Source organism: Mustela nivalis, assembly GCF_964662115.1.
Source record: "Mustela nivalis genome assembly, chromosome: 1".
Lineage (NCBI taxonomy): Eukaryota > Metazoa > Chordata > Mammalia > Carnivora > Mustelidae > Mustela > Mustela nivalis.
This window is the reverse complement of record NC_139020.1, coordinates 59,773,091-59,845,179: the sequence shown is the minus strand read 5'-3', so window position 1 is coordinate 59,845,179 and position 72,089 is coordinate 59,773,091. Positions and strand designations below refer to the sequence as shown.

The window sequence follows — 72,089 nt, the reverse complement described above, 5'->3', positions numbered from 1 at the left end:
CCCACAATCAAAGGGGAAGGGATTACACAAGGGCATGAATACCAGGAGAAGGACATCATGGGGAGTCATCCTAGAGACTGCCTACCACACATGGGTTCAAATTCTGGCTCTGCCACTTATTGTAGGATCTCAGGCAAAAACCCAACCTCTCTTACCCTTGGTTTTCTCCCTTTGGAAGCTGGAGTAATAATGCCTAGTTTTCAGGACTGTGATGAAGATTAAATATATTTAATGTAACTCTTAAAAGCTCAATAACAAAAAATTGATAACTCCATTAAAAAAGGGTCAAAAGCATTTGACTAAGTATTTCTCCAAAGAAGATATACAAATGGCCAATAACCACACAGAAACATACTCAACAGCATTAGTGATTAGGGAACTGCAAATCCAAACTAAAATGAGATACCATTTCATACCTGCTAAGCTTTAAAAATGGAAGTTAGTGTAAAAATGTTGAGAAATTGGAACCTTTGTACAAAGTAGGAAAATTCATAGAGACAGAAAGTATATTCAAGGTTACCAGGGACTGGGGGGAAGGGAGGAATGGGGAATTATTGCTCAAGGGATACAGAGTTTCTGTATGGGATGATGAAAGGGTTTTAGAAACAGAGAGTAGTAATGGTTGCATGGCATTGTGAGTGTAATTAAAACCATTGAATTGTACACTTAAAAATGATTAAAATGGCAAATTTTATATTATATCTACCACAACCATATATTATACCATATACCATACCAACCATATACCAATACCATATATTACCACAACTTAAGAAAAAATAAATATAGTATAGTACAGTAGCTGCTCAACAAATTATGGAATTAAATACTTAATCATCAGCAGAGGCCATACAGGCAATAGTACAGATGTCTTGGACTATGGCCCTGCTGGATCTATGATGTGAAAGAGGTTGTAAGGGAGAAGGCAGATTTGCTTCCTCCAACAGCTAGTCCCTTGGTTGCCATTTTTGGAGCACTGTATTTTCCATAAATGCTCAGTTCTAATAATCTGGGAAGGAATTAAGAGAGAGACCACCATATTGCCTATAATACCTTAGGGGATAGGTAAAATTTATACAAAAGCACATTTGCCTTCATTAGATCATTCTGTTTTCATCTCCGTTTCCCTCAAGATTTAAAGTGATTCCAAAATTTGAAGTGTTCTAAAGTTGTTGAGCTACTTCCTTATGGCAATCTCAATCAGTGGTTAAGGGCTCAAACTTGAAGCCAGGTGTCCTGGGGTTCAAATCCTGGCTCTTCTGCTTCTTGAGAGAGTGATCATGAGCCGGTTACCCAATCTCTCTAATACTTCAGTCTCTTTCTCTCTAAAATGAGGATAACAATGCCTAGCTTATAAGGTATTATAAAGCATAAATGAAATTATGCATATAAATTATTTAGGAAGGGGCCTGGCACATATCAAAGTGTACATTAAATGAAAGCTAATATTATTTTAGAGCACAATTACTTTCCTACCAAAGCATATAAACATCTGTCTGTGCAACTTTAAATGAGGGAAGAGTTATTTAACTTTAGTTTTCAAGTACCTGATGAATAAAATAGACCATTCATTTCTCCATGCAAATATTTAATGGACACTTAGTATGTGAATGGTATTCCATTGTACTATTATGCAATCTTGCTTTGTTCAACTAATGAAGTGGGGGCAGGGAAGGGAAGGAAGTATAAACTGAGTAATAGTCATGACTGGAATAACTGTAAGAATTAGATGAAATCCCCAAAGCAATTAAAATCCTCTAGGTACTTTCTAGTGTCCAAATCACCTTATGCTTACAAATGTTTTTAAAAAGTCAGTATGACTGTGCCAACATCTTTAGATAAAGCACACTGCTTCCTGAGTATGACTAATTATGAACACCAAGTCTGTTCTAACCTTTCTTGATAGGAAATAAGACTCATTTTGGTACTGTTTATGATGATTATCTGATGGCTAGACCAGAAGGCAAGGAACACCTGTTTGAGTGTTCAAGTTGTGTAACACTCCAACAGACAGCTTTTCCTTTAAGAACATAAAGAACTAGCAAAAGAAAGATGAAGAGTTGAACATATGAACACTTCTAGGTTCTGAGAGCATGCCATGAGCCATCCCATCACAGTTCAAATTTCTCCTACAGGGATAATTTCAAATTATTTTAAAACAGGTATTATGCTGATTGTTTCAAATAACTGATTATAATCAAATAGTTGCTTTAAAAAAATGTTCTAATACTTTATTCATGACCCCTTCCATCTTCCAGAATATTCTAAAGACATTAGACAATGTTTACCCTAATTCTTTAATCCTTGCTCTTCAAAATATAAAATGCCAACCCATATTTCAGTGGGGGGGGGGACACTTTCTGTTAATTCATGCATATAATGAATTCAATAAATATTTGTTTAGACAACCTTTAGTTATTGAGGGCCTACTAGGTGCCAGGGAGAACACAGTACATATTCCCCAACACCCCTCATAATAAAAGTAGAGGTAATTTTAAGAAAAGATGGATGATCATCAAGCTTCCATTTGAATCATTCCAGTGATTAAAAAAAATTCACTATTTATGTGAGATCAAGGTCAGTACTGGCAACTCTAGTTGTTAGAAAGTTAATTCATATACTGAGTTGAGTGTAGGTGAGGTTTAAATTCTAACATAATATCTGGTATAGGTTCTCCTGTTGTGCAAAAAATCAGAAATCCTCCTAAGGTTATCCCATACCAGATAAAAAACCCTTTGTCACAGAGGCAAAATTCCCTGTAGAGTTTGCTCCTAGCTCCAGCTACCTCTCCACTCCCTTAAGTCTTCAACGTCTCTACACTAAGAACACAGATTTACAAAATAATTAAACTTTCACTTTATACTTTTTTTCTTCATTTTGCACTTAGGATTGAGAAACTGACCACATCAACCTCTTAAATAAGCCATTCCAACTCTTGCTCTACAGTAAGTTGATAAATGTCAAGCATAAATTGACTTCCTAAAGATGAGTAAGCACAGGAAAATTACCGTCTTTATAAAGATTCTGTGATTCAAAAGAAACGGATTTGGTTCCAATTCTGGTCATGACAAAGTAAGTTCCAACCAGACTGATTCTCCTACAGATGACAGCTATAAACTTTGCACAAAATACAAAAAGCAAACTATCTGAAGACACCAGAGAATGAACAAAAGCAGGCGGATTCTGAAGGAGTGTTAAAGGAGTGTAAAAAGGAATGTGCACATGTCAAATTTCCCCTTTTGATGGTATTTAACTTAAAGGCAAACTGCAGTGAATAACTACTCAGAGCAGCTAAAACTCCAATAGAAATTCATGAACTGTCTGATCTGAAGAACCAGATAGCAGCATTGGATAACCACAGCCCCTGGAAATTGAGGGATGAATCCCAGAAAAAAAAGAAGCCAGAGTGGAAGTACCCCTAATTTTATGTATAAATTCAGTCTAAAGCTCTGGTTCATTCCTGAACCACAAATGTGTGATGCAAACTCCAACTAAATATAAAAGAAATGTATTAAGATTTCAGTTGCCACCTAAAAGACAGAATTTGCATTTTTTAGTACAATCAGGTCACTTGCCTAATCAAACAATTCCAGCAAAATAAATTTGTAGATGAATATGACAGAATCCATACCTACCATTCATAATGTCAAGTATGAAATTATTCAACACACATAGAACTGGGAAAATGTGACTTATTCTCAAGAGAAAAATAAGTGAAAAACAATACAAAATGACCCAAATCTTGGATTAGCACCTATGACTACTACACTTGATAAGTGAAATAAAGTCATGCTTGCAATGAAAAAAATGATAGGAAATCTCACCAGACATATAAAAACCATATTTAAGAAACCACATGTAAATTTAAAAACTGAAAAATTAAGACATATTTTAAAAAATCACTGCATTGGGGTGCCTGGATGGCTCAGTGGGTTAAAGTCTTTGCCTTAAGCTCATTTCATGGTCTCAAAGTCCTGAGACTGAGCCCCGCATCGGGCTCTCTGCTCAGCAGGGAGCCTGCTTCTGCCTCTCTGCCTACTTGTGATCTGTGTCTGTCAAGTAAATAAATAAAATCTTAAAAAAAAAATTACTGCATAGATCTAACAACAGAATGGAGATGACAAAAGAAAGAAGAATAAAGATAAGTTAATAAAAATTATTCTATCTGAAGAAGTAAGAACAAGTATTTGGAAGAAAAAATAAACAGAGCTTTCAGAGATTGATAGGACAATATAAAAAGGTCTGACATATATATAATTAGTGTCTCTGAAGGACAAAGTATGAAAATGGATAATAAAGAATATTTGAAAAAAAATGGCCTAAAGTTTCCCAATGTTAATGGAAATTGTAAATGTACAAACTCAACTTTAGTCACATTTATTTTAAGCAGAATAAATACAAGGAAAACCACAGGTAGAAGTATTATAGTCAAACTGCTGAATATCAAAGACAAAGAGAGACTTGGTCCCTTCAAAGTAATGAAAGGGGCGGGGGAGAGTCAATCCAGGATTCTATATCCAGCAAAAATATACTTCAAAAAAGAAGACAAAACAAAGAACGTTGAAAGAATTAATCTGCAGTAGAGGTGGGCTATCAGAAAGTATAAAGAAGTTCTTCAAGCTAAAGGAAAATGAAACCAAATAGAAATAAAAATCTTCAATAAGGAATGAAGAGCATTAGAAGTTGTTAATACCTGGTAAATATATAGGACTACTTATTCCTCTCATTTCCTTAAAATATTTCAAATTGTTTAAAGCAAAAACAATAGCATTACCTTGTTGGAGTTTATAATGTATGTAGATGAAATACATATAATAAACATAACCTTAGGAATATGGGTGGGAATAAATGGACCTTTATGGTTGAAATATTATTACATTTCACGTAAAATGAAGTGAATATTATTCATGTTAATATTAACTGTAGACAGACAATGAAAAATTACAGATGTGTATTACAAACCCTATAACAAGGAATAAAATGCAATACAAATACATATTGCTAAAAGCCAATAAAAAATTAAAATGTAATTCTAAAATATATATAAATAATCACAAAGAAAAAGATCATTCAAATGGAAGGGGAAAAAAATGTCTTCTTTGAAGGAGAAATTTCCCCTAAATGTTCTTGTTTCTTTTAGAATTCTCAAGAAAGAACATTTTATTTATGAAACTAAAATCATTAATAATAAAGAGAAAGCAATATAAAAGAAGGAAAGATTTCATGGAGACTTAAAACAAGCAAGCCATTATTGTGAGAATTAAAAACAGATATAAAAACAAATGAGTAACAGATTGACTATTGCAGAAAGCTGAAGGACAAAATTGAAAACATTTCAATTACAAGAAACAGCAATGGTGGTGGCATCTGGGGGAGAGGCATAAAAGGGAAGATGTAGGAAATCCTCTCTAGGAACAAGGGTCCTGGAAAGCAAGATTGAGCAGGGACACACTGAACTGTACCATATCTCCATGTCTGCATCCCAGGGAAAACCACCCATAGTACTAATAAAAAAATATTGCTACTCACTGTTTTTTAAAGTAATAGTAATGCCAAATGTAATTCTTTAGTCAGAAAGATAATAAATAATCTGAAAGATAACAAAAATAATCTGAATATAAGATGTCCAATTTCTTTTTTTAAAAATTTGTTTATTTATTTGAAACAGAGAGAGAGAGACCGTGAGAGAAGGAATAGAAGCAAGGGGAGTGTGAGAGGGAGAAGCAGGCTTCCTGCTGACCAGAGCTCAATCCCAGGACCCTGTGACCATGACCTGAGTTGAAGGCAGATGCTTAACAATTGAGCCACCGAGGCATCCCCAAGATGTTCAATTTCATTAATAAAATCCAGGACGTGGGAGAGGAGACAGGAAAGAAACAAAAGAATGATAAATTTCTCACCCAACACAAAGGTTGTTAATATATATACCTCTTCTTCCTAAATAAAAGCTATGAGATAAAATTTTATTTCAATGTGACAGAAAAAATGACCTAAAAGGAAACCTTAGGCATCACTGAACTTCAGAAAACAATTTCTTTAAAACAAGAACTATTCCATCCAAAAATTGTTTTCTTTGATGTTAAAAAAAATTAAAAAAAAAAAAAAACATTAAGAGGGTTAAGTGGTTGTGTGAGAGTTTTTCAATATGTGTTTCTTAATGGGTATGAGTTTAAGTTTCCAAGAAGTAACACTTCATCAAATGTCTCTTAAGCAACTGAAGATACCGCTAATATTAAACAGCAAGAACAAAAATATTTTTTTTATTTAAAAAGAGAACAAAGCTTGAAACTTTGGAGGAAATTAATAGGGACAGGTTCTCTGAAAGAAAAATAGCTTATAAAAAAAGACAAATTAGTTGCAAGAGGGAAAACTAAACACATTATAGGAATATTATTAAATCTAGTAATTATGACAAGCCCAAAGAAACTACACATGAATACAAAACGTCAGTTGGTCCTCTTCATCTTCCTGAAATATCTGAGATTTTGTTTCATTGCTTCGGAAAATGCTGCTTTTCCATTTCCATCAATTGCTCAAACCATACAGTGTAATTTACTTCATTGTTACAACATGACTTTCTCATGTGCACTTAGTTTTCTCTGAATCTCTAATTGTATTTCTCTGTCATTGCTGCTCTTGTCGCTTGTCATTCATCACCTTCTTCTCATTAGTAATGTACTTTAACTTCCAGGTTCCTAACAATCAATTCATAATGTATATGCTTCTCCTTAAAGACATTTTTCATGGCTCTTCTGGTTTATGTTATAATTTGGACTGTTTAATTTTTGGCCTGTTAATCAGTTGTTGAACAGAAATTTTTAAATGTCACTCAGGGGTTAGTTCCAATAGTTATTAACTCCTTATAATGAAGGATGGGAAAAAATCAATCAAAAATGACCCAGAAATGATCCAGATATTACATCTGGCAGATAAGGACATTAAAATCATGATTACAACTGCATTTAGAAAGTAAAGTACAGGCATCCAAAGGAAAAAAAAAATTTTTGAATTTCTAGACATGAAAACTACAATTTGGAAGATAAAAAATGTACTGAATGGGATTAATGGCAGGCTAGACATCACAGAAGAAAAGATTAGAAAACTTGACATTTAAAACAGAAACTATCAAAAATGCAGCACAGTACAAATTTTATTTATTTATTTATTTATTTAGAAAGAGAGAGAAATAAAAGTCAGCCAGATTGGAAAAAAATAAAACTGTCATTTTTTTTCAAATGACACAACCATCTATTTATTAAATACAAATGAAATACATTTAAAAAGCTCTAAACCAGGGTTGCTGGGGGGAGGGGATTTGGGAGAAGGGGGTGGGATTATGGACATTGGGGAGGGTATGTGCTTTGGTTAGTGCTGTGAAGTGTGTAAACCTGGTGATTCACAGACCTGTACCCCTGGGGATAAAAATATATGTTTATAAAAAATTAAAAATTTAAAATTTAAAAAAAAAAGCTCTAAACCTAGTAAGTTCAAGGTTGCAGAATATAAGATCAATATATAAAAAACAATTGTATTTCTATATACTACCAACAAACAACTGGAAATTGAGATTATAGACTATCATTGCCAATAGCATTAAAAATATAAAATACTTAGAGATAAATCTGACAAAAATGAAAGATCTATACACTTAAAACTATAAAATATTGCTGTGATAAACTAGACCTAAATAAATGAAGAGATATATCTTTATTCATGAGTTGAAAACTTCAGTAAAAAATTCCAATATTGAAATTTGGGGAAGACCTCAAATTAAATTATGGAGTACATGTAATTCCAATCAAAATCCCTACAGACTTTTCTGATAAAAAATGAAAGCTGATTTTAAATTTCATATGGAAATAAGTACCTAGAAGAGCAAAACAACTTCAAGAACTAAGAGCAATCAGAGAGGTCTGACACTACCTGGTCTTAAGCCTTATACAGCTGCAGTAATCAAGACAGTGTGGTCCTGGTATTAATATAAACAGTAGATTAATGGAATTACAGAGAATCCAGAAACACACCTATACATATAAGGACATTAATTTTTTATAAAGGGGCAAGAGAAACTCAATGGAGAAAAAAGTGGTTTTTTCAACAACTGGTAGTAGAAACAATATGAAATCCAATCTATGTCTTGTACCATAAACAAAAATCAACTCACAATGTATCATAGACCTAACTATACAACCTGATATTATAAAACTTCTAGAAAAAAGAAAAAAGAAAAAGAAAATCCTTGTGACCTGGGTTAGGCAAAATTTCTTAAATAAGACACCAAAATACAAGCCATTGAAAAGAAAATATTGGTAAATTGGACTTCATCAAAATTTTTAACTTTTGCTCTTCCAAAGACACTATTAAAAATAAAATGAAAAGCAGATACAGATAAAAAAAAAATTAGCAAAGCAATGATCAGTTAAAACTCTTGTATCCAGAATGTATAATGAACTTTCAAAACTCAAGAATCAGAAAATAAAATGTATAAAATGAAGAAAAGGTTTGAAGGGACACTTCACTGACATAAAGATATACTGATGGTAAAGAAGTATGTGAAAATATGCTTGACATCATTACTCATTAGGAAAACACAAGCTAAAACCGCCAAGAGCTATCACCTCACATCTACTGATGTGACTAAAATAAAAACACTGGCCATACAAGGATCAGCAAGGATGCGGCAGAGCTGGAGCTTTCCTAAGCTGTCAGCGGGAATGTAAATAGTACCACCACTTTAGAAAACAGCGTGGTACTCTTTTACGCCTATCGTACAATCCAGCCATTCTATTTTTCCTGGGTGTTTATCCCTAAGAAATATAGCACGTATCCACACCAAGACTTGTATGTGTATGATCATAGCTGCTCTGTTTGTAATAATCAAAAACTGGAAATGGATAAACAATGGGATACTACATGGTGTTAAAAAGGAATGAATTATTCATACACACACAATATGAATCAGACAAAATAACTGAGTGAATGGCAATATGCTGAGTAAAAGGCAAAAAAGAGTGCATGCTGTATGATTCTATTTGAAGAAAATTCTTAGCAATGCAAACTAATTCATAATGATAGAAAACATAGAAGCGGTTGCCTGGGAATGGAGATTGGATACACAAGGGGGTAGTTGGGAGGGATTACAAATGGGCACAGGGAAACTATTGTGGGTGACGCATTTGTTCACCATCTTTCCTAGTGATGTTTGCAGGTGTGTTACATTTACATTAAAACTCAACAAATTGCATACTCCAAATATGGGCAGTTTGTCAATTACCCTCCAGTTTAAAAAAAAAAAATTTAGGGGTGATCACAAAGCGTAGTTAGTATGAGAGACACCTTGTGAGTCAGTCCGCCATCATGAATCATCATGAATACCTCCACTGACAGGACCATCCTGCTTAAAATGTGCTCTGGCTGCACATTCCAAAGATGGCTTGGACAGTCTGCAGCACAGAGAACATTCTTTCCCTAGTTTTGTAAACTTGTCCTTCTACAGCCTAAGGTCACATAGTTTTGAAGTTTTGTGGACATTTCCTTTACTTTAATCAGACTGCTAAGTCTTTTTAAACTTAAGATCCCATCAACCATTTTCCACAAAGTCTTGGTCCCATAAGTATCACCAAGAGAGATCTTCTAATAAGAAAAATTGATGTTTTATATGCAACTAAGATATTTAAATAGTATAAATAGAAATGTTTTCTATTTAACTCTTTGAATCCTAACTGCAATAACCTACATTGCAATATACTAGCTACCCCTCCCCACTTTGAATTAATTTCAAACTGGAAAGCAAACTTATCTAGATTTTCAATCACAAGGCCAATAACTTTTGAAAGTACTTTATGCCTTATTGCCTCTCTTTGCCAGTTTCTGTTACTGCGTGAGGAATAAAGACTAGTATGGAACTTAGTTACCTTGCCTAGCCAATTTGTGAATAATTGAAGTCTTTCCATAATGTTGTACATTTTATTGACTAGGTGATTATGAATTTAACACCGCCTCATTTTGATGTTCACGTTTTTACTGGGGTGCATCATTATCCTTGGACATACCAGCTTGGCATCCCTTAACTAGACTAGGACTGTATGCACTTGGCCTTCCTTTTACAGAGATTTCTGAAAGTATCTCCCAGGTATTAGAAATAGGACAAAAATAAAACAAAAGTAACTTACATTCTCCTTCCTAGAATTCAGGAAGTCTTCCTCCAGAAAAGGCATTATTGGTATTTAGTAACAGATTCATAAACCCTTCCGTCATGCCCCCTTCTTCACCCAGCCTCTCTCCCTTCCTCCATGCTCCCCAAAAGCCCTAAAGCACTTGACAAGCCTCTAGCTCGGCCTCAGGTGGTTCCTTTAGAAGAAAAATCACTGATGAGTAGATGAGAGCTGATGGGAGATACCTGCCTGGGGGAATTTCCCAAGAATTGAGAGCAGACACACTTCCCCAAGTCTTAGGAGAGTTGTTCCTCCTTGAGGAAGCAGATTTTGCTCTGAACATTAGTGGCAAATGACTTGAAAGCAAGAGGAGACTTTGTTTTACTTGAGTGATTTCAAAAGAAAAAAAGCAAGGGCAGGAGTGCCTAGGTGGCCAATTGATGGAGCATCGCACCCTTGATCTCAGCTCAAGTCTTTGTCTTGGAGTCATAAGTTCAAGCCCCACACCGGGCTCTACACACAGAGCATGGAACCCACTTAAACACACACACACACTCAAAAGAAAAAAAAAATTGTGATATGTTCCAAGACTACATTAGTCTTTTCTGTGGAAGGAGGCAAGGTAAGAAGAGAGTTTTGTGAAACAATACAACATGCTTTCCTTCAAAGGAACAGAGAAAAGCAGGTAATCAGTCACTCCAAGGCCATCCCTTGGAAAGCTGATGACAAAATACACTAGGGTTTTGTAGGATCAGAAATGCTGGCCCTCCTGATGCACTTTCAGAGGTGTGGAGGACAGAAAGTACAATGGATTCAGGATTCAAGGGAACCTGCCAGGGCATGGCTTCTGAAACACAACTCAACAGGAAAACCACCATTTGAATGGAAATACTATGAGGAAACTGAGTCTAAAACACTGACTTGGAGAAGGACAAAAATTCACAGTATGTCACTTTGGGGACCATTTGGGGCATACTACCTCAGTCACTGAGGTGAACAGGGAAGGAAGCTGATTGACACCTTGACCATATGCTAGAAATCAAAAGTCAGAACACATGATCTGACAGATATGAATTTACTTATGGGACAGAATACTTTAAATTAGAACTGACTGAGAGTATGGTGGCAGAGGAATAGGGCAGTAAGACAATCTGAGTTGTATCTACTTGGTGAACTCAACAAAAAAGCTAATTGAATCTTGTTCAAACATTCAAACTCTGTGCGTGCGTGTGTGTGTGTATTTATCCACAGAAAAACTGGATAAGTGAAATTTAAGACACTTATTTTAAGATTTTTTTTCTCAACTTTGATATTGTATCCCTCTCTGTCTTGTGTAAAGGACTCCAAGGATTAGATACACACAAACCCCAAGCATAGGATGTGCAAGTGCTTGCAAAAAACCAGTCGGGATACAAGGAAGGAGTGTTCCTCTCCTCCCTGCTCCCACACCCCACGTCTGCCCCCCAAGCCAGAAGAGGCTCTCACACAGAGGCAGTAGGGATGCTCTGTGTTGGTAGAGCTTGAGAAACAGAAGCCCAGCGTAGGCTCGGTTGACTCAGGAATCCTTCTGAGCGGCAGGGAGAAGGAGCCTTCCTGGCTGGAGAAGTAGCCCCTCCTCGGTCAGCTCAGCCACTCTCTCCAACCCGACACGGAAGCTTTAACTGTTCTTTACCCTCTTCATTCCTCTTCTCATTCCAGTTGTTTTAGTACTGGCCTCTCCACTTCCCTAATGATTTTCCCCACTTCCAACTTAGGACCAAACACAGAAAGACAAATATGCACCCCTAACCAGTCACACAGGACACCCTGCTGTAGCACATGTAGAGCTTCCCCAGGCCATCCCTACAGCCTTCCCTTCTTTCACTATAAAGCTGCCTGCCTTTGAGTCTCTGCCACATCTAGTGACAATGGCTGACTCCCTGGCTATTAAAGAGCTCCGAGGAAATAACATTTGGTTTTCTCATTTGGTTGGTCTTTATTTCCACAATATGCTTACTTTTGTTTGGAGAGCTCAGTGCTGTGAGAGAGATTCTGTAAGTGTTTCAGAGAAACCAGATCATTCTTAATAAGCGAGTCCAATTCACTATCTTGGCAACTCCATTTCCCTCATGGTCGCATCCAATCTATTGTTCAGTCCGGTCAACTCTATACCCCAAAACATAACCCAAATGTAATCATGTCTCCCCCAATCTCCAGTACCACCACTGGAGTCCAAGGAACGCCAGTGTGCTTCTGGATTGCAACACCGGTCCCTTCCCTGGCCGCTGCTTCCTCTCTTCCTCCTCTTGTGACCCATTCTCATATACAGAGGGATCTGTATATATCATTTCTCTGTTCAGCCTTCAAATATCTTCCATCCCACTTAGAATAAAATCCAAACTCCTATACCATCTGGCATATTCCCTCTCTAGTCCCACCTAGTTCCACCCCTCCTGTCATCCACTACACTCCGGTGACACTGGCCTCCTCAAAAGTGCCAAACACGTTCCCATCTCGGGGCCTCTGCACCAGCTGTTCCCTCTGCCAGAAATGCTCTTCCCCCTGACCTTTGCACGGCTGGCTGCTTTCTGTCGTTCAGATCGTCGTTAGCCATCATCTCTTCAGAGAAGCAAAGAAAGCACCTACTCTGTTGTAGTCACCCAATCACTGTCACATCACCCAGTTCTACCTCTCTCTGCATAATGCTAATCACTACCTGAAACTTTCCTTTGTTCGCTGGCGTTATTCTCTGTCTCCCTTATCAGAGCGGGGATTTGTCTGTCATGATTATCCACCGAAAACGGGCCTGGCATTGAACTGATGCTCAATGAATATTTGTTGACCAAACAAATGAATGCTTGTACGCATGACTAAGGAAGTGAGTAACTGAACTGCCTGAGACTTTAGACACTAGTATACGAAACTCTGGTATATGAAACTCCCCCGTACCGCAAACCTTACTCCTAGCCTCTCTAACACTCAGATCAATTTCCAGCTTCTCTGGAAAGTCTTATTCTACTTAGAAGATGTGCCCTTTCCTCTTCACCTACAGTTCTGTCTGTAGGATTCCTCTGGATTTAATCATAGCCTTGACCCCCTCCCTTGTAGCTTACTGCCTAGTTCTGTTAAACTCATCCCCTGCTTATTAGCTCCACACGTGTGCATATTCTCCTCACCCAAACTTTACATCTTGTACCTTCTATGAAACAGTGCAGTAAACATAGTGGAATTTATGTTGGATAAATTTTTTTAATGTGCATCAGGTAAAATTAGGATAGCATAATCCTAAATTGCACAGGACAGAGCCAACAAAGTTAAAACAGTAACCTCAGAGCCCCCTCCTTGGGTCCATGCGGATTCCCAGTTGGTATAAATCGCCATGCTTCCCATTGCCCATTCATTGGTTTGCTCTGTACAAAGTCAATGTCATCTCTCTTTTTCTCTCTCTCTCTCTCTCTCTCTCTTTCTCTAAGATGCATTCTGTGCCCCAAAGGCAGTGCTATGGGTGGACTGGGATAACATGCATTGAAGATAGGCTTATATGCCCTGTGGGCACCCAGCCAGAAATTGCAGTTTGAATGACTTTTTTTTTGCCTGCCAAAGAAAAGAGTTGCCTCATCACCTCAGAGCTCAAACACCAATTCACCTGGTTGCTGAAGGCTTCTTATTATTTTTTTGAAATTATACTCCTGAAAACTCATAGAGTAGTCACTCCCCTAGAGCCTGGTTTGTGATACTGACTCTTTCTTAAGTATGTAAAAGAACTAAAATAATGTTTTTAGGATGAATTTTCAAAAAGGATCAGCAATTCCACAGGTTACTCCGGCTTTTTTCCCCATCTGCTGTGACAGCAGGTGTGATTTCACAAGCCCACTCCCATCAATCATCCTCTCCAACCTGTCTCTGGTGCCTGACAAGGTGTTTATGTGTATAACATGGAAACCATCACTAGATCTTGCGAACAAATAAAGCTTCCTTTCAACAATACTCCAAAGGAAAACTTCCATGGAAAGCTAGGTGCTGAGTTCAGGTGGGTGATTCATTGAATCACCAGTCTCACCTTCTTCCAGGGGTTGCAAACTCAAAGCCTGTCAGGGGCAAAACAAGGACTAGGAGACTATGAAGCATCCTAATGCAAAACATCAATGAACACTGTAGTCTAAGTGGATAGTGCCTGTTCAATCTAAAAAGTACTCGCATTCACTTTACATAAAAATGAGGTGGCTAAACCCAAGTTTTCTGCAGGCATAATGTGGCCACTAGTGTTCAATCTTGATGCCTCTACTAAGTCAGTATTCTAGCCTGAGGCCCAAGCACTCGGGCTTTTCAGAGAATCTTAGAATTCATAAAATTATGGACAATAGGAGCTGAAAATGATCTTAGATGTTACTTACTCCAAATTCATGTTTTCCAAGAAAGGAAACTGAGGTCACAAAATTAATAAGCCAGTCAAAAGGTACACAGTCAACAAGTAGCAGGGTTAAGACAAAACTCTCATCTCAGACTCCAAGTCTGATGATCTCTCAGCTACTGGCCCTTGCTCTTCCTAATATGCTGATAACAACCTCACGCTTCATGTTCCTTTAATACAAATATCCCCTTTAAAGGTTTCTGAAAGTTGTATTAACGACAGTAAAAGTTTCAAAAGATAGAGACTGGATTAAAATCAATTCAAAAAAAGAATTTGGTCATTAAAGGTGATAACAATAATGTAAAATGTGTACAAATATTATTCACAATAATTTGCCTGATAAACATGGACTATAAAATTAAGGTTTCAACTATGTAAAAGTATGTAACATGTGCACAAAGACTAGAATGAAATTTGCATAATGAAATTAGTTGGAGTGGCATGACTGTTGTACTTTTTAAAATCACTTTAATGCGACTATAATAGTCTTTATAGCATTTTAGGTGATTCTCTTTAACAACGGTGCTGGGGGTCCATTTTAATTTCCAAGGTAGCCATTCACCACAACCTATTCTTTTGTTCACTAGCAAACTTCATATTTTGTTCAGGTACCCAGTCTTTTCCCCTGTAACTCAGGAATGTCCTGATAAATCTGTTAATACCAGTGTTCTTATCTCTTTGCTAGTAATTGGTTCAAGAATGGGCATGTGATATAAATCTGACAAATGAAACATAAAGAGAATTTGCTGAGGGACTTCTGGGGCAGGGCTTCTTCAGTCTTTTTTAAATATTTATTTATTTATTTACTTACTTACTTAGATATTTTAGAGAGAGAATGAGTGCAGTGCAGGGGAGGGGCAGAGGGAGAGAGAAAATCTTAAGCAGGCACTATGCCCAGCACAGAGCCAGATGTGGATTCCATCTCACAACACTGAGATCATGACCTGTGGCAAAATCAAGAGTCGGATGCTTAACTAACTGAGCCACCCAGGTGTCTCAAGGCTTCTTCAATCTTACAGGCAGGTCTCTTTCTCCACCTCTGGATGTTGTGTGAGAATATGAAGACCTAGAGCAACCATGCGGCAAGCCTGAGGACAACTATATGCTAAGATTGGCAGAACAGAAGGAAAGAAAGGATTCCTGATGAATTAGTGTGAAGTCACCTACCTCTGAGCTTCTTCTGTGAGATAACCAACTTCTTATCATTTAGTTCAGTTGAGAAGGGGGATTTTCTGTTATTTGCCAAAGCTCCAGCCAAAATAATAAACTTGATTCTTCCCTTTATGTATTGGAAAGCACACTTGGATACCTCTATGAGTAGGGGAATATACTCACATATTTTCCTCTCCTTTTCTATTCCTAAGGCATAGGCGGCATGACTACATTGAAACTGTCTAGTGTCTCATTTCAGAGGTGTGGTCAGGATGGATATAAACACAATCTGCTTCCCTAAGCTACAAGTTATGGTTCTACTAAGTATCCTCATATAATCAGAGCCTGATGACCATCAGCCCTTTTATATGGCATATTTAAAACAAAAAGAGTTGAAACCTGTTTGAGAAAGAAAAAATCTTTTCTTAAGAGAAAACAAGAGGAAAGAGCCATTTCCAGAAATAAGGATACCATCCTAATAAATCTGAGTTTTTAACTCCCTTAAGAGCTCTAATGGCACCAAATACCTTTGTTTTGATGGTTGTATTTGTCCTTTTTCAAACCAGACAATTTTTAATTGTCTTTTTTTTTTTTTTCTGGAAGTGACCATATTTCAATCATAGCAGTACAGTAAGTATCTGGACATCAATGACGTGTTTACTAAGGGGCTGTGGAGGGAACAAAAGCTACCACTGAACGCAAGATTATTGTCATTAACATACAAAGTTCTACAAGTCTTGTCTGCTGGTGAGATCTAAACTTTTGAGAATTAGAAAATGTAACCCATAGAGAATGAACTATAGATATACTCTATACATGCCGAGTATCTTGAAAAATCAGATATGAAGATAAATGGGCTCCTTTGTACTCTAGGGCAGGGATCAAACCATTATAAAGTCACTTACCTAAGAGAGACATGGTGTGCGAACACTCAAACCCCAACTTATGGCAACAATAATAATAGTGTATTTCCAATCTCAGAGAACATTTCCTCCTGGGAATTCCTAAAGGGCCTTAAAACTATTTTTACAAAATAAACATATATATTATTTTCAAGAAAAGCACAGTCTACTCTATAATATAATGTTGTCAATTATGAAAAAAAATAAAATACCTCTACTATCCCTCCATCTTATTCCTTACAATATCCCAAACCCCCAAGAGAGAAACTATTGAAACAGGCCTCACACAATCTAGCATCTCAAGGCCCCTTCTCAGCTCCCAGGTCCTCACCTTTCAACCCATTTCTACTTCTGTTTTAACACTTGTCCTCCATTTCCTTCATTCCCCACCTCCCATACATACAGACTCCTGACTTCTAGGGTGGCAATAAAAGCAAATAATAAACTGTCTAGTGTCTACATCGGCAACCTGCAAGCTTGTTCTTTAAACCAGTGTTTCTCAAACTTCAGTGAATATCCTGAGCATCTTGTTAAGAATGTAGATTCTAGGTTCAGTAAGTCTGGTGTGGGGTCTAAAATTCTCCATTTCTAGCAGCTTCCAAAGTGAAGCTGATGCTGGTCCATGGCCCATACTTTGAGTAATAGGGTTTTATAAAACTTCTAAGACAAACAGCATCTGAGATTCAAACAAAACACACTAAATAACAAATCAGTAATTGTTTCAAAATGTGATGGGATTTGATGGAATTTGAGTTGTGCTTTTCTGACTACTAATTCAACAAATTCAAGAAAAACGGAGTCTCGGTGTACCTATTATCTATTGCTACACAATAAAATTATTAACTTAAAACAGTATCAAACATTTATTTTGTTCATGAATCTGAAATTAAGGCAGAGCTTTGCCATGAAAGCTTCTCTCTGCTCCACAAGCTCTCAACTGGTACACTTCAGTTGGAGATTGGAGGATGCCCTTTCAAAATGACTCACTCTTATGGGTGGCAGGTTGAAGTTGGCATTCAGCTGGAAACACAGCCAGGTCTGTGGGACGACCATCTTTGTTCCTCTCCATGTAGACTCCTCCATGGCCTGGTTGGGCTTTCTCACAGCATGATGACTGAGTTCCAAAAGCAAGTGTCTCAGGAAAACAAAATGGAAGTGCATGGCATTTTCATGGCCTGGTCTCAGAGATAACATAGTCCCTTTTGCCATTATACATTAGTTAAGGCAGTTACAAAGGCCTGTCAGGCTCAAGAAGAGAGATATGAGACTCTACCTCTTGATGGTAAAGTGACAAAATTCCCAAGCAACGTGAGGGATGGGAAATACAATTGTGGTCATTTTGGGGAAATATAACTTACCATACTCATCAACCCAAAATCCTTTCGAACAAATGATAAGTTAATCATGATAGAAATTTTCTAATTCTAGCCCAACCCCATTCCCATTTATATATATTTTGGGGAAGAAGAAAAGAAATATAGACTATATTGGAAGAAATTGAGGAAATCCAGAATAATAAAAGATTATCGGATAAAGGGGAGAAAAAACAGGAAGAAAATAGTCGGAAAAGTGAAGAAGGGTTTACATTAAAAAAGGAAGTAAGATACAAGCACATAGAACAGTAGATCTGAATATAAAGACAACTATCACTTTCTTCTTTACCTTCACTGTGCTACCTGTAAAAGAGCGATCTGATTGGTTACGAAACCTAACATGTTATTTACTGCCATTCTCTAGTAGAAAGGAATCAAGATTGAAGCTTAGTACTGACCAATAATAAATCACTTGAGCTTTTTTTCTCTTTCAAATAATTTTTGACAGTAGCAGAATGAATCCAAATATTAGATCCAAGGCTTTCTCAGACAGTTCTCATCTATGATGAGACCACAGTGTCATTGGAGAAGAATAGGGGCTGGGATCGGGAGGAAGCAACCATACTGTCTGGACCACTTACTGCATTTGCCAACTTACATTTGAACTCTACAACAATGAGGCCTGATTCCAGTGAAAAACACGCCAGGTGGCTAGATCAGTACTCATGCAATTGAAGATCAACATAATCAAATCTTCCTTCTCACAGTGAGAAATGCTACTTGTGGTGAAACATGGAAACAAAATGTTCTTCTGTTCATGCAAGGCCTTCTAAATTGGCTCCCCACACCTCCGTGTTGGGTCTCCATACTGTCTTGCTGAGTGTAAGCTCTGTGCAAGTTTAAAGTAGGGCCAAAAAAGCCATGTTGCACTTGATCTTTGGTGCTGAAAGTAAGACACCAATGATGAAACCAGCAATTGCTACCCTGGAACAGCACTGCAAAACTGAGAGGGAAATACTTCTACCACAAGTTTTACACCAATTCTCCTGGAAACAAAACCACTGAGCATGCCTATGTATCATAAACCCACTACCTCTTAACTCTTACTCTAAACCTCCCATTGCAAGTTCAAGAGATAAAAACTTCCTCATGAAGCACTGTTGGCTGGTACGTGAGAAAGTTCCAGTCATGCTACTGAGATGGGTTCCTGGAAGGAAGATGAGGAAAATTATCTGCATTTTTCTTGATTTTTGCCCAAGGATGTCTGTTCTGTAGGCGTCCTGGAGTTCTTCCCAGAAGGCAGATCTCAAAATCTTCAATGCCAATCATGAATAAGACTTCCATTTACTTAAAATAATTAAACTTGTTCAGTGTTATATGAATGAAAAGTGCCAGATTAAAAGGAGCAATTGCTGATCTTCACCTACAGGGATGTCCTGAAAGAAAGGACTGCCTCACTCACCACCTCCTTTCATTTCCTACACCAATCCTATTCACCAAGGCAGTCAGGGAGTCTACCAGCGAGCCATTTGATCCAGCTTGAGGACTGCCAAGATCTATGACTTTGGGCAAGGCAGTTAATTCTTCCACCCACTGGTCCTATATAGAATTAGAATAAGAATGTTCATCACTCATTATCTTCCTTTGAACTTTGCCCCAAAAAGGCATAGCAAAAATGGTGAGGAAAGATTTGCAAGCAACATTTATGGTTGCCCTGTGAGGATACATCATGGGATCCCAACACAGAAAGTTTAGCCTTCCCTGCTACATTCCCTACCTTGCTACATTCATGTATTATCAGACAACATTATTATAAGACACAGTATCTTCAAATGTTTAAGAAAATAAACATAGGATACTCAAAGGTGGACCCATGGTATTGAAAATGAGCAGTTAAGACCTTTTTTAAAAAAAAATATTTTATTTATTTATTTGAGAGAGAGAGAGATTGAGCATGAGCACGAGCATGAGTGGAGGGAGGGGCAGAGGGACAAGCAGATTCCGTGCTGAGCAGGGAGCCCAACACAAGATTTATCCCAGGACCCCGAGATCATGACCTGAATAGGAGTCAGATGCCTAAATAACTGAGCCACCCAGGTGCCCAAGACCTTGAACTTTAACTACCCTGCTGCTTCAATTTACTCACACACTCTCTCCAATTTTACAAATCGGACATACCAACCCTGGACAATACCTATTCTCTTGATCCCCTGACCCACAGAAGAAGAGACTACGGGTTCACATTCAAGCTGGGAGTTCTAGCTTTAGGGCACATTCATTATCGTTATGTCACATAACAATGTATGTATGCCCTATGAATCATGAGCAACCATCGATATCGGTTCTACTCTTTCTAAGTCTCTGTATTAGTTTCCCAGGAATGACATAATAAAATACCACGGACTGGGTAGCTTAAACAACATAAATTTATTTTTTCACAGTTCTGGAGGCTAGGAATTCTAGTTCAACACATCAGCAGGTTTGGTTTCTTCTGAGGCCTCTTTCCTTGGCTTATAGAGGCTGCCTTCTCATGTGACTTTTTCTCTGTGTGTGACTCCCTGATATCTCTCTGACTTCTTATAAAGACACCAGTCAGATTGGATTAAGGACACCATTTTAACTTAGTTACTTCTTTTAAGATTTTATCTCTAAATAGAGTCATATTTGGAAGGTAAGGATTTTAGTATATGAATTTGGGGGGAATAGAGGGTGAGGGATACAATTCAATCCATAGCAGCCTCTGTAAAAGCAGGTTTCATGAGGATTTATGTAAGATGCAGACAAGAACATGAATGAGAAAATGCTTTATAAATTATTAGTCAGCATACAAATATTGTATGATTGATATCATCATCTTTGTCATTATAATTATTATTCTCTATGACATATTGTCAGTCTCCTGGGAAATCTAAAATTTTCACCTTTTGAAGAATTAAGAGAACATGCTCCGGAATTAAGATGTCTGGATCCAAATCCAGGCTCCACTACTTGTTAGCTGTGTGACCTTCAGAAATTATTTTAACCTCTCTAAGCCTCAGTTTTCCTATCTGTAAATTAGGGACATAAAAATAATACCTACATTTTAGGGTTGTTGATAAGATTAAAAGAGAGAGTGAATCAAAATGACTGATTAATAGTATATGCTCAATTAATGTGGTTGTTAGGAATAGCCATATTTAAACCTTGTTGCTACTGCTGCTTCTTTCTCAACCAGCAGAGGTCTCCATCATAGTCAGACTCGGACCAGACTCCCCATGACTGTCTGCACTGCAGCTGCCAAGCACATCCACTGTTGGCAGAGAAAGGAGTGAAAGACTTGCCACCCTGTCTGAAGGAAGAAGAGCTCAAAAACAAGAGAACAAGGAATAGTTAGGATTCCGTGGTAAGATGTTATATGAATAGGTGACCATGGTAAGATTAAGTTCTAGTGCTGCTTCAGAGACTTACTGGCATTGCCCTTAATTGCATCCCACTTCAGCTAGTTCTAAAGTTGAGTTAAGAAAGCTTACTCACATATATCTCAGAAGAGCAGTGAGAACGAATCGGTAAATGTTTTTGTAGAGTTCTCTGAATGCAAGGAGTGCTGTTAAACAAATATTTAACACTTCTCACCATATTAAGCTTATCTCATCTTTTTATCACCAGTTATATTCCACGCCTCAGTTTTGCTTCCACTGTAATATATTTTCTTTAACCTTCTTTTCCCAGACAGGCTTACACCTCCAAGTTCAATTATTCTGTCAATTGTGTTTTAAATTTTACAGATTTTTATTAACCACTTGTGGTAGCAATTTGTTGATCTGTTGCTTCTTCTGTAGCGATCATCTTTACACCCACCAAAAGCTGCCCAAGCAATTAAGCTGAGGAAGGTTAGAGTTATTCAAGAGAAATTAAAGCATGAAGGAAAGACAGTAGAATAACGGATAAAAAGAGCACTGAGGGGGAAACACACATGTACTAAAAAAACATAGCACGCAGCAGATAGAGGCTCAGAGGGAAAAGAGGAGAGACAGATAGAAAACAGATCCTGCTTCTGCCTGCTACACCTCGCTTTCAGCACCAAGGACAGAGCCTCTAAAGGGCTAACCCCAGCACAGATCAGTTCAGGGTCCCTCCCAAATCCTCTAGAGGAAACGCATGGATTTGAAAGCAGCTATGAAGCATGCAGTAAGGTCTAATAGGAAAGCTGTAAGAGCAGCCCACAAGTGATTTCACCTTAGAGGCAAAAATGGGTGATTTTCTTTCTGTTCATTTCCACAGTTTCGGTGTCCTTGGAAAGGCAAAGTTTGCTTTGCTTGGGCATGTCTGCTGTCAGTAAGTGAAGGCAGCCACTGAGGTGCTAAACTCCACAGTCTCCAGAAATCAGAAGAAATTTTCAGGGTAAGTAATTTTTCTTTTTGTTTCTAATTTAATGCACAGCATTTTCCTGGAAGGTTATTTAACCAGCTTGGGGTTCTGTGGTTCTCTACAAATATGCATTAAAACTCTGCACCCTCTCTTATTTAAAAACCAGAAACCCTAAAGAAGCTGTTTTCATTTTTTCCCTCATTTTTGACAATAGAAACCTGTTCTCTTTCTTTTTTTCCCCCAAAATTAGATCCTCATGGGCTCTAGAAGCTCTATCAAGGCAGAATTAAAAGATGGAAAATAAAAAGGTATTACTATCCCTGGGATTTGTATGGAAGTTGATTGTATTCCCCTTAAGGGTCTTACTTAATTGTAAGGGTCTGTTATTTTAAACTCCCCAATTTAGCATCCTGGTAATCCAGGGCTGAGGGTTTGAAGAGGCACTGTTTTCAATGGTCTATTTAAAGTCAGGCTGTTTCCAAGTCAGAATCCAATTATTCCCAACAGAGATATGCAGTACTTGAGATGATGATTGTGTATATTTTCTTTAATGATAGCATATGATTTTGAGGATATTGTTTTTTAATTGTTGGACTTTCATTATTTATTGTAGCTTATTGGGTCAACTGAAGTTGTTGCAATTAGGTATTTGTTCCAGTTCAGGCATTTAGTTTAATCGAATACTATCAAAATGCATGCACAAATAATAAAGCAGCAATAGCAGAGTGGGACTTGGATTTTACACTCATTCTGCATGTCTCTTTGTACTTTATAAGGGAAGCCCCTTTCTTACTGATACTAAAAGGTCAGTAAGATGTCTGTCCTTAGTTATGCATGAAGAATTGCTGCTTGACACACCATTGGATCTCTTGGAGCCAAAGAGAAGCAAATATGATATGAAAAAATTTTGCTCAGACACATGTTTATTTTTAGTTGAACATTTTCAAAGGTCTGCATGGCTAGCAGTGAGCAGTGGTGTCAAGCAAGGAAAATACTGACAGTATCCAAATGAATGCTTGATATTAAAGCATCTATACAGAAGCCTGCTTATTATGGATTATGAATTAAAGCAAATACAAAATAGATCTTACTCATTATTAAATTCAATATCTAATGCACCGAGATTTGCCATTGATTAATGTTTGCTTATTGATTGATCCATTGACTTTCCATTTTCTCTCTGATTAAAATGATAAAATGGTTGGTAATTCAAAGTTGTTAGGGAAGGTGGGAATTCTCTGCCTAATGGAGTAGGTTTAATTAGAGACTAAAATGTATATAACCTTGGCTTCCAGCTATGGTTTTTCTCGGCGCATTTGCCAACAATGTAAATATGTCCAAATATATAAGTATGCTATGTATTTTAATGCACTTGTGAATCTTCATTGGAAAGTAAACTAGACAGCAATTTTCAAGAATAAAGTGCCATAGAAATGCTAAAGACTGCCTCTAATAATAATGACAATGTAACTCCCACTGTTTCTATGTGCAGTGTGCACCTGCTTTGACTTCTCACAGGGCTTGGTCAGGTGCTCTGAAAAAGCAAGGTTTTAAAATGTGTCTCCATTTCAAGTTTGTCTCCCTCACTCCAATAGTGGAGTAGTTAAAAATGTAGGGTCTAGAAACAGATAGAGTTGAATGAGCTCCATCATTTATTGTTGTATGACCCCAGCAAGATAATTAACCTTTCTATTACCTACTTTCTTCACCTGCAAAATGGGGGTAATAATAGGACCTACTTTCTCTATCAGGTTGCTGCGAGGCTTAACTATGATAATGATTATAAATTTTAGCTATAATTATTAATTTTTTCAGCCAATATAGAAAGTCTGCATTGAAGCCCAGAACCAGAAAAGCTTTGCAGACTAGAGGTCAGGATGAAACTGAGGGCAGAAGATAGGGATCTGATGCAAGTGAAGATCTGGTCAGAGAACCCTGTTTTTAAGGTGTTGTGTTCTGAGTTTAGGAAAAACCAGCTCTAATTGGAAATGTCTCCATACATCAATGTCCACAGACACATTAAGTAAGCTGTGAGTTTGATATTTAAGGAGACCCAAGATCAAAGCTAAGCTCAATACAACTCCCTACAAATTATATAATCTTAAGAAAATTTAGACTCAGCTTTTTAGTCTATAAAAAGGAGATATCAATATCCACCTTCAGGGATACTATAAATATTAAAATGAGAGAAAGTTTAGGTACCCACTACACAGTAGTAAACAGAAGAGATGGTGACTACTGTCTTCAGAAGGAAATTGAGAACCCAAATGTGTTTGTTTTTATTGTTTTTGGTTTTTGCCCAATTCAGTATTCTTAAGGAAAGGGAACAAATAATTAAGACCTGGTAAACCTTAATGAGTATCTTCCTAACACGCCTGGTATGCAACCAAGTGCCAAGGAGACACCTCACAAACGTTCTAGGCAGAATGTAGCTCAGCACTGAGGGAATATCAGTAAAGTAGGATGTATGTCATAGCTGATGGGGGCCTGACTACTCTCTGTCCCTCTGCTCTTTAAAATAAATTATGCACTCTGGTTCCATATAAATTATTTGTTCCATTTCTGGGTAGGAGAAGAATCAATGAAACAAGATGGGATTGGGAGGGAGACAAACCATAAGTGACTCTTAATCTTACAAAACAAACTGAGGGTTGCTGGGGGGAGGGGGGTTGGGAGAAGGGGAGGTGGGGTTATAGACATTGGGGAGGGTATGTGCTTTGGTGAGTGCTGTGAAGTGTGTAAACCTGGCGATTCACAGACCTGTACCCCTAGGGATAAAAATACATGTTTATTTAAAAAATTAATTAATTAATTCAAAAAATAAAAATAAATTATGCACTCACTTTCAGAGATGCTAGAATAAACTATAAAGACCAAGGTAAATCAATACTTTGTAAGAAGTTGAAAGGTTTATTAAAATTTGTGAGTAGTGTTATATATAATGAATCTTAAAAGAGTAAGACCAGCCCTAATCCTCTAGTCCTTGCCTTCTCCATTTTCTCGCTGCTCATCCATTCTTAACTACTAACACTCTTTGCTGAGGTCACCAGTAATCTCTTAATTTCCAAGTCCATTGGCCACTCTGCAACTGGAGCTTACTTGACCCCTTCACTTATTCCCACTTCCCCTTTAATAATAAAAGCCACAGTACTTCAAGTGCTTGTTTTAGACATTATGCTAGAGCCATAATTCTCAATTGAGAGAATAATTTTGTCCCACAAGGGATATTTGACAGTGTCGGGAGACATTTTTGGTTGTCACAACCTGGGTTAAGGGGAGTGTTGCTAAACATCCTGCAATGCCCACTTCCAAAAAGGATTATCCAGCCCCAGATGCCAGCAGTGCCAAGACTTGACATATATAATATTATTTGATCTTCGCAATAACCCCACGGAGTGGGTATGATGTCCACATTTTGCTGGTGAGGAGACCAGGCTATCAGTATGAATTACTTAAAGAGTGGTTAAGTTAAAAAATTCTCCAGGCTTCCTGCTTTTCCCTAACAGAAACCAGTTTGATATCTGGTAATATATTTATCAGAGGGAAAGAGAAAGGAAAAATCCCAACCCAGCTCTGTGTTACATAAGCAATACTGGTTTAAAGGGAAAAAAAAAAAAGAGAGAGAGAGAGAGAGAGATTGAGAGAGAGAGAGAGAGATGAAAGAAAGCTCTAAGGAGGGAGAGAGTTGAAACAATTAGCTGAGAGGCGGGGAGTAATCCAGGCTCTCACTCACTTGCTGCTTCCATCTCCCACATCAACTCATTAGGAACTGCCTGGACAACCAAGGCTACACCCACCTGCTACTACACAGGACCTAAGACCAGAGATGGTACATGCAAAAACAATAATAAATCAGAAATCCATGCAATTATGATTCCAACATCAGGCTCCCAATTGATTTTCAGAGTTGAGGGTTTCCTTTCGTTTAATTAGCCATTGACACTCAGCTGCACTATTTTTAAGTAGCTGTCAAACATCAACAGGGTAAAAAGTCCAAGGTGGTAACAAATATCCCAAGGTTTTGTGTTTCCATCTTACCTGTCAGGTGAGATCAGGCTAAGACATCAGTAGCTAACTACAGATCCCATGGAAGACTGATTTCTGGCTACTGTTTTCCCAACTGGTCCAGCTGCGGGAGGAAAGGTGTTCTGGGTCTGAGATTGGCCTTAAAGGTAGAAATATCCGTCAACAATCAGAAAGCATTGTATTTTTCAAAAAGCTCTTGGCAGCAGCTTTCCTATCTCCAGGGTAGCAGCTGCCCTTTCCAAATAATGAGAAAATTATAATTATTATCAGAAACTATTATTATGTTTTAAAATTTATTGAGTACAAACAGTGTGCCAAGATAAAGAACAATTTTCTTTTAAAATAATTCTCTGAATTCATTCCAAGTCGGCCCCTTACAATCATTTGTTCATTTTCACACTTACACATTCCAGGATGAAACATTTCAAAATGAGACACAAAATGACAATCATGATTAGGCCAATTCCTTCATTGACGGGGAGCTGCAGATACCAGGATTGAGAGCAAAGCCTGGCCACCAAGCCAACCTCTACCTCTGCCTGGAGCAAGTGTTCCCATGGAGGTGCATATACTCCATTTCTAAGCATTTTAGTTATAACCCACAAAGCAGTGAATAAGATGTTTAATACTCCTGCCTTGAAAAATATACCTCTGTAACCATCTGGAAGGCCAGGTTTAAATTTAGGATTCCTGGTCCCTAAGAGTTCAAAACAAAATGTGAGAGGGCAGGAGAAGCTGCTTTCCAACCCAAATCCTGCTCCAGGGACTCCATCCTCTTTTCTCCCCACTTCATGCTGTACCCAAGCATCTCATCTGAGCTCCCCTAAAGAGCCACCCCTTGAGCTCAGGGGTCCTAAATATCCACGACACAGCCTACACTCAGGTTGACAGATCCAGAATGGGGCTTTGGAAACAGGCTCCATGCAGTTTGGTCAGAGAATTCTGTGATCTTGGTGCCCAGAATGTGGTTTAGAATGAGAGAGTGAACTCTTGTTGGATGTGTTCCTTGGCATTGTGGGAGAGCATGACCTCATCCCATAGGGAGGATATGACAGAGGCGGTCTGAAGTGGGACCGTCTAAAGCACAGATCCCACGGCAGGTGTCCCTCTTCCAGCACACAAGGCTTTAATGCACAGTCATTTCCATATTTTTCTACAAGACACGGTGATTTTTGTCACATTTCCCCCTCCCACCCCCACTTCTTCCTGGATACACAAAAACCTGGCTATGAGAGCCCAGAGTCCCTTCTTCAGGACTGGCCCCAAGAGGCTGGTGTCACAGGGGCAGCTGAGGGGCTCCGATGCCTTTCCCACCCTAAGCCCAAAGTCCCCACAGTTCGAGGATTCATTCTTCCCAATGGGATGGTGACACGACAGTTGTTACAGCTTGCAGATGCCAAAGGAGAGTTTTGGAAGAATCAGAGGCCTGCATGCTAGTTCTGCCACTAATAAGCTTTATGACTTAAGACATGTTACTAATCTCTTTGGGTCTTATTTCCCTGTTTGAAAAGTGAGGGCTCAGAAGTTGAAAATTTATGCTTATGGGCCATTGGCCCGTAGATGTAAGATTTTGTGGGTGGGGGGTGAGAAGGGACTTCATAGAGTTTAAAAAATTTTTTAATTGGCAACCAGTCTTTCAAAATTAGGAGGTTTCAAACAAAACTCCACACATGAATTTTTCCTTAAGTATAAAAACCACTACACTGTCTCTATACTGCATTACTCTTGAGTTCTTCTCCCACAAGCCGCCATCCCACACCCACCATGCCTTAAGCAAGATGCAAGACAGAGATGAGAAACTAAAGGAAGAGACAGAGGGAGGCAGGAGGAAAGGCAGATGGGGCAACAGAAGAGGGTGGAGAGAAAAAAAGGAAAGGGGGATGGGAAGCTAAAAGAAACTGTCCAGTATGAGAAAAAGAGCTCACACTTACATGGCTTTCTAGGTATCATCACTTTCAATGCTTTACATATTTAATAGCTCAATTAGCCCTCACAAAAACCCTATGGTGGATTCCATTGTTTCCTCCACTTTGCAGAGGAGGAAAATGAAGCTCAGAGAGGAGAGGTGCAGTAACATGCCCAAGGTCCAGCAGTTGGAAGTGGCAGAGCTGGGAATCTGATCCTGCAACAGCTCTACATCTCATTCAGGGTCCAAGCACAGCTCTTTCAGTGCCCTGCACAGCCTCTTGATCTCACACCCTTCCACTCTGTATCTGCCTCACTGGGCTCCAGCCCCTCTGGACTGCCTGCTGCCTTCCACACAGCACCTTGTCCTGCCTTTGTATCTGCTATCCCTTCTGCTTGGACCACTCTTCCTGCAGATATCTCCGGGGTTGTCTTCCTCATCTCCTCCAGGTTTGACTCAGGTGCCGCCTTCTTCACAAGGGCTTCCTGATTATCCTGGTTAAAAATTGCCCTCAGATGGGGCACCTGGGTGGCTCAGTGGGTTAAAGCCTCTCTGCCTTCGGCTCAGGTCATGATCCCAGGGTCCTGGGATTGAGCCCTGCATCTGGCTCTTTGCTCAGCAAGGAACCTGTTTCCCTTCCACTCTCTGTGCCTGCCTTTCTGCCTGCCTGTGATCTCTGTCTGTCAAATAAATAAATAAAATTTTAAAAAGAAAAAAAAAAAAAGCTTGAAACTTAGGAAAAGTTTAAAAAAAAATTGCCCTCAGATAGCCTATGCACACACACGTAATCCTCACCATCTCCTCACCTCCTCTTCTGATTCATCATTCTCCAAAATGCATCTCATGATCGAACGTATTACATCCTTTATTTAACTCATTCCTTACTGTATTCTCCTCCATACTGCATCCTTTATCTTACTGCTTACTGTATTCTCCTCCCCCAGTGGGCCCCAACATGAGGGCAGGAATATCTTCCCTTTTGTTCATTGTTGTATTTCCAGTGCTTAGAAGAGTACCAAGCGTAAAGGAAGTGCTCGATAAATATTTGCTGAAGCAATCCATAAACATGTACCCAAGCGGCCAAGCTCCAAGGGGTCCAGTTTTGCCCACATTGTTTTCTGTCTTCTTCCAGGAAACCCACAGGGGTCGCTATTCTCCCTCTGGGCTATGGCGCCTCTGAGCCAGTTGAGCAGCCAGATCAACTCCACCTGTGGGGCAGAGAACTCCACAGGGGCCAGCCGGGCCCGCCCGCACACCTACTACGCACTCTCCTACTGTGCACTGATCCTGGCCATCATCTTCGGCAACGGTCTGGTGTGTGTGGCAGTGTTGAAGGAACGGGCTTTGCAGACCACCACCAACTACCTGGTGGTGAGCTTGGCCGTGGCTGACCTGCTGGTGGCCACCTTGGTGATGCCCTGGGTGGTGTACCTGGAGGTGAGTGAGCCCCACCTGCGGGCTGCCTGTGTGACCGTCCTTGTCTTTGTCTTCCCTGCGTTCCTGGCCTCTGGACTCAAAATGTTCCCTGCCATGATCCTGAGACTAGGAAGGAAGGAGAGGTCCCGTCACTCTCCCTTTATCCCATTATCGGACATGACATGCCCACATCAGAATGAAGGAGCCAGGAATGCTTGTGCTCCTGGGTCTCCAGCAACCAGGTGACTGGACTTGAGTAATGTAACACATCCTAAAAATGCATTAGGTTTAATCGCTGTGCCAGTCATGTCTCAAAGATGTCGGGGGGGGGGGGTTGAGGGAGGCAGTCTGTGGGCAGCTTCATCAGTGTTTTAATGTATACAGTGGGGTAGGGGTGTGCTGGAAGGATGCAGGACAACAGTGAGGGGGGAGGGAGATGAGGTAGGAATAATAGAAAAAACAAAAAAAAAATGTAAAGACTAAGTGGAAAAGATAAAAAACAGTCTGCAAATAGATCAGACTTCTTTTGATAGTTTAGTTACCCTTGCACTCAGTTCTTTCCTCCTGGGTACCAGCTCTCTACAGACTCTGCTACCAAACAGACCAAACCTTCACATTTATATTTTTGATGCCTCCATTAATAGTACAGAGCCCTCGCCAGTCAGATAATGCAGCAGACCCTGGAGAATTCTTCTGGAGAGAAACATTTCTTAAATTTGAAAGTATTTTCATTTGAGAGTGCAAAACAGAGTCAGGAGGTGATCAAGACAAAACATCCATTTGCTAACAAAGGAATCGGGGTGCCTACACCTGTTCAAGAAACAGATAGTCTTACCAGGAAAACATGCAATTACTAAAGAGCTTTTTAAAAACACTTTAATGTACCATTAATATGTCTCCCCTGCACTGTGTATCATGTATCATTTTAAAGAGGTATCCAGTGAAGGATCAAAATGATGCTATGATTAAGATAAATTAAAATTCATCAAATTAATATCTCAGTTAATATTAATAGTGAAGGTGACAGTTAATTAAGTATGACATATCACAGGAGAGCAAAAACCTCAAACACAGACTGCCTAGGCTGGTATCCCTATTCAAGAATGACTGGGAACTAAAATTAGACTTATGATCTCAAAGGGGAAACATAAAGGAAAGAAACCAAGAAAAAAGAAAAGGAAAGCAAAAGCAGAAAAACATCTAGGCTGATAGGGATAGATGTAAAGGCTAAGGGAAGAGTTGGAGGGGAAAAACCAAACGTTAATTTTTCCCAATTAAGATAATCCTGATGGCAAAAAATCTTGTAATTATCTTGACTTTTCCATCAACCCAAACTGACTGAGACAACCTTGAAGTCAGAAGCTATGTCTTTGTTCTTTTTTTTCTCCCCTGTAGTCCAAACACACTACCTGGCACATAATATGTGCTAAATAAATATTTGCTGTATGAATGATTAAATGACTCTTTTCTATAATGTATGCATTAGATGGGCGATTCCTGCTTACACCGTCTGCAGCCATATCTATTGTTTCAATGAGCTGTTTTTTTTTTTTACATTCAATAATAATGAGACTGAAAAGAAATTAGACACATGTGATATTTCTGCTCAAGAGTAGGCAGATTTAAAGTGCTACCAACCAGAATGGATTAGTTAATGCTTCATAACATCACCATACCATACCTCAAAGTATTTCTGTCCACCCCTATACATTACAAGGATTCTTAGGTCTTTCAGAAGCCTGCATGTCAGAAAGAAGGACCTTCACTCTAATAAATATATTAAATTAATTGCCTCTGAAATAAAGCCAGTCTTCAGGTATCTATAACAAAGCCCCCCAAGATCCCTATTCAACTATCTCTTTGGGGTTGCTTCCAGGACTCTGGATAGGCCATTTTGGAAAATCTCTGTAGATACTGGTGTAGTATATTGACATTGTGATTTTTCCATGCTAGACACACATGGCATCCCTTGTCAGCCACACCTGCCAAAATTGATGATGTCCCCCTTCTGCTGAGCATAGAAGAGCAACCGACCCCACAGAGAGCCAGCATGAATCTTGCCAAAGGCTTACTGGACTCTCTGCAGGTTGGATCTATGATCTCTCCCCTTGGCTCCCTCTCATAAAAATCAGTGCACATTCTGTCCAACAGGTTATTTGGTGCAAGTTTTCAGCAATCAAGAGCATGGTCAAACACGTCTGCAATCATATAAAGAAGATCAGTGGAGAGCCACTGGGAAATGGGCTTTGGACCTCTTTTTGGTCTTCCCTACTTGTTTTAAAGCTCTTGTCAATGCAACTTAATATTTCAGTACCACTTTCACCAACAGTCCTCTAAGGGTCTCTCTCAATAAAAGAACATGACTTAAAGCAGCCATAATTAACAGACAACCAGTTAAGATATTAGAAGGTTCTATTCCAAAGGACCAGGTCTCCCTAACCCAACACAGTATATAATTTTCTTCATCTTAAATACCTGCCTGATTTCTGTGGACCTCAGAAGCAGACAGGGTATCTCAATGAGAGAAAAGAGTACCTTGGGCCCTTAAAAGGACTGTGAATATATAAGTCCATGCATCTCAGAGAAGAGCAAAGCATTAATCATACTAACTTGTCCTAATTGTGGTCCAGTTTGAGTAACTGGTCTAGTAATTACATGATTATACCTAAGGGCTCCCTTGGAAAGAGAAAAGGATGCAGTGTTGACCACAGTACAGAGACTGCTGTAGGCTTGAGGACAAGCACAAAATGTTTGTCCAAGAGGACAGCACAGAAATGAGACGAACACAATGTAGTGGCCAAATTAGCTGCCAAATTCACAGCTTCCTGTGCTTTGATTTGAATACATCTATCTTCTTTGAAGGAAATATTGGCTCATACTGGCCAGATTCTTTCCTTTGAAGGAAAATGGCCTAATTTTGCCAGGCACCAGTGTGTATGCTGTAAATATTGGAAAACCTTACTCACTGTGGCTTAAACAAAGAGGAGTTACTTTTCTCACACGACAAGAATTCTGGAGGAAGGGGATTTTTGGCGTCAATTTAGCTGCCCCATGGTGTCGTCAAGGACCAATCTCTTCCACCCTTGACAAACTGGCTTACCTCCTCGTGCTGCCCAAAGGATGGCCGCCATGGCCCTCAGCATCATGGCCATGTTCAAGAATAGGATAGGTGGGGACAGCAGGGAAAGAAAGAAAGAGAGGGAAAGAGAAAGCCCTTTCCCTGGAATGCCTCAAAGTTTCTTCTAAGGGACTTCACTTAAGTTTAATTAACCAAAACTGGATCATAAGGGAAGGATACATGGGAGGAGAGAAAAGAAAGTGAAAATGTGGGTTTTATTTAAAAAGAGGATGTGGTATGAGGAAGAATTACTGTGAGATGGGCAAACAAAATGTCACAGAGCACTGCGTTTCTGGAATTCACTGGGATGAATGTCATTCCTGCACAGGATTATGCTATGAGAAAGACTCAGAACTGGAAGTCAGAAGACCTAGAAGCAAAGGAATAAAATGGAGGTGACAAGTATACTTTTCTTTCTCATGGGCTTGATGTCAGGCTCAACTATCATCAGTGAGAAAGTACTTTGATAACTAAAAGGTGTGAACTATAAATATCTCAGTTAAGACACTTTTAGTAGTAAGTAAAAGAAAACTGAGTTCCAATCGACTTAAGCAACAAACAGAATGCATTTTGCTTTCACACCAAGAACTTTAAAAGTCCCGTGGTAGGGTGGGCTGCAGGCACAGTTGGAACCAGCCTCCAGTTCCATTTCTCCACAATTCTCTCAGCTCTCTTCTAGGAATTGGCCTTACCCATGGCATAGTCTAAACTATAGGCCTCACATGTGTGCACCTCACCATTCACACCAAGATGGAAAATCTGTGTCCCAGAATTTTTACTAGAAATGTTAAGATGTACTTGATTGGACTGGCTTCTAGCACATGTTTTTCTCTGAACTAATCACTGGATGAGAGTTGTTTTAGCAGAGATAATATGTTCCTTCCATGGTGCACACCAAAGACTTGCTCCAGAATTTCACAGTTTCACAGTGGACTCCAAGGACTATTGGAACAAAGGCAGGGGATGGCAGCACAAACACAACACAGTGGCTTTCATGGTACCATCCCCATCATTAAAGGCACTCAGGAGCCTGGCTTGGGCTGGGTGACCAGCAGGGGCTAGTCATTGACCTTCTTCAGTTTTCTTTGTCCTCGGGCCTAGCTGCAAGTTTAGGATAGAAATCATGCAGGTGATCTCAGAGTAGGTTCTATTTCAGTGGGCTCAGTCCTGGCCGTCTCTTTAATTCAGTTTGCAGCACTTGCTCAAAAACTCTTTTCTGTGCCACAACAAATAGTTCTATCTCTGATTCCCTCTCAAGTTTTTAATTTCCTGCTTTAGAAGCTGCAGTCTGTGTGGAGCTCTCTCCAAGCACAAACATCCCATTTTGTTCCACTCGGTTAGGCATCCTTTGTGATATTTAATGCACTTATATCAGGGCAGAAAGGCAACGTAAGCAGCCAGAGGAACCTTTAGAATACTAAACTCAGACTACTTGGGTCCCAGTGTGGACAGGGAAAAAAAAGACGTGAGAACTGAGTAATATACACCAAGCAAAAAAGAGCAGGGGGTAAGTGTTGAGGCAGGAAATCAAGGTCGGATAGTGACTACGGGAAAGAGCAACACTATTTTTGGGGAGAGGAAACTTTGACCCTTGTAATGACATTGTAAAAATAAGGGAGAGTCTGCATTTTCAATGGGTTCTTCCATGACTCTTACACATCTAAACTTTGAGCAGTTCTGAGCTAAATCTTTATTACGGAGAACTGCTTGTTCAAAATACAAACTACTGGGTCTACCCCAGGTCCACCAAACCAGCATTTCCAGGGATGGCCCTGGAAGTCTATGGTAATCATACCAGCGCCCCTCCCCCACTCCTATTTTAGGTAATTCATGCAAGCAGCTGGCCACCTGCTACAAATGAACATTTCACAGCCACTAATCTGTAAACTGTCCCCCATTTCACAGATGAGGAAATTGGGATTCAGGTCATTGGATCCCCTATCTCGCCTCACCGCAATCCCTCTGCACCCCAGAAAGATTCCAAATGTGGCGAACAAAAATGGAATGAAGGGGTTAGAGAAGTAATTCCGTTTTTGCGCCTTGGACATCTCCCCACACAACTAAAAATCCCATCCCTTAGAGCAGGAATTCTTAATCAGGGGAGTCCATCAACTTGGATGTAAATAAAATTACTTCTTTATTTTCACTACACTGAAATTGAGCATTTTCTTCAAATATGAAGGTAGGCATCAACCCACAGCAGAAGAAATCCTTACTGTCCCCAAGAGAAATCACAGATATTTCTATTTTCAAATCGCGTTACAGTTGTCGTACACACCTTGAAATACCATTTACACTCCCAAGTACTTAGAAGTTATAGGAATTTTGGACCTGTCGCTAGGCTTTGTTATTTAGTGCATTATTAAAGAAGCACATATATTAAAATACTTGGGTAACTATATTTCCATATAATTGGTATTCCTTGTGATCTAATGTATTTTACTATATACACTTACAAATATTCTTCTGAGAAGGGAACCACGAGAACAAAGGGATTCGTGGGACACAGAATGGGCAAGGACCCCTGCTTTTAGGGATGACGATTTCTGAAGACAATGTCATGCCCCCACTTCCACCCCCAAATCCCCAGACCCGGGTTTCCCCAACCTCCCAGGCAGTAGAAGAATCACTGGAGGGACTTATTATTCTGACTGGGGCCTGAGAATCATTTTGTTTAAATAGAGCCTCAGGTGATTTGGGAAATGCTGCCTTATAATCAGTAAATTTGGGAAATGCTGCCTTAGGCTGTGTCTGTTGGAAATCAATAGCCAACTTCGGTACCTGAAGACACTTTCTTGCTTACTTCCACCTTCTGCATTGCCAAAGGGAGTTAGTTATATTCATTAGCAAGTGAGAGTAACACCACCTGGCTGTGCAGAATCCTGTAGTGAGTTATTCATTAGAATTTAGGAGAAAGGTAGAATCATGTCTCTAAGGAGGCTTAAATCCATCAGATTTTGTTTTTGCTTTTTTTTTTTTTTGCCTTAATTTCAAAACTCGCTTTCCCTTTTATGTTCCCCCCACACTTTGTCCTTACCTCACCATCAGCACTTTTCCCAATGTATCGTAGTTATTTTCTTGGTTTGTCTCTCCTGGGCCCTCAGTTCACCCACACCCACTCATATGTTTGTCCCCCTTACGTGCTCACACTATATGCTGAAGCCCTGGGGTTCAAAAACAGGTTTCATTTATCTCAGTATACTCCCCCAGGCAAAGTACCAGGCCCTCAATAAATATGGGCTGTGTGGTAGGACGGGCCAGTGCCAGCTCTCATCCCTCCTACGATGGTAGGATTGAGTGGACCTGTGTGCTTCCCAGCAGGGGCACAGCAAGATACTGACGTGGATGGAGTAATTGTTAAGATTAAGGGTTTGAAATTCCAGCTTCTTTTGCCAGCTACGTGTCCTTGGGCAAATCACACAACCATTCTCAGTCTCCATTTCTGTATGGATAAATTAGAAACACTATTTCCCTCATCAGGTTGCTGTGAGAACATTGTAAGAGTTACTTAGGCGTGGTCATGGCCCTTCGCAGCTCTACTGATTGCTTACTCTTATTTACTTGATGTGGAGGATGCCAGTAAAAAAATAAATAAATAAAGTAAAATCAGTATTTCCACTGCACATCCACCAATTAAAGACTTATTTTAAGGAGTAAGACCCAGGGAAGCCTAAGTGACAGCACCTTAGTGGGAATTACTTCAATCCACTGGGTCAGCGTGGGTGTTTTTTTGTTTTGGTTTGGTTTTTTTTTTACACTTAGCTGAGATCAAGGAGGATGGGGATTTTAAAGGCAGAGTTAGAGACAGAAGAGGCCAGCCAGAATGGGTGGGGGGTGGGGCGCACAAGAGAAGTCAGAGCACAGCTTGAAGGGCTTTGGCCATGAGGGGCTTAAAAAGCAAGAGAACTAAAAACCTGCCCAGTGTGTGCTTTCACTAGACCCCAAGGCCAGCAGCCACCCCTGTCTTTTGCACTATTTTTGGAACCCTGTGAGAGAGGTGATCGAAAAGAGGGTGCCCGTTTCCGAGAAGGGAGGTGATGCCGTTTGTTACACAAAAATCCTTGATGAGCATATGGTTTTCTCCCTTCCCCTTGTGTTAGCCCAACCCCCATCCTTTTCCAGCACCTGGTCCCTCCTGACCTGACGCTCCCCTCGAACAGGGCAGGTTGCGACCTGCATTCCTGTGCACTGCCTGCGTCTGCTGGCTGTTTCCACCCCGGGTGGGGTTCCGACCCTCTCCCAGTTTTTGTCCCTTTCTCTACCATGAAAACAGTAGCCATCTCTCATAGGATGATAAGCACCAATAAAAGTCATGTGCATCAAGTGCTTCGCAGAACATCAAGACTTAGTAAGCATCCAATAAATGTTAACTATCAGTATTAATACAGATTTTGTCAGAGACCATTCACTCTTCCAGAATATATTTGCATGGTAGGTCCTGCTCTAGGAGCTGGGGATGTGGCAGCAAACAAGTCAAAGTCTCCGCTCCCACAGAATTAACTAACAGTCATTTACTTTCCTATCAGATCAATGTATAATTTGTCCCCAAAAAGCTTTATGAGCCCATATAGTAAAAAACAAATTCAGTTTTCAGAATCTAAAGTTTCAAAGCTATAGAAATTCCTGAAATAGGTCACGTGGGCCAGTGACCCACATAAGGTAAGTTCTCAATAAACATTAGATTGTATTCACAATGTTAGGCCCTCATGATGATCTCTGGTTATTTTATTTAAGAATGCCTTGCTCCTCAGTTATCATATACATTCTTCAAGGACAGGGCCGGAAGTATATATTTTTAAAGATTTTATTTATCTATTTGAGATAGAGCAAGAGTGAGAGAGAGCGAGCGTGTGCACAAAGCAGAGGGGAAAGCAGGCTCTCCACTAAGCGGGGAGCCCGAAGTGGGGCTCGATCCCAGGACTCTGGGATCATGACTTGAGCCAAAGGCAGACACTTAACCAACTGAGCCACCCGAAGTACACCCCCCAAAACACATTTTTAAAACCTCTTAAAACACATAACAGATGCTTCCTCTATAAACAAGTATTAGGGGCTTCACAACTACTTGCTGAATGAATGAATGAATGAATGAACGAACAAATAAACACCCAGCACGCACTGGAGTTTGCTGTTGTAACTATCCTCTCTCACCTACATTTTCACCCCAGCTCACAGACACAAACAGGCATTTACAACTTTACAGAACAAAAGTGGGCTTTACCCAATTTAAGACATATATTGCAGAGGAGACATATGTTAAAATGAAATTTAATGTACAAAATTCAAAGCTTCTGCAAGAAGCTTTTGCAGCATACAAGCATCCTATGGACTGAGAAAAATATCCCTCATTCTCCTGGCTCCCGTAAATCAGCTATTATGACCATACATCCTCCTTTTCATGAGTTTCTCATTCTCAGAATTCCTAAATGTGTGAGGTCAGGACTGTCCTCCCTGGTGCTGTGAGTGGACAAGAGGACCCGCGCCCCTTTCCAATGCCCTGCACCCACCTTTCCGCCCACCTCCTGGGCACTGAAGCCGGGGTGTTCAAGGCGGGCATGCTGGCACAGACTGATTTCACATAGGCTCTTACAGATACCATTCCAGAATGCATCCCAGCTTTAAAACAGAAGCCAGATAGATTTTCATTTTAGAGGTAAGGTTTTGTGGAAAATGTGTCCTCAGCGTATTCTCTGGGTATAGAGTAGGCGCTCCACTGTGCAGAAGGCTTCAGAAAGGTGGACTGGGCACAGGGCACCCATCTGGCTCTCACCCAGACTCTTTCACTACCTGTTGGACGTCTATGGGCCCATTGTTTAACCGCGATGAGCTTTAGTTTCCTCCTGAGGTTGAACTTGATCGGTAATTCTCCAACCCTGGTGAATGGGCATGCGGGTGGGGGCGCAAGGGTGGGGAGGGACTGGAGGGGGCTTATTTAAAAATGAAAATACATCGACTCTCGATTCAGAGATTCTGACTCAGTTGGCCTAGGGAAGCCTTCGGAAATGTGTATCGTTACTGAGCACCCCACTGTTGGCCACACTTTGAGAAACACTGAACGAATTCCAGCTCTAATGTTCTCACATTCTGTGAATTTGTCCTTTCTTGGGTGACCATCTTGGGCTGCCCGGCACTCCCTCGGCCTCTGCCTGCCCTTGGCAACAATGGTGCCAAGCACAGGGAGGGCAGGTCGCAGGTACAGGGGAGCCTCGGGAAGGCAGCCGAGATGACTGGGTCGCGGGGGACACTGACCGACTTGTCTCTGCCGCTCAGGTGACAGGTGGAGTCTGGAACTTCAGCCGCGTTTGCTGTGATGTATTTGTCACCCTGGACGTCATGATGTGTACGGCCAGCATCCTGAACCTCTGCGCCATCAGTATCGACAGGTAGGGCTGGGATTTCCCTGTGGGCGGGTCTCGGCTGCCAGGTGGCATGGGACACTAGCCTGGGGGAGCCACTCCTGCTGTTTGGGGCATCCGGGCTTTGCGTTTGAGGGCACTGGGTTCCCTGCCAAGTGGAACTCAGCCACCAGGACATCTTCTTCTCGCTCTTTTTCTTTTAAACTATGATCTGCAGAAGAGAAGAAACTCCAGTGACAGGAGAAAAACAATCATCCCATAAGCTTTCCTAGGCTCTCCTTCCTCCCAGAGCCCTGGAGAGGATTCTGGCTTTACTTTTTCACCATCCTTTGGGGGCCTTGGTGATTCCTAATTAGGAGTAATGGGGGACGGGGTCAAGGACAGAAGGGAAGCTGACGAGAGTTGGGAGGAAAATTTCCTGTTATTATTTTTTTTGGGGGGGGTGTTTTGTTTTGTTTTGTTTTGTTTTGTTTTTGGTGACGTGGGGGAAGAAGGGAGGAAAAAGAGGAAGAAAAAGAGGAACGAGAAAAGCATGGGAAGATCTGCAAGGAAGGGAGAGAGGAGAGACGTGGATGGAGGAAGGGCAATTTTAGGAAGTATGGCTGTGATTTATTTGTTTGTTTGTCTGTTTGTCTCCTTCAGAGAGGTTAAAGCAAACAAGTAAACAATGATGTCTCTTTAGAATAGTTTTTCGGTTGCTGGAGTGAGTGGATCTCTGTTGATTGTGACTCAGATGCGGGGACGTTCCACCCACGTGGCATCGCTTTCCATCCCGAAGAACAGGGTGCCCCGGCCCTGGGCACTTCTGTTCCTCACTCTTCCTCCTGTCCCACCTTTTCTCTCTCCTCCACCATTTTCTCCCAGCAGCTCCATCCATCCCCTCCTTAGCTTGAACAGGGGAGCCCAAACAAGGTCTTCTAGTCATTGAGAAGTGACCCCACTGTGCTCAGGCTCTGACAGGCTCTCACTCGTTCCATCTCCACGACAACTGACCCGCTACTGTTGGCTTCACTTCCAACTTCTGAGGGGAATTAAGAAATTGACCTAAAGACACACCCCTTGTATGAAGCAGTGTCAGCATTGGAATTCACGTCTATCTGACTCCAAGTTCATAATCTTGGGCTTTGTGCTAAGCCCCCTCAAATCTCCAGCTACACCCTTGAGATCTCCCCTGAGTTTCAAACCATATTACCACCTAGATGGCTGATTGGCTCCTCAAAACTTTAAAAGCCAAACCATCAAAGCACCAAACCGTCCTCTCTTCTCGGCAGCATCATTGCCTTAGAATCTCAGGTTTTGTCCCCTTCCTCTTTCTTGGTGATTCCTAATTGGGAGTAATTAGGAATGGCTTGACGGCTTCTGGACTTCATTTATTGCCATTCCCCCCGGCCCGCCCTATTTCCCTTTCTTAGTATGCCTGCTTATTTTATGTTCCCATGACCCGTCAGCAGACTTCTGCCACAGTCTCCTAATTGGTCCCACATGCCTCTCTCAGAATCATTTCCCCAGGACTAAAGTCCAAAGGCCCATTGCCCGCCCCCATAACTCTTCAGCGTCTCCTTGGCCTGCAGAGTAAATATCAGAATTACCTTCACAGCCTAGGAGTCAAAATTTTCTGCCCTATGGCCTCAGTCTATCTTTTCAATCTCATCTCTTTCTGGGTTGCCCCACATCCCTCTTTTGCTTCACGGTCTGCCGCACCTGCCCCTTGTCCCATGAAGCCCTTGCAAATCTCTACAGCTTGATTCCATCACGGTGCTTTCTCTGTAACTATCTCAAGACATCTCCGGTCTGCCTTTAACAAGAGGTCCTAGAGCAGGTCCTCCTCGTTTCCCAGTGTTTGACCTTTGCAGGACCAGGGCCTTTGCCCTCTCTACCAACAGCCTAAAGTCACTTTCATGTGCTGATGTGGGAATCTTGAACAATAACCAAAGGGTGGACCCGAAAACCCCGCCCTCTAGTGATATACTGCAGGCGAATCAGTCAACTGATAGTCTTTTGACTTTTACCACTCAAGAAGCAGTTGGTTGCCTCCAGCTGAGAAGGAGAATTAGAGAACGCGTCCATAAGGCTGGGACTCGTACCATTAAAGAATGTGTTTAAAAATAAAGGGAGATAGTCGCATGATTCCATAAATACCCCCCAAAACATTGAATTGTACACTTTAAGTGAATGAAGTGTGCAATACGTGAATTGTATCTTGATAAAGCTGTTTTAAAATGAAGGGATAGTTAGGGATTTTATAACATATTTAGCTCTCTGAGAATAGAACTCTGCTTAGAACATGTAAGATTTTTGTGTGATTTTTGGACACTCAGTACCTAAATATATAAGTGATATAAGAAGCAGATGGCCTCTGGTTTGCTTATCCTCACCTCTCCTACCCCAAACCCATACAGTAGTCCTAGCTCCTTATCACCTGTGAGTCTCCCTGCTGTGCCGGTTATAAACGCTGAATGAAGAATTTTAAGCGGGGCTGAGTGGTCCTGGCCTGAAGGTAGCCAGTGTTCAGAGTGCAAATATGCACCTTCAGAAAGAACATGAGTGAGTGGGTGAAGATCAGCCTTGGAGCTCCCAGGAGAGGCTGTGGGGCAGCCCCCTCCTTGCCTCCTGGTTCCCAGCCCTCCTCTCTACCCTCTTGAGATGGTGCCTCCGCTCTCCATCCACACACACTCACACGCGTGGGGCTGGCTGGTGAGGCCAGCAGGCGAGGCTGTGCCCAGCACATGCGTTTGGGAACTGAATTCAGCCAGCGTTTCTTTGCAGACCTCGAGGTGATCAGGAGAGGGTGCGTCTTTCCAACTGCCCTAGAGCACCTTCCCACGGGCGGCAGCCACGCCTGACCTACACTTCCATTTCCCACCACCACCAAAAGAGTAAACCTCATATTGGCTTCCATTCCCTTGAGGAAAAGCCCCAGAATGCATTGCCCTCACTACCTGAAATCTGGGGAACAAGCCCTGCCTTACACCCCAGTGGGGAAGGATGCTTTCTTCTTGGCTTGTATGTCGCATGAACCCAATCCTCACAAAACCTCAAGACGGAGCCTCTCCTCTGTTCTAGGAAGGAAAATCGGCCTTGGAAAAGCGGTCTCCATCATCCTTCAGGGCCGTGTGCAGTACACAGCATTAAATTCTGTTCATGAGATGCCAAATAGCTGGTCAACTCATTAAAAATGCAGTCATTCATGCAGACCTTTGGTCTGCACACAATGCTACTCACCAGTCTGACAAACTTGACCAAATGGATTCAGCATTTTTTTGGCCATGAAGCCTTGATATGTACTAACAGGGTAGTAAGAGCTTGGAAAGGAAACGAAATGATAAAAAGAGGTTTGAAAGCAAGTAATACTATTGTCATTAGATTCTTAGGCATAGCCCTGGATGCTTGGATTAATGCTGCCTTTTCTTTTTTAAAAAAGCACCAGCCCCTCTTCCCCCCACCCCCCTTGGCTCCTTGCCTCCCCAGGGGGCCGGCCCCCTCCCCCAGCATCCAGGGTCAGAACTAGCTTCGGGCAGAAGGCTGAGAAAGTGTCAGAGGAGGAGGACACGTTCTGAGCGGTGAGAATTAGAGTCCTCCGCTAGGGGCCCGGGAATAATGCAACCAAATTCATTCACCAGGGAGTTCTTTAAGTGGCTCTCAAATGGCACCCATCACACAGGCAAGCCTCCGCGTCTTTGCAGCAAGCACAATAGGTACCAGATGAGTCACAGGCACCTTGGATTTTTCGTTTGCATCTAAATAAGCACTTTATATTTGCAAAGGGCTTTCCAGTCATTTGCAAAAAGCTTTCTCCTTCAACAATTCCAGGAGGGGAGTCCACAGAACTAAAGATTTATTGAAACCCCCTGTCTGACCAAAGAAAAGGTGGTGAAAAGCAGCCCTCACAGAGCTCTGGGGCTCATTAAACCCAGGCAGGGAGTTAGACTCAGGCCCTCCCACCCAGGCCAGGCTCTCTCCTCCCCCACCGCCAGCATCCTGCAGGAGCACCCACGTAAGTCCCACACACGCGCACGCACACACGCACACCTCCCAGCCCAGGAGAGGGCTTCAGGTGGAGGTCACTGTTCCTCCAGGACCCTGAGACTTTCAATAGAGTGACAAGCGGAACCCATCACAGGGGTCATTTACGCAGAACTCGTGTGTGCAGAAATGTTACCTGCTCGAGGGGCTCCCACAGCCCATTACACAGGTCTGGGACTGAAACAGGTGTCTCCTGACTCCCCCGTGGTGGCAGTAGGAATGGGGCACCAAGAGTGAGCCCCCGGCCACACCAGCATCCGCCACTGTAGATGCTATGTCCTTGGAGTCAAAGAAGTGTATTTCCTATGTCTTCAGTAACCTGGGTCCTCCAGGCTAATCTGAATTTGCATGAATCTAAAAAGAGAAGCCATCCAAGAGCTACCATTTCCGTAGCATGTACCATGGACCAAGCTAAGAGCTTTTCATTCTTTGTAACCCTCACAGCACCCCCAGCAAGACAGGGGAACTATCCTCATTTTACAAGTGAAGGGTCTGAGGCTAGACGGTGCCCAGATCACACCTCTGGTAGGTGCGGGAGAAAGAATACAGTCACCCTTTCTTCTGTCGCACGCTGCCTGACTCAGGCGCACCTACCACACTCTGGGCCTCGAGTTTGGGAGCCCCCACTGCCTGGCTGCAAAACCTGGCTCTACCCCCTGATAGAGATAATCACAGATACACTGGGCTAGCACAATAATAAGACAATAATAATACTAGGGTTTTTTTGAATGCTTAATAGGTACCAGGCATCGTACTAAAAGTCTTCACAGAGATAATCTTATTCAATGTCCCTAAGAGCCCTATCCCGCTGCATCATTACCCTCAATGCACAGATAAGGAAATTGAGTCTCAGGGCAGCCAAATTCTGGCCCAAGGCCACGCAGTTAAATCTAAGAACTGGGATTCAGACACTAAATCAGTCTGCTTCCAACCTCCACGGGCTTAACAGCCTTGCAGGCTGCCAGTGCTCTGGCCAGGCCCGAGAGAGCCCGGTGAACCAGGAGCCCCCAGGAGAGGAGGCAAGGGAGCGAGAGGCGGGACACGTGGAGTGGAACAGCGCGGGGAGCGCAGCGGCGGGACCTGGGAGGCCCAGCCCCGCCCTCGCGGCAGACGGTCACCTGCGGCTCGTTCCGGAGGAGACCAGAGGCGGAGTGGCCTGCCTGGGTACGGATTCAGGGTCCCCGCAGGCCTCCGGTACCCCGCCGAGCCGAGCCTTCCCTTCCTGCCTCCCCCACAGGGCCGGGGGAGCCAGCAGGTGAGCCGTGAACTTCTCACCCGGTGGCGCTGGCAGCTCTCGCTGCATTAGGGTGCCCTCCGCTGGCTAGTTCCGGAACGGCACCTACGGCTCTGACCCCGCGGCTGGCTCCCGGGCGGGGAAAATCCTGCGTGTGGGCGATTTCCGGGTGGGGGGGCTCGTTTATTCCAAAAGTTTAATCGTGTTCAGAAAACAATACGAAAAAAAAAAAAAATAGAACGTAACAGCAGTAAGTGTAGTTTCATCTCTCACTTCTTACCCAAGTTATCAAGAAATTTTTTGACAGAAATTTTCCTTAATTCAGACTTTTCGCAAATTTGCCGGGATTGTAAGATGCCCTGGCTTGTTCAAAATGCAAATGCACATTTCTGGGTTCCACTCTGGAAGTGCTTAATTAGAATAGCCAGGGGCGTGGCCTGGGAATCTGTATTTTAACAGGACCGCCCCCCCCCGCCCCGCCCCACCCCACCCCGTACTTAATAGAATCAAACTAACTGAGGAAGTTTCTGGGAATCCACAGTACTCTCAAATAGAAACCACCCTTTAAGGCCACCTGCCCTGAGGAAGCCCTTGTCCCCACAAGTCCTCAGAGACTTGACAGTGCCCTTGAGAGAGAGTGGGGCACACAGGAGAGACACAGGCCTCAGTGGGGGGACACCTGGCTCTTCTACCAGCTTTGGAACCTTGAGTTCATCAAGCAACCTCTCTCTGTCTCCGATTCCTCCTCTATAAAATGGAGCCAGGGGGCACCTGGTGGCTCAGTCCTTATGTATCTGCCTTCGGCTCAGGTCATGATCCAAGGGTCCTGGGATGGAGCTCCCTGGTCAGTGTGAAGCCTGTTTCTCCCTCTTCCATTCCCCCTGTTTGTGTTCCCTCTCTCACTGTATCTCTCTCTGTGTCAATTAAAAAAATAAAATCTTTTAAAAAATAAACAAATGAAATAAAATGGAGCCAGCATTGCCTACCCTGACTGAATTAACGGGAGCTTCCAGGGAGTTGCTGAACATTATTAACGCGTACCTAGGACAGTGTGCTCAGTGGCAGGCTTACGGAAGCTCATGAAGACTAGCAAGAGCTGCAAGGCAAAATTTTAGGAACTGGTTGAGCGAGGTATTAAACCTTTGGTGTAGCTTGAAATGGGCAACGGTGGGAGTATTTGCACCATGAAGATTGACAGATGGTACCAGTTAGGGCTGTTTTCTCCTGAAGACCAGTTGTTAGCCATTGAGCAGCACACCACAAATGTATGGGGGAGTCAGCGTCTTTTTCACGAAAGGACATTAAGTATATAGAAGGCTGGGCACAGCTGCAGGTCCGGCGAGAAGGAAGTGGGTCATACCTTTCTTTCCCATCTCCCAGTGGCTGTTTGGTCACCATAGCCGTTTGGGTTCAAGGCTCAGCCTCTCTTCCAAGGCACCTCAGGGATCACTGCTAGGGGCCAGACAGATCTGACTCCAAGCCCCAGCCCACTGACCCAGTAGAGTTCAAAGTACCGAGAAGAGTGAGAAGCCTAGAGGAACACCAGGTACGACTCGCCCACTCCTTGATCGCCGGGTTAGGGACTCAAGAGAGGATTTACAGCGTTTGTGCCTCAGAAGAGGGGAACTGAGATCTCACAGGCTGCCGCTGGGATGAATGGTGGGATCTTAATTTGAACTTATTAAATAAGGACCTCTGTTTCTCCCTCTTGAGAAAGAAGCCACCTCTGCCCATGTCATGCTACCAAGGCCTAGTCTCGCAGAGTCCGCCTCTATCTTCTCCCTCAGAGCTGCTTTTGTGGGAATATAATTGCTAACACGTCAACTCTAAGGCCAGGTGCACAAGAGGTGCAGATTTCGGCAGGCATGTGTGCCCAGCCCCTCCAGCCCAGGGTATGTTCTTCCCTTCCTCAGCCCCAAGCCTTGAGGGACCCAAGAGGAACTAAGGAGGATCCTGCTCTGAATCTGGCCTCTGGCTTCCCTGGACAAGGAGAAGACAAAGAAAACTTGAGCCTTTGTAGACACAGCTACACACACTAGAGTTCTTGAGCTTGGCTAAGATTCGAATTGTCCTCTTTTGTAGGTCTTCAGGATTTGCAAGGCAAGCAATGAACAGCTTCTTACTACTTGTGGTGTGCAAGGACCTCTGAGGATTACCAAGGCTACAGCATGATTTGAGCCATCAAGTAACAGATCATACTTGGGAACTCTGTCTCTCCACCCATGAGACAGTTGTCTCATTATTGAACTTGCTCAGTGCCTTTTAAGGGCTTCCCTGATTAAGCCAGGCCCACCCAGGATAATCTCCCTTTTGATTCACTCAGTCTATTTATTGATTAGTAATCTAATCACAGCAGTGATAGCACTTGATATTCTCAAGTTCAGTCTCCATTCAATGTGAGGAATAGTACAGGGCAGGCATCTCGAAGACTGTCTTAGAATTCTGCCTTTCTCAGACAATTACCATATGATCTCCCTGATATGAGGAAGTTGAGAGGCAACATGGGGGGTTTGGGGGGTAGGAAAAAAATAAATGAAACAAGATAGGATCGGGAGGGAGACAAACCATAAGAGACTCTTAATCTCACAAAACAAACTGAGGGTTGTTGGGGGGGCGGCGGGGGGAGGGTGGTTGCATTATGGACAGTGGGGAGGGTATGTGCTATGGTGAGTGCTGTGAAGTGTGAACCTGGCAATTCACAGACCTGTACCCCTGGGGCTAATAATACATTATATGTTAATTTTAAAAATTAAAAAAAAAAAAATTCTGCCTTTCTCAAGCAGTTTCCTGCTGGGGGGCCCAGGATGGAAAGGACATGATGAAATCTACTTTTAGAGTCTGGCGGCAGGGACCACGGGAGGCTGTGGCCATCGCAGAGAGAAGCTGGTAGGAAAGAGATGCATGAATAAGTGGGGAAGATGTCATGAGTAGATGTACGAGACCAGCTATCTTTTGGCTCAGTAGCTAGAAATGTGTGAGAGGATTATCCCAGAAAAGACAATGTTCTATAACACAAAGAACTGTGCATTGACCGTGGAAAACCGTGTGTTGTAGACCCAATGTTGGTGGCTCCCCCAAATTTGTATGTTGAAATCCTACCCCCCAAAGTATTGGTATTAAGAGGTGGGACCTTTGGGCGATGATGAGGTCATGAGGGTAGAGCCCTCATGAATGAGATCAGTGCCCATAGAAAAGAGACCCAGGAGCTCCTTCGCCCATCTTGCCATGTGATACCCCCGTGAGAAAATAGCCATCTATGAACAAGGAAGTGGGCCCTCCCCAGACATCAAATCTGCCAGTGCTTTGATCTTGGACCTCACAGCCTTCTGAACCGTGAGAAATAAATGTTTGTTGTTTAAGCCTCCAAGTCGCTGGTATTTTTGATGGAGCCGCCTGAATGGACTAAGAGAGCATGAAAACTGGGTTTTGAAATAAGTCTTCACTAGATATTACTCATCTCTATTTTTAAAATCTCTGCCACTTGGAATAGTTGTCACTAGGAGGGGTAGAATTTATATTAGGATACAAGCAGGGGTAAACATCCTCTTTGGGCCCAGTTCTATCATCATCTGAAATACTGTGGGAGAAAGTAAAGGCACACAGACCAGCACCCAGGGTCATGAGGGTTCGGGTCTATGAGTACAAGTTTTAGGTATGTTGGGCTTCAACCACCTCTGGCAAAGGGGCCTGCTAATGGCCCAGTCTGTTGTTTTACTAACTTTATTCTTCTTTCCCCCTCTCCCTGTTTAGGGAGTTCTTCATCTCTCTTAGCACAACCTTTCTCCATTTTCACTCAAATACCCTTTCTCTCTTTCTCCAACCAAACTCTTCTTCTCCTGCCACATGTAGCACCTCTTTGGTTCTCTAGGAACCTCTGTTCACTTTTGGAATGATTCCTCCATCCCTTCTCATCATGGCCATCCCTCCCCCCTTCCTTTCCCAGGTACACCGCGGTGGTCATGCCGGTTCACTATCAACACGGCACGGGACAGAGCTCCTGTCGGCGCGTGGCCCTCATGATCACAGCTGTCTGGGTGCTGGCCTTTGCTGTCTCCTGCCCTCTCCTCTTTGGCCTCAACACCACAGGTAACAGTGATGGCCCCTCTTACCGACACCCATGGGATTCATGGCACCCTTGAGTGACCCTGAGTGTTTCTGAGCCTGGAAATGTCTTACCCTGATCAGCATACCTCATAATCAAATAAGGATCCCACAGACTGCAAAGCTTTGGGTTTTGATTCAAGTACAAAGCAGAACCTCATCAATTATTAGCACATAAATTTCTTCCCCAGTTAGTGAAAAATCTGGCCTCTCCCTGCTTTGAAAGAAATGTCATTGTACTTGTGGGAGGCAAGGGGCCAGTTAAAAAAATTAAGCTATCTTAATAATTCAGGTGAGATTTGCTAATGAAAAGATGACAATACATATTAGACTTACAATGCAAAATAACACTATAAAAGCCCTCAAATGGGATATATAGTTCTAATTTTGTACTAAACAAAAATCACTTCTGGCATTTGGGAACTAGTATCCCTAAATTACTGAAGAGTGTATTTATTATATCTTAATATACAAAAATTCTGGCCATGAATTCTGGCACATCGTACATCTTCTACATCTTCTACTGGATGGATGGACAGACATACGGGTGGATGGATAGACATATGGATTAACAATGTGAATATCTGAGATGTTTGTTTTTTTAGACATAAGACATCGATCCAAATTTACACCTCATATGGAACAATGCCTTCTTTGGCTGTTCCACGTACATCTTTCAGCCTCAGGAATTTCCCGTGTTGAATGGAAACTACTGTAAGCACATATAATGAAGTTATCACTGAGTATTTGTAGAGAACTAATGAAGTCATGTTCCAGTGTTCATCTGGATTTGTTTAACGCCTACTATCTTCCAAGGTCATTAGTTTCTGGTGTAGATGTACAAGTCACACAGCTGTGCATTTATATGTATACAGATATTATATGTAACACATTGCATGTAAATATTGGCAAATCCTAACTTATGAATAGTCATCAAAGAGTCATTTGCTGCCCAACAAGTCAAAAGTCAAAACACATTTGGGAAGACAGAGAGAGGCTCTGGAGTCAGAAAAGTTACATTCAAACTTCAGTTCTGCTACGTACCAGCTGTGTTCCTAAAACAAGCTACTTAACTTTTCTAAGTTTTCTTATTGATAAAACTTTGGGATAATAATACACTGAAGAATATACTTGAGCAAGTTAATTTCCAGCATTTTTTATATGCCCACCCCTGCATGTAAGACCAACAACTTCATTTCTAAAACCACATGTTGTGTTTAAACTCTTTATAATATATGCCGTATTAAGGTATGTATCTTACGGTCTTTACTCACTACCTTCAGAGCTGTAACGAGACCATGTATATCTTTGCATGTAACTCAGGAGATATTTTCAAAGCAAATTTCAGCTCTAAATAATGTTCACTTTAATCACTGACTAAAATCTGATGCTACGTGTGACATAATTCCACTGTACTTGCTTCATAGAGCTTTTTTCTGATTAAGTGAGGATTAAATTGGAATAGCATATGTAGACCAGCCAAACACAGACCATGCGCTCAAGGTCAGGTTTCTTTGTCTGCCACGTTGAAGGGTAGTTGAGTCATCCAGTGAATATTTGCCTAGTTAACTCAGGGAGTTCCTAAAATATAATGTTACCACCATGTTCTCATTTACCCTTTACCATTTGTTACTTTGTTGTTTTCCCTGAATAACACTATATACACACAAACAGGGTTGTGGACACAGACATACTCCCCAAAGCAACACTCCCTAACACAACTCTTAAAAGGCTGCCTGGTATTGAAATGCTATTTTTGGTGAGTGTTGAATACGCTTTTGGGGTTTGTCTGCTAACTAAGCCACCTTCTGTATCTTAGTTTCTATACGAAAATACATTAGTCTAAGTTGGACTCTGTAGTATGAGACTCACTACCATCAGTAGACCACAGCACCGCATACTCCTGGCCAGCAGCAAATCCCCACCAGCATTCAGTCTGTGGGGGGCCTCCTCTTATTTATTCTGGGAGGTTGGCAGGGGCTGTTGTACTCATGCACACACACACACACACACACACACACACACACACACCTAGTAACAGTTAAAAACAGTCTCAAAATCTGACATTAGACCGAGTTCCCAGTTAATGTCAACATCTAAAGTGAAGATGAATGATGAGCTAATTGCAGTGTTGTTGCCACCAGTGAGATCATTATTATTCCAGAAACAAAACTCAGAAAACTGTCTTTCCAAAAGGATTTTCAAATATAGAATTGAGAAGGCAAAAAATGCCTGTGGCTTAGCATGTACACTCTCACTTCTCTCTCATCTCTTTCAATCTCTCTCTTACTTGAAAGATGTACATGATTTATTCTAGCACGACTTCTTCTCAGTTGTTTATTTATTTATTTATTTATTTACTTACTTACTTACTTACTTACTTATTGTAGCAATCTCTATCCCCAACGTGGGACTTGAACTTACAACCCCAAGATCTTCTGACTGAGCCAACCAGGGGCCCCCCTCTCTCTTACTTTTAAGTTTATTAATAAGATTAATTAGTAAGCCCTCCATTTATTCATGTATAGCCTCCAAGTGTCGGGTCCAGTAAAGTCCAGTGGATATTGGCTACTGCTACTGTCGTGATTATTGTGTGTTAGAAAAGGTTTCTGTGCGTCAAAATTTAACTAGGCACCTGCTCCAAGAAAGTCTGAACAGCAGCAGTTCTGCTGGTGAATATAAAGGCCAGTGACCTTGTCCTAGAACACAGTTCAGGGAACTAGTGAGCAGAACTCAAGGCAAGGAAGCCCAACTGTCCTCCTCTGCCTCAGTCTGACCTTCACAGTATGGCTTCATTATCTTGATGGATGTGGGTTCCATCTATAAGGAAGTTCCTAAGTTCACATGAAAGCCCAATATAAATGACTTCTCTCAGCCATTTGTTTCTACTCACCCTGCGAAAAGTAGAGGAGAAAAGGACAGGAAAATGCCAAAGACGCCTGATATCGGAAGTGGCTGGATTTCCACTAAGCTGTGCAACACAAAAGAACTTTCTGGCAGAGCCCTTCTTAATGAAATGAGCTGCCCTATGGGATTGTGAATTATCAGACAACATAAGGCAGAAAAAGGTTGAACTTCAGTTTCCTTCATCTCGGCGTTGTTCTTACTGTCCAAGAAAAGGGCAACATGAATTTCTGGAAATGCACGTAAGGCAGGACCTTTGGTCACAGAGAGTGCCGAGGTTGGGGTGCCTGGCTGATCAGTGTTGCCCCAGCTCCCAGCAGGGACCCAGCAGTCTAGCTAAAAACCCCATCATTGACAGCATGGAGTACTGGTGCTAGAGGAAACTCTAAAAGTCCCTGAATGGGCGGCCCGATCCTTTCGTTTCACAGACACAAGACTTATAGTCTTAATTTTCCTTTGAAACAAGGAAATGGAGGAGTACTATCTAGATTTGAGCAACAGAATCTCTCACCTGGCTTTCAGAACACTGGAGCTGGTAGAAACCGGTTGACAAAAGAAAGTTAAGAGAATAACAGGCTCATCCTGAATTCAGATGCATCAGGCTCTCCTGTCTCTGGGAACAGGGTGAAGACAAATCCTTCCATGAGCTTTAAGGTCATGAAATTGTTGAGTCAACCTGCTTTTGGCCTTGCCCTTCGCATCACTGTGGGACTCAAGTTCCCAGGCTAGTCCACAAAAGCCTCTCCCATCCCTTTGTGGAGCCAGGGATTTTGTCACCCAGCATGGTGCCTGGAACACAGTAGGTGCTCCATAAACTTTGGTTGAATGAGTAAGTGGTTGAGTTCTTCTTACCATCCTTTGTTCCTTCAGTGTTAAGACTAGTTGGCCTAAACATCCAACATCTCAGAGAATGAGGCGTGACCCTCCGGTTTTCCGCACTGTCTTCCAGCCAGCGACTGCTTATGTGCTCATTTGTCCGTTTGTCTCCTCTATTCGTCATTCTTGTGTTCATCCCATAGCTACTGTACTAGTAGCACAGTACTGTTTGGGTTAAATAATCAAGACAAGGCAGCTCATCTCCCAGGGCAGGTTGCCCCATTGCCTTCACCACCTCATCTGGGACTCAGCAGAAAGAAGCTTTCCAGAATTGCTATCCTGCCGACAGGACACACGGGAAGTGGGAGTCCCAGTAGGAGCCGGGGCAGGCCCTCACTCACTGGTTACCAGCCTCCTGGGTCATTTTACCCACTGCCAGACCTCGCAGGACTTTGTGGCCTGGAGAAATTGTGGATGAGACCACAGAGCTTGATCTAAGAACAGGCAGCAGTTTACTCAGATAAGAGAGGAAGGAAGGGATGACTGTGCAGGCTCAGGGATTGTGAAATAGCTCTGTGTTCTCTCTTCACTCTGTCTCATGTGTTTGCTTTCGATATTTTAATGGAAAAATAATTACTTGCCCATGATAAAACAGAAGGTATGGAGATCCATCGACACACATATCGGTAGGTCTCCCTTCTACCCTAGATCGTTAGCTATCCTGTGACCCTCCCTAGAAGCAAACACTAATAATCGTAAAGATAATGCTTGAAACAAGTATGCATACACACACGTGTGTGTGTGCATGTGCCGGTGTATCCACTTTCTACACTATATCCGCTTTTTAAAAGTAGGCGTTTTGAGTACCCTTAGGTATGAAGGAGCACACTCGTGATGAGCACTGGCGGTCCGTTGTATGTCAGTGACGAATCACTAAATTCTACACCTGAAACTAATATTACACTGGACCTTAACTAACTGGAATTTAAATAAAAACTTGGGGAAAAATAAGTCAGAGTTAACATATAAAATCTAAAGGTCAGCTTCCCAGAACCCAGAGGAGGGTACAGAAGGGTCGAAGTTACATCTGGAGGGACGAAGGGGACCTACCCCGAAAACCAGCAATGGTAACCAGACAAATAGTGGGAAGGCATCTATCCCTGCTCCCCTTCTCACTAGCAAAGGGTGCTCAGGCCTCTCTTCACAGGAGGTGTTTAAGTCACGGTCAGATGCTGACCCCAGATGAGCTGATTTCAGGAAGAGGGCTGATCACTGCCTACACGAGTCCTGATAGGTTCAGAAAGACCAGCATCTGCCACCCTGTCCCACCTCCAACCCTGTCTCCCCCAGAACACCAGAAAATGTCCATCTGATGACCACTGCTTGAAGTTTTATAAGCCATTTCCTAAAGGATGCTGACACAGACTTGGCGAGACGATATTAATTTTTCCTGAATTTTACCCTCCTCCCAAGAGGATCAAAACCCTTGGGAGCAGCTCCTCAAGATCCTCGTGTGAGTGCTCTCATTAAAATGCCTCGCTGAGAACGGAGTACACTTTTTTTTCTTAAATGATTAGCCGTTGCTCCTCTCCCTCCCCTACAGATAGTTTTCTTTGTAAGTCTCTCTCCAGGTTTTCATTCCAAATGATACCTTGCCTTTTACGTTCAAACATCTCAGAGGAGGTATATTATACATAGTTCATAGTAAAGAATAAATAGTAGTAATAATAGCTACCATTTTTCCTCATTTAATCTCACAACCCCTCCATGAGACCTTATTTTTATCCTCCTTTTCAGATAATGAAGCTGAGGCCTGGCGTAGTTAAGCCATGTGCCCCAGAGTTAGTAAATGGCAGACCTGGGTCTCCCACCCCAGACCTAGCCTCTGCCTAGCTCAGAAGACCAAAATGCAGAATGAGGGGCCCATGTGGCTGGCTGCGGCCCTCTCCTTACTAGCTCGCTTCTGCGGCTATATCCTCCAAGGCCAGATCTGGGGTTGCTGAGAATCCCCTACCCTTTATGAAGAGTGGTTGGGCGTCCCAATAGCTGTTGCTGACAGTGCTGGCCTCCCACTGATAGAGGGGGGGGCCAATTATCATGGTAGAGGGAGGTGAATCAAAATCACAGAAAGAACGTTGGTTTTTAAGGTCAGAATGACTGGAGAAACAGATCCAGGCTGGGCCTCTTTCAGACTGTGTGGGGTGCTGGGCCATTTATTGAACCTTTCTGAGACTTAACCTGCTTATCTGAGAATAGAGTCAGTAATAGCCCCTGTGCCACAGTAATTAGGTGAGATGATATGCATCAAGTCCTTGGCACACCATCTGGAAGATACTTATTTTCCTCCCTTTTCTCTTCCAGACGAGGCACATTACAGGCCTTATTCTGGGCATTGAAGGAATTTTAACACCTGGTAGCAAAAAAGGCAAAACCACAGGGACTTTCTAACGTGTAGGGACAGGTGCATTTCAGGACATAAAGCAGGGATGAAGGTGCTCCTCATTTCACATTGTCCACAGTGACAATCTCCCTAACAGCTCTCTCCCCATCCTACTCCTGACCAGTCCTGAGATTCCCTAAAAAGTAGAATTCCCCGTCTTCAGACCCAACCTGCCCTGGACCTCAGGATCAAATCGGAGATCTGGCATTCTCAACAAATGTCTCCACACCAGCAGGCGCTTTTCTGGGGAGCTGCCTCACTCCCGGGAACCTCTGCCCTATTGCTCTATGACACTCTCCCCAGGCTCCCAGGCCACATTCCTCTGTAACACTGAACACAGCATTCAGGAAGACCGCCTGTCTGTCTAGACTGAGCCCTTCAAGGACAGACATGTTTGTAGTCCCAGTGTGGAGAGTGTCTGGCATGTAATCGCTGGGTAATTTTCTTTTTAAGGGAACTGTGAGCAGCACAATGATGAATTGGACCTTCTCCCTTCAGGGAACTGACAACATAATATCCCCGTCCCCACAACTTAACAAGCAGCCGCGTGGGCTAACCACAGCGAAGAGGCAAGGCAAGGGCTGTGGGACACAGAGGAAAGAAGAGCTTCTTCTGACTGAGGAGCTGGTGAAAGCCGCCACAAACGAGGCACATGTGACCTAAGACTCAGTGAGGGGGGAGGTGGGCCCAGCACCCTTGCTTCCCCATGTTCTGTGAGGATTAAATGGTCAAGACACCACACATGGTATGGGGCCATTTTGTGTGCTCCCCACTGATGTCTCATATTGGCAAACTGCTTTGCTTTCTCCTTCTCTCTCACTCACAGGAGACCCCAGTGTCTGCTCCATCTCCAACCCTGATTTTGTCATCTACTCTTCAGTGGTGTCCTTCTACCTGCCCTTCGGAGTGACTGTCCTCGTCTACACCAGGATCTACATGGTGCTGAGACAGAGGAGACGGAAACGGATCCTCACTCGACAGAACAGTCAGTGCATCAGTGTCAGACCCGGCTTCCCTCAACAGGTAAGCCCCTCGGAGGGGCAGAGGGAGAACAGGGCCCGACCCCGTAGCTTCCTAGCCTTGTGTCCAGAAGTCCTTGCTTCTGCTCATGCTACCCCACATCGGAGACACACATATCACACCCACCTTTGAATCTGCTCGTATTGGCTCTGCTTTAGAGTAGGAAATCGAATCCAGAAAGTGCATTGTGAGTCTTCCCTAGAGCTCACATTGCTTGGCAAGGTGATAGGATAGTTTCTGGATGTCTTCTGCTTTCCATCGAAGTTCTTCATTGCCCCCAAATGCCCAATGGTACAAGTGTCACATCAATTGGCAGCTGTAGGGTGGCAGCTGTCCCGTGTATTGCTGGTAGGTCCCAGGATTGGCTTTTGAGCAGACCACTTATTCCAAGAATCACTGGGGCCATAGAAAGCTCTTTTTCTTACTAGGTGTGTCTCTGTGTCAAGGGGCTGACCAGCTGAGGAAAGGGAGTGCTGATGATATGTTATTGGGCCTTTCAAGGCTCTGAAAAGGAGCTGCTTCAGCACTGACCTTCCATTTGCTTTGATCTGGAAAGTCGGCTCATCCCCGTGTCCAGCACATGCTTGCCGCCTGCTAGGGAAGGGACAGCAGGAATATTATACAGCATCTGCCTTCATGGAGTTTAGAATCTAGACAAGCAGATAGAGCACCCCTCTACCCGAAGTTAACTAACAGCCCCCGGGAAGTTTGTGGTTTGAGATGAAGACAATTAAGCACCAAAATAGAAGTGCCATGGAGGTTATGAGAGAAAAGGTCAATATGCTCAGGAATTGGCTTCATAAACAGAGTGAGAACTGAATTTGATGTTGAAGGGAGGTCCAGTGCAGATACTCAGATTAAGCTTTAATGACCTGAGTAAGAATCAGTCTCTCAAAATTGAAGTCCCACAGTTTGGATAGAACAAAAATATTGGTTCCCATGAAATAGGAGGTAAGGACCTGAAGCTGAGGATATGGACAAACATTGAAGATATTTGAAACATTATCAGCCATATGGTTCAACCATGGCGACCTTAACCTACAACTGTCTCTCCTTCAACCCACCCTAGTCTTCCTGTTTAAGGCTGCACCCCATTCGGCAGTTTTCAATAAGGGACAGAATTCCATCAGATGCCACTGGACAAATGGTAAGTAAGCCATGTATTTGGTTACAGGAGAAATATAAGATACCTTTTCTCAACATTCTGACTTGACTTGCTTCCACTTTCACCACAGAACGGAATGGTCCCAATGTTTTACTTGTATCTCTTATATATAACAAATATGAAATCCTGATTTGAGCTTCAGAATAAGAATCACCAAGTGATCTACAGAAAGCATATCACTCTTGAGCTAGATCTCAATGACTGGAACCAGTGACGCTTGGACATGGTGTGAAAATGCCATCTAGAGTCACCTGGCTAGAAGGAAAAGGGTGTCAATGAAACACACATGGGCAGAGCCAAGAAAAACACAGAAGAGAGGCTAATGTGAGACTTTCAAGTGTCCTATTTCCCACTATATAAGGGGGAAAACCAAGACAATTTCATGGTCACCCTTATCCTTATCCTTTCAAGGATTCAAGCCAGCCCTGCCCCACCCCGACACAAGCTGAGTGCAGAATGGAGGTGTTAGAAGATCAATATTCCTCTCCCTGAACTCCAAGCCAATATTAGGAATAAAATTTTAAGAACTCATTCTGACTTTTGTCCCATCTCTGTACAGCCAATTAACCATTTTTTTATAGTCCTGGTGTAGCAGTTAGAGAGTCTTACTGTAAATAATTTTTTTAATAGTTAAGAATGTTCAAGTTGCCTACAGCAGATCTAAGGTCTGAGGAGACTCCAAGCCCAAAAGGAGAAAAGTGGAGACTACTAAAGAGAGAATAGAGAAGCAAGAGGCTGGCATTGCCAGGAGTTTGGAGAAATTGGTCTGTCCTACCATCTGGGAGTGGAGGGTTCTGCCAGACTGACCCAAAGAATCCAGTGTTTCTTTATGCCCACCATGAAGGTAGTGATGAGGATTTACAGAGAGGAAAAATACACTCACCAATATACAATCTGGGAAGGATCACTTGGAGCTCTGTGATTTCTTGAACTAAGGAGAGAATAATGAGCATTCTTGGCTGTTGACACTAACATATAGAAAAAAGAATTTACTGGAAGGATAGTAAGTAGCTCAGACTCAGTGAGAAGGTTGGAGAATAACTTCAGATGATGCTGTTCATGCCTAAGGAAGAACCAGGTTGGAAGACCTGCAACTCATATCACTGCTAGACAAATTCTCAAGTGTCCCTGCTTCACCAGCTCCAGTTCAAGGTCTTTGGTGCAAATTTCTAATTGGCTGGGCTTAGTTTATGTGCCAGAGCTCTAGATGTCTAGTAAGGATGTGTGGAGAGTGAATATATGACTTTTATAGCTTCAGTAATGGGAGCTAAAGGGTCCTGCCTGCTATTCGAGATTGATATAGTGTCTGATTCTTCAAACACAGAAAGAAGTTTAGATGTTGAGCACACACACATCCCCACCAAATAACCAGAAATGTCCACATACTCTCAGGGTCTACCCAACCTAAACCAAAATTTCCCAACTTCTTTTCTGTTTTACAAATGAGATTCAGAGGTATTTAATTAACTTGCCCAAGGGTCCTTCCAATAAGTAGGAAAGCTGAGGTGAAAATCCTGGGTTTTCTTATCTTTTCTTTCTTTCTTTCTTTTTCACTTTTTATTATGGAAATTTTCAAAAATAAAAAAAGCAGAAATACAACTAAGTCAGGGCCAATTAACTCATGCAATTAACTCATGGCCAATCTTATTTCATTTCATCTGCACCCCCCACACACACTCATCCATGCCCATTGGATTCTTATGAAGCAGATCTCAAACATCATAACATTTCAGCAAAAATATTTCTGTAAGACTCTCTAAGGAAGACCTTATAAAATGTATGACCATAATACCTAACCCTAAGCAAATAAATCACTTCCTATTATCATTAAATATCCAGTCAGTGTTCACATTATTCCAATTGTCCTACAAGTCTTTCATAGTTTATTTGACTCGAAATTCAAATAAGACCCATACTTTGCAACTGGTAAATGCGATTGTTGTTGTTGTTGCCATTTATTTGTTGAAAAAAACTGAGTCATTTGTCTAACAGAGTTTCCCACATTCCAGATTTTGTGATTTACATCTTAGTAGCATCATTTCACATGTTCCTCTGTATATCTAGCTCATTCTAACTCAAAAAGGCCAAGCTATACTCCTATACTATCCTCCTCGAGGGACCATTGTGATTTTCAAATGTTCTATATCTGGTAGGTATTTTTTAGTTGTGAAGTCAGAAGCAGATTTCATGTACCTTAACTTTTCATGATCCCACATTCTCAGATGTGCTCTCCGGAGGTTTCACAGAATGATGATTTCCTCTAACTTCTTTGCATGCCCTTTCCTTTTCAGGAACATGCAGAAGATAAACAGTGTCCCCAAAAATGTCAGGATCCTCTCTTGTCCCACCTACAGCCACTCTCCCCTAGTCAGGCACACATGGAGCTGAAGCGTTACTACAGCATCTGCCAAGATACTGCCTTGGAGCGACCCGGATTCCAAGAGGCCGGGGGAGAGTTGAAGAGGGAGGGGAGGACTCGGAACTCCCTCAGCCCCACCATGGCACCCAAGCTCAGCTTAGAGGTTCGAAAACTCAGTAATGGCAGGTTGTCGACATCTCTAAAGCTGGGGCCCTTGCAGCCTCGTGGAGTGCCACTTCGGGAGAAGAAGGCAACCCAGATGCTGGCAATCGTGCTTGGTGAGTTTGGATCATGTTGAGTTGGGTTGAGTTGGGTTGAATTTGGTTGGGTTAGGTTGAGTTTGTTGAAGCTGGCAGAGGGTACTAAGGAAACACATTTGTCAGAAATGGAAATCCAATAGTGGTAATATTTATAAATGCTTGCAATACAATTGAGAAGGGTTTGTGTATCAATGTTAACTTTGGGGAAAATTCAAAAGACCTGGGCTGAAATTATGAAATATAAAATTGAACATGTGACCTAACTGAATTGCATTTATTCATTGTGTTTGTTGTCTATCCTATGAAATTAAAATGGATAAATCAAATAATAAATAAGATAATAATTCAATAAAAGTGTCTGGCATATATTGGATATTTAATAAAGTCTTACTTATTCTAAAATATTAAGTGAAAAAATAAGGATGCAAAAAACTGCTGTCATATGGTGTGATAACATCTAGATTATTTCAAAGACAGAGAAAGAAAAACATGAAAATTAATTCACCAAGATGTCAAAAGTGATTGTCTTTGAGTGGTGGGTGGTTATTTTTCTTCTTTCTACTTTTCTGTATTTACCAAGTTTTCCATAATGTACAAAATCAGGGTTCATTTTTATAGTAGAAAAATAGAAAATGTATTTAAAGAGAAAAAGTTGATAAATCACAGATAGCATGTAGAGTTAGTGAAGGCGATTCATCTTGTTCACTGCCATTGACAAACCTTCCTTTCTCATGTCTCAGGGACTTCATGAGGATACCTGGATGTAATTTCAACAGCAGGAAACGTCAGTCATGTCTTTAAGGTCCTCTTCCCTGTCAGTGCCTAGGGTCATGTCTTGCACGGCTAGACATTAAATAAATATTTGAATTGAACTGAGAAGTAGAAAAGACTAGTAAAGAGCTACCTAAATATCAAACTAGAAAAGTTGATTTAGGAACAAAGGCCTGAGATGAATCAAAGATGTAAACATGTAATTTTCTCATCCAAAAAGAAAAGAAAAGAAAAGAAAGAAAGAAAAATGAGGTGGCTAATCACACCTCCTTCATAGGGTTGGTATAAAAATTAAAGGGGCATGTACAATTCCAGCATGGTGGCTGGCACAAAGCAAACAACCGTGAGTCATTTTCATGTTATAACATAAGGAGTAAGCAAACCCCTGACCCAGTTTCTCTCTTCTTTTGCAACCCAGGGGCCTTCATTGTCTGCTGGCTGCCCTTCTTTTTGACCCACGTTCTCAATACTCACTGCCAAGCCTGCCATGTGTCCCCAGAGCTTTACAGCGCCACCACGTGGCTGGGCTACGTGAACAGTGCCCTCAACCCCGTGATCTATACCACCTTCAATGTCGAGTTCCGTAAAGCCTTCCTCAAGATCCTGTCTTGCTGAAGGAGAGGAGAATGGACTCCCTGTGCCCACCCTTAGCTGACAGGCCATGAGGCCATCGGCCAGGGCCCGCTCAGAACGACAGTGCTGTGTTCTGTGGCGTGAGATAGGAAGAAGACTCCCGGAGCCAGGACCTCCCTGAGTGGCAGGTTTAACCAACTGCTTCTTCCTAAACAGAATGTTCTACCTCCCCAGCTAACATCTGACTCCATCCGGGCAATCTTCAAGTAGTTGGGAGGTCCCTGAATGACAAGCAATAATTCAGAAAGAAGCTCGTAAAACATGACTCTATACACACATACACACACACACACACACACACACACACACACAATTGTCATCAGAGGCATGATTCATCACAGTGATGGAAAAAATGAACAGATATAATTGTCAACTCGCCAGGGGTCCTTGAAATCTCAGCCAGTAAACCATTGCAGAATAGCCAGTCTCTCTTCCTTCAAGCCTCTACTTAAACCAACAGGCTGACCTTGTGCAGTTGTGGGCCTATACCCTTGTGGTCATTCCTTTTGTTTGCTGTATGCTGAATTATAAGGGCACTTTATTCTCTGTAGAATCTGGCTGCAGCTGATGAGGGAAATTCCTCACCCCATGGGAGACATTGTCCCACATTGGGACCTGGGCTTGCTTTTAAACCTTGCTACCCCTGCCCAGTAGCTCTCACTAAGAAGGTCCTCTGACTCCATTCCTGTATTCTCAGAGACTCAACTCCAGAGTAATTCGGGATGAGGATGTTAAGGAAGTGGCCACTCCCACTATAGATTCACTTTAAACTCTATGGTTCATACCATGCCTTAGATAATGTTTTTCATAACACTATAAGGTTTTCCTACCCAGGCATCTTCATCTCCTACTTAACAGAGACCCAATACTTTCAGACCCTAAACCCATTAAGTCTTAAGTGTCTACAAAGTGCCAGTCACTTCCCAGGCTCTGGATTGATGACAATGAAGAAGACAGCTCTTGCCCACCACCTGCTTCTGTGTTTTTTCATTCACCTGTAAGGTTAGTAGGGACTCCCCCTAGACTGTCAGAGGACCTCAGAACTGAGGGCAGCAGGCAGGGTAGCTGTCCAAAGATGTTACATGGACAGTCTTCATAAAGGCCTAGTGCAGAGTCTGTACAGGGCCACTCCAACAACTGAAATGAAAGGCATAATAGAAATAATGTGTTGATGTTATTCAAAATTGCAGTTAGAAGGAACTCGAATATTCTCACCACTTCCCTTTTCACCTACAGAAGCTATTTCTCATTGCCTAGAGAATCCAGATATAATTTATGGATAATTTATGAAGTGTTATCATCTTGAACTTCAATAAATTTACTGTGAAGAGCTGTTAGTGCACAGGTGTGACAGATGTCCACTGTGATGCTGGTAAAATTTTGAAGTACACAAGAACTTTACAAAGAATCCAAGGCTTCTTTGCCCCATCTTTATTCCTCTAACCCTTAAGTGTGTAAGAAGGAAATTTATATCCCCAGTGACTAGTTACCTGTTACTCCTGAATGCTTTTAATGCCAGCATTTTTAAAATGTTATTGCCTAAAATAGTATTTATATTGTAAGTCTGGTGGAAAAATTCTGTGTGCCTGCTAGCTTCCTGTACCTCATGCCGTCTAGTTCAAGGGGTTTATTGGGCAAGCAGAACTGGGGACTAAGACTGTTACATATCTGAAGAAGTAAAAGTACATGATTCCTAGGATTTTCCATGCAAAATAAACAGAAAAAAAGTAGGACAGTGGGTTAAAATTAATAAAATTCCATGTCAAAATGAGAGTTCTAAAAATAAAAACATAGTGTCAGTAGTAATATATTTATGAAGAAGAAGGATGGCAAATATTGTGTATCCTTCCTTTCCACCAAGTCATTAAAACCTTAGGATTACCTTAAGAGAAGATAAACTCAGTTTTGGAGGTGAGGAAACAGGCTAACAGGCCAAGGTCACACACATTCAACTGGGCAGAGCTGGGGTTTAAGTGTACATCTACCTGATTCGCAAGCCCATGCAACTAACCGCTAGGATTCACTGCTTTCCACCAGAGAGGAAAATGGGTGGGAGAAAAAGACGGGGAGAAAAAAACGGAGCCATGGTCCCAGGAAGATCCTCAGCCTGCCTGACCCACCTCCACCCCTTAACTTCCCGAGGCGGCCTGCCCAATGCAATGCTCTCACTCTCCTGCTACGTTTGACTTCTAAAACAGTCACACAGCAAAGTCATAATCTGTTTGTATAAAACCAGGTGACAGGAGCACCTGGGTGGCTCAGTGGTTAATGCCTCTGCCTTCAGCTCAGGTCATGGTCTTAGGGTCCTGGGATCGAGCCCTGCATTGGGCTCTCTGCTCAGCGCGGAGCCTGCTTCCTCCTCTCTCTCTCTCTCTGCCTGCCTCTCTGCCTACTTGTGATCTCTGTCTGTCAAATAAATAAAATCTTTAAAAAAAAAAAAAACAAAAACAGGTGACAGACCTTGGAGAGCATTTGGTTCTACTCTCTCCTTCATTTATATAAAAGGAAACGGAAGTCCAGAATAATTGTCCCCATTGGCTAACGACAGATAAGAGTGCCAATATACTGAACTCTTCTATAAAAACTATAAACTCCATGTAGATACAAGGAGAGAGTCATCCTGTCACCTTCATCCTTACTGAGGGGCATCTTTTCCCTAGACAGCAGCTTTCTTATCCCTAATCTGAGACAACATCCCTTTCCCAGAATTTTCTTCTGGCCCAGGAAGAACCTTCTAGAAGAATTCCGAGCACTCTCTTCAGCTCCGTCAGCCTGGGAGTCTTCATTCTACCACCTCTGCCTCTGTAGTTTCCACCATGAGCCAGCACTTAACCTCACAGCTTGCTACTTTTCAGAGCCAACGTGGTGAAAGGTTCCAGGAGAGACGCTGGCCTGAATGAAGCAAGGCAGAGTTCTTGGGGCAAACCTGTTCTGGGCCCTAAAAAAAGGCCTCAGGGCCCGCCATACTATTTGGGTGAAATGCAAATAGTATGGAAATCCAGAGAGATTACAACCAACATTCAACTCTAAATCATAAGTAAATATTTTCTTCTATACTCTAACCTCTATACTCCTTTCATCGAACTGCTTATTCAGTAAATACTGATTTACCACCTTCCATGTGCGGGGCATGGTATAGTGCTGGGAAACATCATCAAGGGAGACAGGGTCCCTGCCCCCAATGCTTGTAGTACAGTGGGGAGGTCGAATTTGTGTGTACACTGATGACCTGCTCTTTGTCTATAGTAAAGGGATTTCGTGGTTTTTGGAAGTCCTCTATTCAGCCCTAAAGAGGCTTCCCAGACAAGTATTGTCAGGGTTAAGACATAATTCAGAAGTACAGAGGGTGTTCTAGGCAGAGAAAACCTTTTGAAGAGCTGAAGATATGAACAAGCAAGGAGCACGCAAGGAATCTCAAATAATTCCATCTGGCTGTAGAGAAGAGATCATAGGACGGGAAAGGAAAGGGCCTCATCTTTGGAGACCTCCTCCTGTTCTGCGCAGGTGACAATCAAGCTAGTGGTGATCCCAGTTGCCAAAAACCTCTAGGTCTTCCCTCCACTTCCCTCCATGTGGGCAACACACATCACAGACGACTTACTTAACTGACTTATTTAATTACTTCCCTCTGAGCTACAGTGAATTTCAATAAATGCAGAATTCAATTAGAATTCTTTGCTCTTTTCTCTGCAAGAGGAGGGTAATGGCTGACTAAATGGATGCAGAGTCAGAGATGGTTAAAATGAAGGCAGTTCAGAGAGTTTGGGCCAGAAATGAGGGGCAGGAGAGGGGGTGAGGAGTCAGGCAAAGAAATTTGTTTTCCTGAATGCTTGGGTCAGAACTAAACAGAGAAGCAGAAGGGTTCAGGGATTTTCTAAGAACTGGCTGTTTCCTGCAGGTCCTGACTCCCAGGCCTGTGCTCTCATCCTTTGGTATCTGCTGACATCAGAAAACTGAAAAAGCTTAATTTGAATCAACACACAAAGAGCAGAGAGGGGATGACAGGCAATTAACTTGATTCCTCCTTTCTACCTAATTCTCTCCTCATCAGCTTAGGAAGGGAGTGAGTTTCCATGACTACCTCCTGACACAGAGACTCAGTGGAGGGTGATGCCAGTGTCAGCTCGGCTCTGTCGCACATGCTGACAGAGGCAGAACCTGGGAGTCAGTGCCAAGCGCAAGTCCTGGGACCTCTTGCCCCACCCACCCCAATGGCCTTCCTCACTAGACAACAATTAGACATCATGAATTAGAAGTGTTTTGCCAACTATAAAGTTGTAACAAGTGTGAGAGATTGTTATCATTGACATCACCACCACCACCACCACCACCACCACCATCACCATCATCATCATCATCCCTCCCCCCCAAGCAGCTATTTTTATTCCCCTCTGGTTCACAGCCCATCTTTCTTTCTCCTTGCTGATTCTCTAATTGTCTCATGTTATCAGGCACAATCTGTTCAGCCACCCACATGAAATCTGATTTTTCTCTTGTCTTTTATTCCCTACATGTACCCAGGATACTTGGCTGAATTTGTAGTGAAGTTGTTAGGCAAATGGCTAGTCCTTAACAGCACACCCTTTCCCTGCTCTGCCAGCCACATGCCCAAGTATAGCATGATCTGATGTTAGGCTGATGGCAGGTGTGTGCTTGCTAAGGGTGACCTTGGCGGGGGGGCGGGGGTCTTTGCTCATCTCCTGACCAGGGAATGAGAAGCAGAATACACACACCCCTCAAGACTTTCTGTCTGTGTTCTTCATGATGTCTGAGCCGAATGTGTTTCTTCTTGCTCCACCTCTTCCTTCCTGAGAAAAGTGCCCCGGATATAGTACATTCATTTCCTAGGGCTGCTGTATCAAATGACCACAAACCATGGGGCTTAACATAACATAGACTTCTCTCATAGTTTTGAAAGCTCTAAGTCCAAAATCAAGGTGTTGGCAGGGCCATGCTCTCTCTGAAGTCTGTAGGGGAAGATCTTTCTTTGCCTCTTTCTAGTTTCTGGTGGTTGCCAGCAATCTTCGGTATCCCTAAGTGGGGCGGCATAACTCCAACCTCTCCTCCGACTTAACATGGTATTTCCCTGCTGTATGTGTGTGTTCGTGTCCAAGTTTCCCTCTTCTTATAAGTTATCAAATTAAAACCCGGCCTGATCCAATGTGACCTCATCTTGACTTGATTATATCTGCAAAGACTCTATTTCAAAAGAGGCTTACATTTACAGATTCTGGGGTTTAAGACTTCAACATATCTTTTGGAGGGGACACAAATCAATCCATAAAATACGGAGAATGTGATCTGGAAGGCAAGAGGACTCGGAACTTGAATGATTTGGGGTAATGCACAAAAGTTGTGTCATTCAGAATGTAAGAGGTCAGATTCCAGCCTTGGCATATAGCCTTTTTAGTGGCCTGAGTCAAGTGTGCAAACTTCCTGGCACTCAGATTTGTTATCAATAAAATGGTAAGTCTGAATTCCTAAGCTATGATAAGACAAGCTAAACATAATTCTAGAAGCTCATAAATTATCTTCTGAGCCCTAAAAACCTACAAGCATGCTTATTAATAAAAGTCCAACTCTTCAAAGACCATCCTTAATTGTCTTAAAAAATAAATAAAATGAAATGAAAAGGAATGCAATAGCAAACTCATTAGAGCTGAGGAAAACTGAAGGAATATCATGTAGCTCCCCTACTTCATGTAGCACCACTCCAGATGGGCAATGGTAAAGATGGTGTTTGCCTTTAAGAAAAACTTACATAATGGAGTCTTGCCTTATGCTTTGAGCAGATTCCATAAGACTTCATATTAAAGACCCTTGAAAAGCTTGTGATTTTTCACAACATAAAATCATGGGATTTGAAACTTGGGAGAGACTTTAGCCTGGTCTCCAAGTCACTGAAGAAATTCTCTCTAATATCCCTGACCCATGATCACCACCCTGCTGTATTAAAAAGCTGGATCACTTCTTCCCAAGACATGTGACTGGCCATCCTTTAGAAAACTCTTTCCACCTTTCAGCCAAAATCTGCCTTCTTATAAAATCTACCTTTGTGCTCCTATTCTTTTCTCCAGCACAGAAACTTCTATTCCATTTTCCCAATGGCAACCTTTGTGGGGTGTCTCAGACAGTTTGCCAAAGTCTCAATTCCTCTTTCTCTACTCCAGGTAATATTTTCTTGCACTCTCCATCTTTGTTGATTTCTTCTGGATGTAGCCATGTTGTTAGTATTCCTGTTAAAATGCAAGGGCCCAGCAAGAATATAATCTTCTAAATATGGTTTGTTTAACCAGTTCAGAGTGCTGCAGACTCATTTCTGCATGATTGGAATGTTCAATTTTGAATGACCCAACAAATTACACGGAATCATATTGCAACCCTAAGAAGGAGATCCGCACTCTGAATGGGTCACTTTAATGGGATATACCTTAGGGATCAACCACCTGTACGTGAAAGAAGTAGGATTCAGCAGAGGGAGGAGTTGAAATGTGATGTAGTCACACAAGGAACTCAGACAATCTCACTGGGATTTCTCAGGGGGCAGGGCCTTTTATGGCCCAAGCCAAAAACTGGAGGTGGACTATCCCCAGGAAGGAGAGATGCCTTAGGCAAGAAAGATCTGTGCAGTTGAAAGATTTCACTATCAACTCTCCTGGCAAGTTGGGGGAACAAATTCCTCAGTTCTGAAGAGGGGGTGTGCATCATGCACTCTATGCCATTTGACTCCACTTTCCTTATGTAGTAAATTCTAGAAACAGCTTCATCAGGAATCTAGTTTGTCTCTCTTCCTGTGGAAGTTGAATGGGATGGCCTATAATCTCTGTCAAAGCAACTGGTCTCAATGCCAAAATAATTCTCATCATTGCCTTCTTCTGTCATCTATTCTAGATTCTTCTCACTAACGGTTAGCACTCTTCTGGTCTAGGGACATTTCTGATGGGGTGACCCTGTGGGCTATGGTGACCTTCTCAGGCCGTGGCTGCTACACTTACCTATGTAGTGGTAAAATTAAACAAAGGAATCCAGAGAGACACCTCAGTGGACCATCCAGGCACCAAATGTGTTCTTCCCCATCCCTACTGTGTCACAACATCCTTAACTTCTCCTGATTATCAGGATTCAATCATATTTGCCAGGATGCTCCATCACTTATCTGTTGGCCTTCTGGCACTAGGAGCTCCAAATGACTAGGTAAAAGCCATAACTTAAAGCTTAATGGGGTTTTCATCCCCTACTATACATATTCCTCCTTTAAGAACAAGGCTCCTGGGATGCCTAGGTGGCTCAGTAGGTTAAACATCTGCCTTTGGCTCAGATCATGAGCTGAGGGGCCTAGGACCAAGTCCCACATCAGGCTCCTTGCTCAGTGGGGAGTCTTCTTCTCCCTCTCCCTGTGCCTGCTGCTCCCCCTACTTGTTCTCTCTCTCTCTCTCTCTCCCTCCCTCCCTCTCTCACTCTCTGACAAATAAATAAAATCTTAAAAAAAAAAAAAAAAAAAGAACAAGTTTCTTTACCTTAAAAAGTTAAGCCTAGCATTACTTCATGATCCGGCAATTCCATCCCTAGGTGTATAACCTAAATAATTAGAAACAAGGATTCAAAACAAAAATCAAACCAAAACAAAACAAAACCAAGAAACCCACTTGCATAGAAATGTTCATAGCAGCACTATTCGTAGTAGCCAAAAATTTGGAAAGATTCCAAATGTCCATCAACACACAAATGCGTAAACAAATCATGGTATAGCCATACAATGGAATATTATTTGGCCATAAAAAGGAATGACATATTGATATGTGCTACAATGTGGTTGAACCTCAGAAACATTATAATAAGTGGAAAGAGCTAGGCACAAAAGGTCACTATTGTATGATTTCACCTTTATGAAATATCTACAATAGTTAAATCCATAGAAATAAAAGTAAATTGGTGGTTTCCAAAAGTAGGAGAGAAGGGTATGGGGAGTAACTGCTTAATGGATATACAATTTCTTTGGGGGTGATATTGGTCTCAAAATAGATAGGGGTACTAAATGCCACTGAATTGTTCACTTAAAAATGGTTACTTTTATGTTTATGAATTTTGCCTTAATGATTTTTTAACTTTAACAAGAAATAGAAAAAGAACAGGACCTAGAGGTTCCATGTTCTCTGATCAGAAGACTCAATATTGTTAAGATGGTAAATCTCTTGATATTGATCTGTATATGCAACACAATCCTTCTCAAAAGTCCAACAGGACTTTCCCCCCAGTCCCCAGAAACTTATAAGCAGATTGTGAAATTTATATGGAAATGCAAACAATCCAGAATAACCAAAATTAATTCTTATTAAAAGAAGAACAGAGTTGGAGAGTGTTTAATTCCCAATTTCAAAACTTACTATAAAGATACAGTTATCAAGAGTGCTCTTCAATAAGTGGTGCTGGGAAAACTGGACAGCTATATGTAGAAGAATGAAACTCGACCATTTTCTTACACCGTACACAAAGATAAACTCAAAATGGATAAAAGACCTCAACGTGAGACAGGAATCTATCAGAATCCTAGAGGAGAACATAGGCAGTGATCTCTTCGATATCAGCCACTGCAACTTCTTTCAAGATATGTCTCCAAAGGCAAAGGAAACAAAAGCGAAAATAAACTTTTGGGACTTCATCAAAATCATAAACTTCTGCACAGAGAAGGAAACAGTCAACAAAACAAAGAGGCAACCAGAATGGGAGAAGATATTTGCAAATGACAGTACAGACAATAGGTTGATATCCAGGATCTATAATGAACTCCTCAAACTCAACACACACAAAACAGACAATCATATTAAAAAATGGGCAGAAGATATGAGCAGACACTTCTCCAATGAAGACATACAAATGGCTATCAGACACATGAAAAAATGTTCACTATCAATAGCCCTCAGGGAGATTCAAATTAAAACCACATTGAGATATCACCTTATACTAGTTAGAATGGCCAAAATTAACAAAACAGGAAACAACATGTGTTGGAGGGGATGTGGAGAAAGGGGAACCCTCTTACACTGTTGGTGGGAATGCAAGTTGGTGCAACCTCTTTGGAGAACAGTGAGGAGATTCCTCAAGAAATTAAAAATAGAACTTCCTATGACCCTGCAATTGCACTACTGGGTATTTACCCTAAAGATACAGATGTAGTGAAAAGAAGGGCCATCTGTACCCCAATGTTTATAGCAGCAATGGCCATGGTCGCCAAACTGTGGAAAGAACCAAGATGCCCTTCAACAGACGAATGGGTAAGGAAGATGTGGTCCATATACACTATGGAGTATTATGCCTCCATCAGAAAGGATGAATACCCAACTTTTGTAGCAACATGGACGGGACTGGAAGAGATTATGCTGAGTGAAATAAGTCAAGCAGAGAGAGTCAATTATCGTATGGTTTCACTTATTTGTGGAGCATAACAAATAGCATGGAGGACATGGGGAGTTAGAGAGGAGAAAGGAGTTGGGGGAAATTGGAAGGGGAAGTGAACCATGAGAGACTATGGACTCTGAAAAACAATCTGAGGGGTTTGAAGTGCCGGGGGGTGGGGAGGCTGGGGTACCAGGTGGTGGGTATTATAGAAGGCACAGATTGCATGGAGCACTTGGTGTGGTGAAAAAACAATGAATACTGTTATGTTGAAAATAAATAAATTGATTTTTTTAAAAAGAGTGCTGTATTGGCATAAGATAGATATATAGATCAATGAAACACAACTGAAATTCTAGAAGCAAATCCTTGTATCTCTGGTCAATTGATTTTCAACAAAGGTAATCTGCTGAAGAAAGGAGAGCCTTTTAAACAATGGTGCTAGGACAATTAGATATTCAGATGCAAAAATACAATTTAGGTCCCAGCTCATGCCATAACCCAAAATTAACTCAAAATGGAACACAGAATTAAATATAAGAGCTAAACAATAAAACTTTTAAAAGAAAATGCAAGTGAAAGTCTTTGAGACCTTAACATAGGCAAAGATTTCTTATGAGATACTAAAAGCACCATCAAAAGAGAAAGAATAAATTGGATCTTATGAAAACTCAAAACTTTGCATGTCAAAAGGCACCATTTAAAAACAATAAGATTGGCTTCTAAAATGTGTGCAAAACACGTATCTGATAAGAGACTGCATCTGGAATGTACAAGGGATGCCTAGCTGGCTTGGTCAGTAAAGCGTACAACTCTTGATCTGGGGTCATGAATTCAAGCCCCTTGCTGAAGCATAGAGCTTACTTAAAAAAAAAAAAAAAAAGATATAACAGAATATACAAATAACTTTTACAATTTAATAATAAGAAAACAAATAACCCAGTCACCCAGTCCAAAAAAAGGCAAAATATTTAATCATACATTTTAGTAAAGAAGATAAAGAATCACCCATAAACACATAAAACCATAATCAACATCATTAGTCATCCAAGAGTGGCTTAAGACAGAGAATAACAAATGTTAGAAAGTGGGTAGAGAAATGGGAATCTTTACACATTGCCAATAAGAATGCAAAATAGTACAGTTGCTTTGGAAAATGGTTTGACAGTCTCTTAAAAAGTTAAGCATAGATTTACCATATCATCTGGTGATTCTGCTCTTGGGCATCTCCCCAAAAGAAATGAAAACAAATATCTACACAAAGACTTGTACATTAATATTCCTTATAGTGTTATTCACAACAGCCAAAAGTTGGAAACAGTCCAGACATCCATCAATTGGTGAAGGGATAAACAAAATATGGTGTATCCAATATAACAAAATACTATTCAACAATGAAAAGTAACAAACTAACGATACATACTATGACATAGATAAATCTCAGAATCTTTTCCTAAGAGAAAGAAGCAAACCACCAGAGACTATATATGTGGTATTATTCCATTCTGTGAAATGTCCAGAAAAGGTAAAATTATACAGAGAGAAGATTAGTGGTTGCCTGGAGCAGAGGGTAGGAATGGAGATTACTTGTAAATGGGCATGAGGATATTATTGGGACAATACAAATATTTTAAAACTGATTTATTGTGATGGTTGTACAACTTGGTAACCTTACTAAAAATCATTGAGTTATACACTTCAAGTAGGTGAATTATACACTATGTAACATACATCTTAATAAAGTTGTTTTAAAAATAAGAAGAACAAGCCCCTTTAAATCCACAGAGTCCAAAAGAGCAGAGACAAGAAGTACAAAATTCTTCAAGCGGGTCAGGGAAAATAATTTTTAGTGGGGACACTTCTATTTCTATTTCTTGTTTCCTAGATCCA

General features: G+C 41.8%; 1 protein-coding gene across 1 annotated transcript; it reads left to right on the top strand.

Moving 5' to 3' along the window:
• The first annotated feature begins 22,240 nt into the window (after window positions 1-22,240).
• On the top strand, window positions 22,241-60,856 carry DRD3 (dopamine receptor D3). The gene is made up of 8 exons (XM_082692221.1): window positions 22,241-22,291; window positions 29,323-29,627; window positions 38,995-39,107; window positions 48,281-48,423; window positions 55,425-55,621; window positions 56,688-56,765; window positions 59,075-59,420; window positions 60,592-60,856. The coding sequence occupies exons 2-8, from the start codon at window positions 29,358-29,360 to the stop codon at window positions 60,786-60,788; spliced, it is 1,344 nt and encodes a 447-aa protein (XP_082548347.1). The 5' UTR covers window positions 22,241-22,291; window positions 29,323-29,357; the 3' UTR covers window positions 60,789-60,856.
• Window positions 60,857-72,089: the final 11,233 nt, after the last annotated feature.

What these genes read in the sequence shown, in the direction of transcription:
- DRD3 (XM_082692221.1), top strand. Translation starts at nt 29,358, where the DNA reads ATGGCGCCTCTGAGCCAGTTGAGCAGCCAGATCAACTCCACCTGTGGG. An exon ending in CCTGGGTGGTGTACCTGGAG is followed by an intron (nt 29,628 to 38,994) that starts GTGAGTGAGCCC and finishes TCTGCCGCTCAG; the next exon opens with GTGACAGGTGGAGTCTGGAA. An exon ending in GATGCTGGCAATCGTGCTTG is followed by an intron (nt 59,421 to 60,591) that starts GTGAGTTTGGAT and finishes TTTGCAACCCAG; the next exon opens with GGGCCTTCATTGTCTGCTGG.